The following is a 72,089-nucleotide window of genomic DNA, read 5'->3' on the forward strand; positions in this document are numbered from 1 at the left end:
TTTTAATAAATGAAAATAATGCCTATGAAAATCCCATCCTTGATCTGCACAGTCTGTGAAAAATGAAAGTCTTTTCTACTCCCCACAGATATAATATGAAATTGATAGAGGTCAGTTAGTGGGACATTCTGAAGAACTGTTTGTAGGGGTAATATAGGAAACAACATTAGGGTATCCTAGGAGATGGAATAAAATAATAAGTGTGAGCTTTCTGAGGAAAGTAACAAAAGAAGCATTTTGAAATAATTGCTATTTATACTTGAAATGAACTCAAAGGTGATCCAGAACTTTTTGAATTCATCCTGAATACCTTCTCCTGAGCATTCTTGAAGACTCATGACTAAAAATTGTGTAAATCTAATTATGTTGTTATTTCCCAAGCCAATATAAATCAAACAGACAATTTTAAACCTAAAATTGGTAATAACTATATAATTTCATGAGGATAATTTCAAATCTATTCAAGTCTTAAAGCATTTCTAAATTTAAATTTAAGAATGATGTTTGATCACAGACCAGACCCTCACCTAATGTCCATGTCTTGCTCCTGTTGAACTTTGATATTAAAAATGAAGCAACTCAGCACTTCCATGTACACATGGGAAGCAGAAACTTTTTTTCCCATCATAACCTTCAAACTGTCACTACTATGCACTGTCTTTGTAACAACTTCACTTTGGATAGAAAGTTAATTAAACTGATTTTCAAAAGCTTAAACAGTTTACCCAGGAAAAAGACTCAATTAGAAATGGAATCTTCACACAGGGAGCAGAATCTTTATTGCATAAATGCTTTCTTTACCTTACCATATTTTCTGGCCCAATATCATAAAATAAATTCAGAAGATGGTTTCTGTCACCACTAAAACTTGTTTTTATTTTATTCTTATGTTTTGTTTATTTTTTGTATTTTCTCATTTAATTTAATAATTTTGATACATGCTACATAACGACTACCTGATTGTAATTTATTTTAAAGCATCTTATCACTCACTTTTCACAAGCTTTAATGATTATTTTTTTGGCCAAATGATCTGACTAATGTAATTATAAATATGTCAATCAACATTATAAGTATGAAGATCTAGAACCAACCCTATGCCTTTAACATAGATATCTCATGTTGCATATATGTAATGTGTGTATTATATTCCAATTACTTTCTACATATTTGCATAACAATATTTGGAAATTAGAGAAGAAAGAGCTATTTTCTCACACCTATACTCCCATAAACTTGAGAGACTGAGACAGGAGGATTATAAAATTCAAGACCAACTCAGCAATTTAGAGAGATCTTGTCTCAAATTAAAAAAAAAAAAAAAAAGAGTAAGGAGGGTTGGGGATGTAATTCAATGTTACCCCTGAGTTCAATCCCCAGTACCAAACCAAATCAAACAAAACAAAAATACAGAAGAAATGATTGGGATATTGTGATTTTTCAGGAATAAAATGTATAAAATATAAGAGTTTTATTTTGAACATGAGGCTATTAGTTTTCAGCATCATTACAGTAAGAATAAAATTAGTCATAAGATAAATGTAAGGTTGAGACTAACATAAGTATTGTGCTAACCAGGAAGGTGAAATTCCAAAATCTATACACTTTGAGAAAATCTGTTATAGTAATTATCTATTCATACTTATATTATTTATAATAATGTCCCCAAGCATCGTAGCTGAAAATGATAACTTATTCAGCTTACTTCAAGAATGTTAGAGTTCATGAAATATTGATTGATATTAAGAAGACCACTGACCACTGTGGCTGTATATGGGATATGAGTTACATTTCAAAAACTTTACCTTTGAAAATAGACACTATATAAATCAGAGTATCATCTGTAAAGAACCTCTGTGAAGTCATAGGTTTGCATTTCTTAGACAATGTAATAAAATATTAGCAATGTTTTCAAAGTTTTATCTATATTAAGAAATAGTAAATATAGGAAAATATATTAGAACCACATGTGATACTTTAATTCTTATCACAACTTTATTTTTGTCATGCACGTATTAGTTTATATTTTTGTACAGATGGTGATATCATACAAAGCAGGAAACAAACACATTAACACAGGTTTTGAAGTGACATTTTTGATGATTACTCTCATTATACCGGGATATATATAAAAGGAAAAGCATCTATGAACAAAAACAAAACACAAGACTAAAATGATGGTTATAATTCATAACTTCCTCTTCTTCCCCTCACAGTAAATCATCAGAATTGAGTATGATAGCTTCAATTTAAAATATTTTTTGAAAACTTTCTGAAAGATGTAGTAGCATGTTCTGATTAGATGGCAAAATTTCATTCCTTTCAACCAGACTGGCTCAATTTCTCAAGAAGTTATATTAGAAGCTTTGTGATCACTCAGACTGAGAAAAGATGTGTGATAGCAAGCTACTGTTCTGCCGAGATATAGATAAATAAAGGATAAATAAATAATTGAAGAGTTTTGGACAGCTGGGTGTCTGTAGCAATTGAAGTGAAGGAAGTCGCACTGTGAAGATTTGAAGAACTGAAACATCTTGTTCCTATAAGCTGACAGGGTAATGGAGAGGATAGAATAAGATAATGCATATATAATCGTGAGTGCTTGTCTGTGACACATGATTCACTCTGCTGGAATTTATTATTTATATTATTTATGTGGATTATTGGTAAGTGCCTTCTGATTCTATTACCAACAATTTAGAAAAATTGAAGATAGGACTAGAAGACAAATAACACTGTCGTACATATCAGTTTTTAAAACTCTGACTATTACTGAGTATTAAGCTTTCAAATACTCTCTCTTTGTACATTTTCCTTCCTCCACAGAACCAAAAAATAGAAGCAAGAATTTAAACGGATTGTTCTTCCTTCATATCACAATATTGCAATACTCATTCTGCAATGCCTTTAATATGGTATTATTGAGGGAGAATGCTTTTGATTAGTCATATTTCACCACTTCAGATATTCATTTTCACCTCAAAAATTATATCATGAATGCATTTGTAATACATCTTTAAATCTGTTTTTTTTCCTCCAAAATTTTGTATCATTCTCATAACATGGATCATTAAGTAATACTTTTATTTCACTTCCAATAGTGAATGTCATGTGAAGAACAATCTGAGATTTGGAAATTTTTTATATTTGAGTGAATGAGATAACTTGGAAAATACATTTACATGATTTTATGCTGCAGATATATTTTTGTTCCTATGCATACGAATGTGTATACATGCATTATTCCATATATATTTTGCATGTACACATAATCATATTATTCTCAAAAATAAATGTATACATCAATACACATATATATTCTATATCCTCTAATATGTTTTAATTTATATATAACAATTCTTTCCAGCTTACAATGGGTTTATATTAAGTTGAAATGCATTTAATGCATCTGACTTAATAAATGCATTGCTTGGAAAATCAGAACGGTGCAGAGCATAGCTGTTCATACTCATAATCACATGGCTGACAGGAAGCTGCAGCTGGGGGTTGCTGCCCAGCATTGCAAGGCAGTATGACTATGTTCAATCCAGGCAAAAATCAAAATTCAAAATTGGAAGTATGTTTTCAACTGAACGCACAGGACTTTTTCAGCACTATAAAGTCAAATAAACATGTCAGGGACCATCCTCCTATATATGCATGCACACTACCTATTTTCTAATATTTACGTTCTCTAATGTACAGTTATATGTAAATAAACACATACACAATCACTGTGTGTACATATGTGTGTGAGCATTTAAAGACAGAGAGGGTTGGGGATGCGATGCAGGGATAGAGTGTTGGTCTAGCAGTGGGAGACATTCCTGTAAGAATGAGATGGAGAGGGAGAGGAAGGGATCAAGGGAAAGAGATGAAGAGAATGTGGAAAGCCTTACCGTTTCCTAAAAGCAATACCATCTGGATATAAAGATTCCCAAGAATATAAAATAATAACTAACACTAAATTTTAAAGAAGAATACATTTTATGAGTTAAAAAAAATGTAAAACAGAATGAGCAACCATTTTATTGTGAGAAAGGAAATAAATACCTAGTGGTATGATAGAGATAAAGGGCACATGGATGTTTGTTTCAAAATTATTTTGGCTATTTTGAGTGCTTGAAAAATGTTTATATTAAAATTTCAGGAAAGAAGTACAACAAATTAAGTGTGCAGCTGAATATATTTTCGCCACGTCAACACACTACACTAAAATGCCAGCTACCAAATCCAAGCATTTAACATTGACAGAAAGAAAAAAAAACCTCTGTCTACTTCCTGTAACTGTATCAACATTCTAATTACAAAATTAATTTCCATGTTTCTTTATTTCATGTAGCGTATTCACACATGATCTACTCTTGAAATCGTTGCCTCAATATGACATATGTGGAATCCATCCACATTGTAATAGTTAATTATAGTTTGGGCTTGAATATACTAGGGTTTGTTTATTCATTCCCCAGTTGTTGAGTATTTGGATTGTGTCCAGTGTTTAGCTATTATACATAGCTTTTGTAAATACGATTTTACAAGCATATGTGTGTATGCAAGGGTCTGAATATGTGCATGCATTAATTTTGAATATTGTTCTAAATACTTAGATGCACCCGTCCAGTTTCTGGGAGTCCGTGCTACCAGCTGAAAGGTCTTTGGGCAGCAACTACCTGCTGTCACCTGAATCAGAATCTGCTCATGTACAAAGAGCTGCCTTGCCTGTGCTCACACTCTTCCCAGAAGGCCATTTCTGATGACTGTGTGAGCTCAGGTGAGCACAGGACAGTTGGCTGTAGTAGTTGTCATGAGTAGATTTTGGCAGAAGAGGTGTTTTGTCAGCTTTTTCACTGCTGTGACCAAAAAGAGTTGACAACAATAATTAGATGAGGAAAGTTTATTTGGGGCTCATTGTTTCAGAGGTGTCAGTTCATAAATGGCTGACTCCATTCCTTGGGCCCTGAGGAAAGGCAGAACATCATGGGAGGAAGACTGTGTTGGAGGGAAGTAGCTCAAGACCTCACACCAGGAAGCAGAAAGAGAGAGACTGAACTCACCAGATATAAAATACATACCCCAAAGGAACATCCCCAATGACCCACATCCCCAGCCATACCCTACCGGCATACAGTTACCATTCATTTTATCCCTAACAAGGAATTAATTCACTGATCAGGGTAAGACACGTATAACCTAATCATTTTACCTCTATACCTTCTTGCATTGTCCTACACATGAGCTTTTGCGGGACACCTCACATGCAAAGTATAACAAACTTTTTCTCTAGAGCTCTTCATAGGATTGAAAGAGCCTGGGGCAGATTGGTTTTCCAGTTCACATATTACCAGTTTCCAAATATGCCTATTTCTGCTTTCTTTTATAAATATTGATTTTCATAAACTTCTTGTAGGTCAAACCCAGTTGTACCTTTAAACTCTATCTCATTGTTTGTTTCTTGGGAGGCTCAATATAAAGTATGAATATAGCTACAAATTGAATTTGGAAGGCAGAGGTATTGCATACATTCATTCTTAATAAACACTCCAATTAATTTTTCATAATTGTGTGATTGTTTGCTTGAGATTTCTGGGTATCCCACATCTTTATATACTTTTCAAATAAACATTTTTCGATTTAGCCATTCTTTTATTGTTATAGTGGTATTGTATGGTGACTTCAATAGATTTTTTTTATTTGTTTTAATTAGTTACACATGACAGTACAATGATCTTGACATATCATACATTTGAATCAGATGGGGTATAATTTCTCATTTTTCTGAGTGTACAGTTTGCAGAATCACATTGGTCATGCAGTCACATATATACACACAGCAATAATAATGTCTATTTTATTCTGCTCCCCTTCCTTTCCCCTCTTCCCCTCCCTTCCCCTCCCATCACTTATCACTTTAATAGATTTTATTAAGTGATAATATTGTTCAGCTTTTCTGGTACTTATTATTTACCTAAATACATCCAGTTGTTGTTTCTATATATATTTTGACAAACTCTCATTTGGGGAGGACTTTTTAAAATTTGTTTTACTCTAGCAAATAGAAGAATTTGTTTAATATATTGAGTTTTAATTTGTTGTAAGAGGCTTATATCCACAATTGTATTTTTTCTTTCATTATTAACTTCATTTTATTCTTGTTTTTTTTTAAATCACAAGTAAGCTATCCATTTCAACACAACCATATTATTTTTGTAATAATTTTGGTATTTAAGAAATCTCTTTCTAAGGTTATGATCATTATGTTTGATTAGTGATTTATAGATTTACCTAAAAATCTTTGTCAAGTGAAGATCTGCAATCAATCTGCATTATTTTGTGCATTTTAATTGGTAGAACATTAATATAAAATAATCAATTGACCAGCTTCATTTATAAAAATATCCTTCCCACTACTTTGCACTGCAATGTCACATTTATCTTAAATCAGGTGACAATATCTATATGATCTATTTCTAGACTCTCTCATTAACTGGACCTTGGACAGTGTTAGGAATTAAAATGTCTCTAACTTCACAATCATACTACATAATTCAGTTAGTTTAGGATTACAATAGGTCTTGATAACCTTCAGTTTAAAATGTCTAAATTTTTCCCTTTTCAAGATTGCTTTACTCATTCTTGACTCTATATAATTTTTAGGAATATTTTTTATTTGCATATGCACACATATATGTACTTAATCTATATGTAAATATTGAATCCCATGATCAGTGATCATGGCATGTCCTCCATGTATTTGTATTTACATATTCCATCATTTTTGTAATTTTATTCTTTTTTCATTAACCAATTCTAGTACATTGACTAAATTTTATTCCATTTTCATTCTTTCTTACTGAAATTTCTATTAAATTGATATTCTATTTAAATTATTTAACCATACAATATCTTACAATACCTTCTGCCTTCTGAATTTTTCTTGGATGCTATTATTTCTACCAAATTTATGTCTAATGTGTGAAATATTGCAAATAATTTTCATTCAATAAAACTATAGTTTGTTTTTACTTCTATTTTTTATTAGAGCAATATAGTTATATATGGTAGCTACGTTTATCCCAACAAAATCATTCATGCATGGAATCTGACTCACTTCATTTCAGTCCCTCTCTCTCCCCATATCTCTTCACCCAGGAGGAATCAACTCCACTCATCTTCCCTTTGGTCATCCATTAGCTATCTTTTGTGCTCTCCACACATTCATAAAGGTGAAATTCCTTGTGTTATATTAGTATTCTAATAAAGTGATTTTATTAAATTATTTCCACATGCTTTCTCCTTTCTTGTCCTACCTCCCTTCTTCTCAGTCCACTTCTTCTACACTTCTGATCTTCCCCTATGTCTTTATGATACCCAATTTCCCCTGCTTATTTTCCTTCTTTTCTTCTAGCTTCCATACATGAAAGAAACCATATGACCATTGATTTCCTGAGTCTATCTTATTTCACTCAGCTTGATGCTCTCCATTTTTATTTATGATTTTGTTAATTTGATTCTTATCTTTCATTATAGGTTGACTAAGGATTTATAAATTTTATTTATATTTTCAAAGAACCAAATCTGTTGCATTGATCCTGCATACTTTTTTAAAATTCTCAATTGCATTAATTTCAGCTCTGATATTTATTATTTCATGTCTTCTACTGGTTTTGGTATTAATATATACTTCCTTTTCTAGGTCCTTTGGCTGGAACATAAGCTTAGTTATTTGGGATCTGTTTTTGTTTTAATGGGGCATTCAATGATACAAATGTTCCTTTTCAAACTTGTTTCATTCTGTCTTGTTTTGATAGGTTTTTGTCTGTTTTTATTTGTTTCTAAGAATTTTTCTTCTCTCTTTACTTCTATGATCTATTCTTCATTTAAGAGTATTATTCAATCTCCATGGGATTATGTGGTTTCTATTATTTCTCTTGCTGTTAATTTGTTGATTTTAATTTTCATTCCATTATAATTGAATAGGATGTACAAAATCATATCTTTTCTTTTTTTTTTTAATTGCAAAGACTCACATTGTGAGCTAGAAGCTTATCTAATTGGAAAAGTTCCATGGGTTGATGAGAAGATGGTAAATTCAGCTGTTTCGGTATGAAATATTATGTATAGTTCTATTAGGTCCATTTGACTTATAGTATTATTTGGGTAAGGGATATCTTTATTGATTTTATGTTTGTAAGACTTGTCTATTGTTGAGAAGGGTGTATTGAAATCATCCAGTATTATTGTACTGAGTTCTTTTAAGGTATATGTTTTTATTCATGGAATTAGGTGCATATTTGGGCTATACACATTTATTATCAGTACATCTTATCATTGGATTACTCTCTCTGCCAGTATGTCATGGCTTCCTTTGTCTCTTCTGATTAATTTCTGCTTGAATCTGGTTTGCCACACGGGAATAGTTACTTCTCCTTGTTTTTAGACTCCATTTTCATGGAATTACTTTTCTTCCCTCCTTGTACTTTCAGCCTGTGGGTGTCTTTGCCTATGAAATCAGTCTCTGGCATACAGAATACAGTTGGATCTTGTTTTTTGATCTATTCTGCTAATTCATTTTTTTTAATTGAGAAGATAAGATCATGTACACTCAGTGTTATTATGAATACATTTGTAGTTTCCTGACATTTAATTTTGTCTTATGTATATAATTGTGTCTTGATTTTTATTTAGTGGATTATTCTGTTAGTGACCTTTATCTATTTGTGAACTTTGGGATCTATGTTGTGCTTAGCACTTATAAATGATTCCTGTGCTATTGACCTGGATTTTTGCTGAACTCTCCTCCCATTGTCCAAGTTATTTCAACCACTTCCCTCACCAACTGTGGATCCATTCAGACAAATATCTCCATTTCGCAGGCCAATTAAATTTTTTTCTATTTTTTTAAACCAGTTTTTTTTTCTGTTTCTGTTTGTACTCTATTCTCATCAGCAGCCAAACCAGCACATCTTTATGGTAGAGTTTCTTATATTATATTTAAAGTTTATGGCTTTCTGTGTCTCTTGGATCTTTACTTTATTATCTAGTGTTGTTTCAGAGAGTTCCCTTAGTTACCCACCTCACTGAGGATCAATCTTCTCACTTCTTAAGTCTCACCCTGAGCAACTGCTGGGAAGTACATCCTTCAACTGATCTGCCATCATCTCTACTTTTATGTTAGTATGCTAAGAATTCTTAACTGAGATCTACAATATAACCAAAATTTGAAGTAAATATATACCATTATCATGGTTATAATGCAGCAGAACTCTGATTGGACCAGAGCCTGGCCACAGCTGGTGAAGTGAGATGATGGATCATTGACAAATGACACAGATCATTCACCCTTCCCACCATAGAGCAAGGTAAGAAAAGTCTCAATTCTAAGCATTCCCTACTGTTGGAGAGAGTTGAGTCTTGTATGCAGTGACCTAAGTATTTATTAATTTCTTATCATCGAAATATTATTATTCTTATTTATTTGCAACTGAAACTATACTACAAAGAAGTAAGTACTTTTGCATCTACATTTATAATAGATTTAGAATTGTGTTCTTATTCTCTAATGTTTAATGCCTAACTATGTCTGACAAATTAAACAAAGAAACAGTTCTAGCTTCTGCATGAATGCATGAAGTTAGAAAAATTGTCCTCTTGCATTAGCAAGATTTAAAAAATAATAATAAAAATCTAAGAAATCTTGAAACTGTTAGAGAGTTGAGACCAGAAGGCAACAAATTCAATTATCTCAAAATCTAAGAAAAAATGCACCTCTAAGGAAAAATATAAACACAAGCACACACTTCCTTGAAATAGAGCACAGGAAAAATGCGACCACCTAAAAGCAGATAAGATTCAATGAACAGGGGCTGGGGATGTGGCTCAAGCGGTAGCGCGCTCGCCTGGCATGCGTACGGCCCGGGGTTCGATCTTCAGCACCACATACAAACAAAGATGTTGTATCCGCCAAAAACTAAAAAAAGAAATAAATATTGAAAAATTCTCTCTCTCTCTCTCTCTCTCTCTCTCTCTCTCTCTCTCTCTCTCTCTCTTTAAAAAAAAAGATTCAATGAACAGTAGTAATGAATTGCTAAGAGCCACATATGTGTGAACTGAGTATATAAAATACATTGGAGCCACAGACAGAAGATGGGTTATTCATTTAATATAATGTACTCATGAGAAAGGATGGAGGCCAACATTCGGCTGTGGAAATTTCCATGCTTTAGTATAGTCATGGAAGAAGGCAGTAGCCATCATCAATGGGAGATCCCAATGCCTAACCCTTCTCTGTCTCTGAGTCTGTAATTCCTTAGGAAGGAATGCAAACACTATCACCAAAAGAATACATATCTGTCCTTCAACTTAAAATAATGAATTAGTTCATAGAATGAAATCCTTTCAGAAAATCGTATAATGAGTTCAAATAACGAATGTTAAGGATAATCCCAAAATGTATACCAATACCAAGTTTTGACCTATTCAAATAAACACAATGTGGTTATTTTAGATCTAATAAAAGTGTCACATGATGTGAAATTATTTTTCAGTATTAAAAAAGAGAGCCCCTCATCATTATTGCTGAAGAACATTGGATTTGCCATAGCCACACTGCTGGAAACATTGCTTCCCTGTAAATAAATTAGTGTATATATAGGAGAGTTTTATTTTTTGTTCTTGTCATGAGCAATGAAAAAGAGCTCTGTTTGCAGTCCATTCAATTCACTGTTCTTAACTACACTAAGTATTGGAAATAGTCAGTTACTTTTATTTTTACTGATTTTAATAGTAAAATAATATCAAATGTATCAGTGAAGCTGTCTTTGACTTCACATAACAGATTGGGGCAATAAGCAGGGTGATATACTATTATATAACATAGGAAAAATTGATTTTCTTAGTGCAATAATGATTTCTATTTTGGATATGTCATGATGTGGGTTTTACCATGATATTTTCACAATGACTCCTGGAGCTGGAAGCATCACATCTTTGTATGACGCTATCTAAAGACAGTATAGTGTTTCCCTTCTGTACTCTCTTCTATTTGGACTATCTTCCCAGAGGCCTCAGGCCATTTCCTTTTGGAGTTATTGATGAGAGAAGTGACATGCATTGTTGGCTTATACTAATCATCATCTACTCACTGCCCAACACATGAATAAAATCACAGACCTTTTAATAAATCAGCTGTAGGAGGGCAATGTTTCTTTTGTAAGTAGATTTCTGAGACTATTGATCTAAATAGCAATTGATGTACTTAAGTATCAAATAATATAACATAATATTGGTCTATTAGCAAAGAATTCCTCTGATTTTCTTTGAAATATGAAGTCATTGCTACTGTAGAATTGACACCAAGCACATGTAAGTAGCCAGGAGTCAAAGCCAGTCTCTTATTGGGATGCAGGTTGGCAGGTAGGAAATGTGCATAAATGTTCATATGGCTTAAGGGTGTAAAAGATAACTTATGACCTCATTAGAGAAAGCTTCTCTACATAAATGGTATTGCCAAAAGCACATCATGTGTGGTGTTTAAAGGTGCTTTTAAATATGAAGAGGTTCATTAAATTGATGAGGTCTTTTCTGTTTCTTATAGTTCCTTATTTCAATATTCTAGTAATTGTACTTGACTTTGATTAAGAAGCATTTTAAATTACAATAAGAGTATAACACATTATAGACCAAAATACTCCAATTAATTAATGAATATATTTTAAAAATAATAATTGATTATTAGTTATCATAATTAGGCAGTAAGATTAGAATAATTATAATTGCTGTGGAAATTATACTAATAAATTGATAATAGTATTTCTTCTTTGGGTTTCAATTAAAATATCAATGTTATTTATACTAATATTATACTATTTTGTTCCTAGATTTTGACATATATATACACACATACACATCCATATATCTCTATCTATTCATCTTCCAAATACAGATTTATTTAAGAATAATGTAAAGCAGATTAGAATATTTCAAAACACATGATAAATCACGAGTCTTCAGAAACAGGAAAGATCAATATAAGATGAAATTTTGGGAAAAAAAAACTTCATAGGGTTGAAAATGATTAATTATTAGAGAGTGGTAGACTCCAAAGCACAAGACTTTTCCTGATAAGCAATGAAAATCAGCAGAGAAGGAGTTCCCCTAAGGGAGAAGAGCTTGTGTGTACATAAGCAGTTACAAGTAAAATTCGTTGAGTATAATTTGAGTTTTACAAAATACAAACTTTATGTTTGAAATAAATGACTGTGAAGATAGAAGAAGATTATTAAATAAGAAAGATTTGATGAGTGGAATTTTTGTGTATTTGGGGGTTTAAAGAAAAGAAACAATTTGAAGGCTAATTATATTCCAATATTTGAATTACTATTACACTGAAGAAAGCTTGGTTTATATACATGGAAATCTATAACTCTCTGCAGCCTGAGAGAAGAAGGCCCTCTGTTGTTTAAGGCAACAGATTATTATTATTATTATTATTATTATTATTATTATTATTATTATTATTTTCTTAAAGAGAGAGAGGAGAGAGAGAGAGAGATTTTTTAATATTTATTTTTCAGTTTTGGGTGGACACAACATCTTTTTTCTTATGTGGTGCTGAGGATTGAACCCAGTGCCCCGCGCATGCCAGGTGAGTGCCTTACCACTTGAGCCACATCCCCAGACCCAAGGCAACAGATTATTGATGCTAGATTCCAGGCAAATCTACAACTGAGCCTGGTGCCATTTAAAAGTTCTCAGACTAAACTGACAAGCTTTAGAGGAAGTGAGACTCAGTGGAACTGGGTTTTTGTGAGAAACTTGGTAATGCTTCTCAGTTTCCTCAAATCCATAACCAGAATTTTGATTTCAATATACGTTCTTATCTTATAGGAAAAAAATGAATTATTTAAGAGCAAAAGAAAAAAAAAAGTCTTGGAAAAAAAGAAATATTCTTTAAAGATTGGTCACCCTCAATTTGAACTTTCTATTCTGGCAATAATTTCCTTCTCCAATTTCAAAGCCAAACTTTCTGAGCCTGTAAATTTGTTTCAAAAGCTCTGAGATTTCATTCTTTCAAGAATACAGAATTTAATATTTGACCTTTGAAGACATAGTTCTTTACTTCTTTATTCTTTATGTACTTCTCACTCTTCTCTATCTCCTTAAGAAATTGGAAATCTTTTGTTAATGCATTTTCATGTTTAGTGCTATGAAATACATTCAAATAAATAATATCTCAGAGACTTTATCTTTCTACACATCATTGCTCTAATTTTAATGAATTGCTGAAAGCCATGCATGAGCAAGCATACAATCACAGACAAAAGACGGTTTGCACTGACTTGGTTTGTGTTTTCCCCCAAAATATCATGTGCTCATGAAAAAGACTGGGAGCCAACATGGGGCTGTGGAAATTTCCAGGTGCTAGTGTAGGTATGGGAGAAGGGGACAGCTCTTATTCAGGGTAAAACACAATTCTTGCCTTTCTCCCCTATATCACAGGGAACAAGAGCCTCCAGCCCCGGTGGGAAGACAGCAAACTGTGTTACCCATAGGATACATACCTGTCCTTCAGTTCATAAAATCTCATAATGGGTCCATATAATGGAATTTCTGAGGATAATTTTTTTAAAAAGCTTCCAATACAAGTTTCTACTTATCATTGTATTTTATTTGAGCTTTTCAAATAAATACAATGTGGTTGTTTCAGATCTAATCACTGTGTTACAGAGTGGGAAATATTCAATCATGAGTTGTGGTTCATTGTATAAATATAACATGCTTTATCTATTGTTGATGGACATCTGTGTTTCTATTTTCTTTCCATTAGAGCAAATTTTGTCTGAAATATGTTATACAAAACTCTTGAAGAAATATTGCGAATTTTCATTAAAAAATATTGAGAAGATAGCTTTCGCTGTTTCAGAATAGCTATGTATACAACTATGTTAAAAGAAATACCAGCAATGTATGACTCTTTCCATTTCTTTACTTTCTGATCAATATCTTTTATAGTGAGATGACATTTTTCAAACTAAATCATTTTCATTCATATGTAGGATAAAATTACTTTCTTATGTTTTGCTTTTCTTTGGAGCAATGTGTTGGGTCACTGGTCATGTTCTTGGACTTTTTTATTGTACTGAGAAAAAGACAGAGATTACTCAACTTATAGGGCCATTCTGTTTTATTTCTCTATTTTTTATCACTGTGTAGAGCTTTTTCATGTATTCTGTACACATTATCTTTCCCTTTTACATTTAGCAGATATTCTCTCCTTTGGTCAATGTCTTGCATCCTTATTTCTTTAATGGTAACTTTGATAGAGTAGAAAATTTTAATAATATTTAATTATAGGTCTTTGATTTTATATTTTGATTACTCTAGTTGTGTATATGTTTTAAAATTGGGCAGACTTATTTTTTTATCTTTTGTAACATTATTTTATTAGTTTTTTTGTATATCTGTACATATTTTAGAATATGTCAGTCTTTATAAAAAACAAGTTGAAATTTTAATTAATATTATATTAAGCCTGTAAATTGTATTGTAAAGAATTAACATGTTCCCTCTCCCTATCCCATTATGTGTGTAATAAGAATTGTAATGCATTCTTTTGTCATATATAAATAAAAAAATTAACATGTTAAGCATATTAACTGTTTCAATGCATTCACATTGAATAATTTTCTATTTCTCTAGATCTTTTTTAATCATTAATAAAGAGATCTTAGTTATATTTTTATCAAACTTCCTAGGCATTTTATAGTATTATTTTTTATGATAATTTGAATCTTTTATTTTTATTTTGAATTTTTGTTTTTGCTATCATTTAGAATTTTATTTTACTTTTGTATAATTGCTTTCTATCCAGCAACTGTTAGTTCTAATAGTTCACAGTAGATTTTTTATATTTTTATACACATAATCATGTCATATTTAATATTTTTCTCTTATTCTTTCAAATCAATAAACATTTAATTTTCCTTAGGTTATAATGGCTAAGACATATAATAACTGTTAAACATAACTAATAAAAATAATCATTGACTTCTTCTAATACTACACAAAAATATTGCAAATTTATTATTAACATTAACTCTAGGTAATTCATAGGGATTTTATAAATTTGAGTAAACTTGCATTTATCCCTAATTATAAATTTGAGTAAACTTGCATTTATCCCTAATTATTGTGATATTTTATTAATCAGTTTAGTCTATTTACATAATGAATTGCATTTCTGTTTGACTTCATATGTTAACTGAATCACTACTTCTATGGACACTATTTTGATTTTAATAATTTATTGAGTTCATATTTCTATATGTAAGTGCCAAGATTATATTATTAATTTTTTTTTGTTTTGCTTAATTTTGTTTTGTTTTGCCCATAGATTCATGAAGTATAAAGATCTATATTTTCTTATAATACCCTTTTCTGTTTCTAGTATTAGTGTGGTTCTTGTATTCTACAATTAATAGTAGGCTGTTCTCTCATTTTTATTGCAAAGATTTTGTTATTTAATTTGTATAATTTTGGTGAAATATGTCACTGAAACCATCAAGGCTTGCAACTGTTGGAACACATTATAACTCATTTCCTTAAAAAGCAAAAGAAAAGTTATGAAAGGATTCTAGGTATTTGCTAAATAAAAAAGAGAGATGAAGCTGTCATTCTCTGAAGAACAATTACACTCACAAAATCTGTGATGTGAGATTTTTGAACTCTGAATTCTATCAAGTGAATGTAACTTCCAAGAGAAGGCTTAGATGGTTACTTGAAACTAATCTGTTAGTTTAAATTCTTGACTATCAATCCCCACCCAACAGTCTCATAGCAGTCTACAGGGTATGTGCGACTAGAATAGCTTATAGAAGTAAAGATGGGCTATGAGGACTCTCTAATTGCTGATTGTTGCTTAGGAATACAGAGGAACAGAAAGAGAGGTGAGGAACATTGTTCTAAAACCTTCCTTTGATGCAAATTTCTCCTAATCTGTGTTAGGGTCTGTAAACAAGTCAGGATGGCACCTGGCATTTTGCCAGAGGGAGTGGTTTGTGAAGTAATGCCAGGGAGCCATTAAGTGTGGAGATTCCTTATTGGTTGACTGCTGTATCTATTTTATGCTAATTAGATAAGCTGTGTGGAATGTATATATACCCCTCCTGTCCTACAATAAGTGGCTCCCACTACTGCTGTATCAATCTACACAAGTTCCTCTTCACCCCCTGGTTATTGGCAAATCTGAGTAATGTTGGGAGTTTCCCTGAGAACTCCCTGGGCCTTTCTCCCCAGGCCTTTCAGATAAGGGGCCTCTAATGCAATATGGCTGGGGGCCAATTGCCAGTGGGCGGATAACCAGTTGTTTTGAAAACCTTCTAATTGGCCCTCCCTTCTTTATGGACAGTTCTTGATCTCCATGAATCTTATGCAGGGTGGACATGCGTGCACCATAGGTGATGACCTGACCTTTACTATGATTGGCCCCGGGAACATCCTGGTTTAAGATAACTGACTCTCACTTTTTATATAAGCTAGCACCAGCTTCCAGTAAAGTACTTCATCTTTGTCACTGCTATCTGTGTGTGTGCATTTTGATCTCTGACAAGGAACCTTGGACTTTCAAGTAAGTGATTAATGGAGAATTTAAAATGCTGGTGACTTTTCACTCCCTTTAATTTTTCTCTTTTTGAGGCATGATCATTAAAGATGAAAACATTAAACAAACAACAACAAAAACTTCAGGCTGATACTCAGCACAGGGACAATGAAACACTAAAGCTCTGAGGAAGGTGGAAGAGTATGATTTTCCAGGTGACCACATTATTAGAGCCAAATGTACATATTAACAATGACAATAAAAGCCAAAAGGCATAGAAAGAAGCAGGAAAGTGTATCACATCCAAACAAACAAACAAGGAATTAAACCAATAGATGCTATCCATGAGACCGAAGTGGCAACAGATCTACTAAGTGTACAAAGTCTATGAATTCTCTAAATTCTGGAAAGACCTTGATGTTGTATTAAAGATGAACCAAGAACTAAAAGAAGACATCAAAAATGTCAAGAAAATTATGTACAAATAAAGTGGAAATAACAACAAAAGACAGAAAATTCTAGAAAGGAAAACATCCTCCTCCCCAAATTTTGCACGTGAAAATCATGATAATTGAGGATTTTAGAAAGCACTGCAGGTATTCAAAGATATATTGAACAGAAAAGAATCAACAATCTTGAAAATAAGTCAACTGAGATGATCAAGGAAAAAAAAAGAGGAAAAAAAAGTATAAAATGAAAAAGCGTAAACAGTGCCTACAGGACCAGGTGGAACAAGAATTTCAGAAGGAGAAGAGAGACAAAAACTAGACACAGAAAATAGGTGAAAAAAAAATGACTGAAATTTCCCCCAAATCAGTGAAAAATATGAATGTAAACATCTGAGGAATTCAATAATTTCCCAGTACAACGAACTCAGAGATCCTCACTGAGACACAGTTAATTAAACTGACAAAGAACAAAATCAGAAAATCTTGAAAGAAGCAAAAGTGGAAAATAGTGGCTCATAACATACAAGAATATTAAGATTATCAGCAGATGTCCTGTTGGAAAGCAGAAGGTAATGTGTTTATTCCAAACACTGGGTCAAAAAGTCAACCAGGAATCTTTTTTTTTTTTTTTTTTTTTTTTTTTAAGAGAATGAGAGAGAGAGAGAGAGAGAGAGAGAGAGAGAGAGAGAGAATTTTAATATATATATTTTTTTAGTTTTCGGTGGACAACATCTTTGTATGTGGTGCTGAGGATCGAAACTGGGCCGCACGCATGCCAGGCAAGCGTGCTACCGCTTGAGCCACATCCCCAGCCCCAACCAGGAATCTTATATTCATCTTCAAAAATAAGGAAGAAATAAAAATATTTCCAGGTTGAAATCAAACAAACAAACAAAAAAAGCTGAGGGAGTTTCTTATCTCTGGATAATTTACTTCCCCTGAAAAAAAATGCCCCAGAGGTTCCTGGAGGTTGAAATGCAAAAGACACTAGACTAACTAAAATCTGTATTAAAAAAGTAAAGATGACAGTACAGATAAATAAAGGGACAATTCTAAAAGGTTCTGTTACTTTAATTTGTAAGTCTGCACTTTTACTACACAATGTAAGTGAACAATTGTCATATTTTTGTTTAAGGTAATTGTGCCTACCCCATGTTTAGGCCTGGCATAATTTTCTAAAACACAATAAGGACTTGTCACCTTTGACCTTTTTAAAACTTCACCTTCCTAAGTGGTTTGATTCATCTACCCAAGTTGTGATGATTCACTTGTTTTCATCCTAAGTGACTGAAAACGCATCACACCAAACAGCTATTGACCCAGTAAAGCCTGTGGTCAACACTAGAATTATATAAATAAGTATCTCCATTTGCATGGGTTTTCTTTAAGGTTTTAGTCAACTTTCTATGATGTGACCAAATGGCCTTATTATAACAACTTGGAGGAAGAAAAGTTTGTTTGGAGCTCATGGTTTCAGAGATTGACCCATGGTCTGTGGCCTCTATAGCTCTGTGCCCAAAGTAAGCCAGGACATAATGGCAGAGGGGCACGGCAGAGGAGAGCTTCTCAGTCAGGGCAACCAGGAAGCCCAGGAAGCAGAGATAGAGAAAGCAAAGTGCCATGGTCAAAAAAAAAAAAAAAACAACACCACCAAGAGCAGGTTCCCAAGGACTTACTTCCTCTAGCCACACCCTACATCTCCACAGTTAATACCTGGTCAAATGGGTTAATCCACTGATTAGGTTACACCTCTCATCATGTAAGCATTTTACCTCTGAATATTCTTGCACTGCTCACAGGTGAGTTTTGGGGGGATGCCTCATATTCTAAACATAGCACTCTGCTTCTGACCCTCAAAAGCTCATCCCCATCTCACAATGAAAAATACATTTAGTCCATTCCTAAGAGTCCCCTTGGTTTTAAAAATTTCAGCATAACCAAAAATCCATGTCAAAAATAGAATCTGTGACAGACAAACTTGTAACTGAGACAGTAAAAGATCAAAAGCAGATTATATATACCTAATATGCAAGGGCACAGAGTAAATATTTCCATTCCAAAAGTGACACCTAGCAGCACAAAAAAAAAAGGGAGGGACCAAAACTAGACCGAAATACAGTTGGACAAACAAGTCCTAACACAAATTTGAAAGAAAGTACTGAAAATTAGAGTAGAGAGCCTGGTGCTGTGGTGCATGTCTATAATCCCAGCAGTTTGGGAGGCTGAGGCAGGAGGATTGCATGTTCAAAGCCAGCCTCCGCAAAGCAAGGCATTAAGCAACTCAGTGAGACCCTGTCTCAAAATAAAATACAAAACAGGGCTGGGAAGGTGGCTTGGTGGCCAAGTGCCACTGAATTCAGTACCTCCAGTACCTCCCAAAAAACAAACAAAAAAGTTAGAGTAGATATAAAAGAAACATAGTATATCAAAATAATGAAATATCAATAAAGAAAAAATTTGCTTTTTAAAAGATCCAAATTAAAAAATAAACTAACAAAAAGAGAAGATTCAAATTGTTAAAATAAAAAAATATAATCGGATACTTTACTACTGATTCTGTGAAAATAAAAATAATTATAGGACAGTATTACCAATAATTAACAAATTGTATAATCTGGATGGAATTGAAAATTTCTTAGCAATACAAAACCTACTTAGGCCCAGTTATGAAAAAATCAAAATTTGGAATAAATTTGTGACCTTAAAAGGATTGAACTTGGGATAAAACCTGTTCTCTTCAATAAAAGAGCCCTAGATTTGTGGTTTCACTGACGGATTCTATTAAACTTACAAATAAGAGAAAGAAATTAATCCATTTCAAAATTTTTCAAAAAAAAAGATAAGGAATATATATAAACAATTTGAAAATTCAGAAAACTTTTCTGTTTTATGATAGCGTCAAAATTCAAAGAATACTTAGGATATAACTTAACCAAAGGTGAAAGCTTTGTACAATAAAAATTATAAACATTAATGAAAGAAATTAAAGAACTCTAAATAAGTGTAAAGAAATTCCATGTTCATGGATTGGAAGACTTAACATTGTTAAGATGAAGACGCTATTCAATGTGATCTACAGATTCAATACAATTTCTATATAAACTGTAATAATGTTTTTAATAGAAACAGGAAAATCTTTCTTAGAATCCGCATGAACTACTATGGATCCACTAGTAGCTGTGACTTGCTCTGATGTGTACTCCCACCAGCCACCATGGGGTCTTTGCAACAGCCTGCGATATGCTGTCACTTTTGGCCTTCAAAACATAAGAGGATAAGTAGATGAGGATGGTGGGAACATGAGGTTAAGAGAATAATTCCGTAAAATGAGCCCACTGGGCTGACTCCCACATGTTTCTTTAACAAAAGCAACCTAAGGTTTATCCTCCTCTGAAGGAACACGAAATGTAACATTCTTCAATGAACTGTGGAGGAGGGTGGGCAGAAGGCCTGGCAATTAGCATAGATAATTAATGGTGGCTGTGGAGAAGATGAGGGCTGGTTATGAAACAAGATAATGGTTTGCCAACAGCTAATCTCCAGGATCACACTTTCCAGCACAAGGAGTTGCTAGGAATCTACTCCTTGCTCCTTCCTGCTCTTAGGCACTTAGGCATAGAAGAAGAAAGAGAAGGTGGGCAGGGGATTCTGAAGGTTTATAAAAGAACCAGGCATAGCTACTCCCTCAGGCACCAAGCCAGGTTCTACTTCTCTCCAGATAAGTCTATCTCTGTCCCTTTCTTAAATAAAACTTGCTTTCTATGCTTGCTTCAGCGTTTATCAGTTGTTTAATCTTCAGCACAAGGGGAGGAAGGACCCATTCCTGATCTCCAAGACCAGTATCAGAACCATGAGCTAAATAAACATCTTTGTATAAAGGGAATTGCCTTAGGTATTTTTGTGGTGATCAAAAGCTAAATAATACAAATATATTGACAAATAATTATATTTTCCTCTTTGTTTCAACATTTACATTTGAATAGCTAAAACATGGAAACCAACCTCTCCTCTGATGTTTAAATGGTAGATGAGAAAGAGACAAAAAGAGAAGAAACAGAAACAAAGAGATTTTTATAAAAATCCCCTTGAACTACTATCCCCCTTTTTTGAATAATTGCAATATTAAGAGAAAATGTTTTATTTATGTGTATAGATTCATAAAAGATGGTTAAATCTTGGTCTACATAGACTGAAATAAGCAACTGGAAGTTTGAAACTATCAGAGAAATGGTTCCATTGAACTTTCCTTTTATTAGATTATTTAGCCAGAAAACTGTGCAAACAAAATTTATTTGTCTGAGAATATGAAATATTTGACATTGCTAAATATAATTATGAACTCAATCACATAGATATTTTGAATTACACATAGCTTAACATTTTTAAATTCTATAGTTTTTCATGGGCCCATTTTCTTAATGGATGTGATCACTGCATCAAAATTAGATGCAGAAAAATTTTGACCTTCCTTTTAAAAACATAAATATTTAAGTACTTCCCATAAAAGAATTAAGAATTTAAGCTCCATGAGAGAGTTCTGTATGGCTTGTGAAAGTCAGGGAAGTATAGGGCCAAGTTTATAGTCACTTTGTTAGTTGAGTTTATTTTCAACAAAGTTTCTTTTAATTATCTTTTATAGTTTCAGTCCTGAAAAATTGTAAAATATAATCATGGATGAACCACAAATTTTACACATAAAATTTACATAAATCATTCAAGGAAGGAAAATTTGAAATTGTTGCTTGTGCCCCAAAATGTCTTGAGGCTGAGATCTATTTTAGTGTGTTGCAGAAATTACCCTATTTATTATAGTTATAATATATCATAGTTATATTGTGAACCACTTTTCCTCATTTCACATAGCATTCTGTAAGTATTAAAGTAATAAGGTAGTGAAATATGATAGACATAATGGTTAGTTTATTGTTCTCCTCATGTCAATGTTTTGGGGAGCAGTTCTGCCATTCATGAAGTGTATGGGGATCCCTGAAGATAAATTTTTTATAAGATTTTATATAATTTTTTCATCCTGGAATCCTTTAAATTCCACACAGTAACACATATTTCTCTCTCTCTCTCTCCCTCTCTCTCTTTCTCACACACACACACACGCACGTGTGCACAAAATTTTTGGGGGAAGATATCACTTTAAAAAGAAAGATATGGGGAGAATAATAAAGCTGATAAAAATTCAAAAAAAAAAAGAAAAGAAAGATATAGGAAATTTTTAAACCCTATTATATTCGAATACATATGACAAGATGTTTTATTTATTTATTTATTATTATTATTATTATTATTATTATTATTATTATTATTATTTTGTGCTAGGGGTCAAACCCAGGGCCTTACACAGAAAGACAATTTTTTAAAAAAATATTTATTTTTTAGTTGTAGTTGGACACAATACCTTTATTTTATATATCTACTTTTATGTGGTGCTGAGGATGGAACCCAGGGCCTTCCACGTGCTAGGCAAGTGCTCTACTGCTGAGCCACAAACCCAGTCCCAAGACAATTTTTTTTAAACAAAGCTATGACTATTTTTTTGAGAATATCAAATTCGCAATTCCAAGACATTTTCAATTACAAAATACACTTCCATGTTTCAACATCTTTATCATTCTATACTCTGTGATTAGTGCTGTACTTTCATGATAGGAAATTAAGCATTCATTTAATTGGAGGAAGAACTCCAAGTTAATTTCTTTTTTTTTAATTAATTTTTAAATAGATGAATGTAATAAATATTGACTATAAATATAAACTTTATTGTATGTCTGAGGTACATAAACCACAATCTGTATTTTCCTAAATTTCTGAATATGTGCTCTATAAATTTTCTGATTTCTCACAGAACAAATTATCTTTTGCTGAAAGGTTCTACTCAGGCTGTATTAAACCAGGTGCAGGGGCCTGTTCCTGTAGTCTGAGGAACACAGAGGCTGAGGCAGGAGGATGGTGTAGGCCCAGGAGTTCAGAGCCAGCCTGGGCAACTTTAAGAGAGGTGAGAAAGAGTGAGAGAGAGAGAGAGAGAGAGAGAGAGAGAGAGAGAGAGAGAGAGAGAGAGAGAGAGAGAGAGAGAGAAAGGCAAGGGATATACTATTAGTAGCAAATGAAAATAGAGATAGGGAGAACTCTCCCAAGGAGGTTTCTGTACTATTTTTTTCTTTCTGAGCTGCATTTCTTCTGTACTTTCATTTCATTATAAATATTAATTATTTGTCAATTAATAGAAAAATCTCAGTTATAATTGTATTGAAAAACATCACACAGAAACCTAAAAGGACACATGGGAATATAATGAAAATTTTTTTATTGATTTCAGAAATTTCATGTTTGGTTTTATAAAGTACATTAATTTTTTGGAATGTGACTGTGACATAGCATAGGCATTTCTGAGTTAAAGTGCTTCCACACTACCATTTTATGCTTGTAAAATAAATGCACGTTTGTTCTCTTCTTGCTAATATTGGACAGTTGTTTTAGAACTCTATCTGGAACTTCAGCTCCTTCCAACCAGTACATTCCCTTATTATGTTGCTTCTGAGTAATGGAAAGGAGCATGTCCCAAGTCCACATGCATTGTCCTCTGACTTACATCCAATTTAGGAGAGAAAAGGTTTGTATTTATTAAGTGTCTAAACAAAGGAAAATAAAAAGAATTATGTTGATTTGTTGTTACTCAGTTTCCTAAATTTCTACAACCAAATGTCTCCACAGTAACTGGCAGATCTCCTTTGTGTTGGTCTTATCTCAGTGGTGCTCTCTCAGTGACCAATCTGATGCTGCTCAACTGCCTCTATCTCTGTATTCTAATCCTTCAAAATGCCAGAGGGGCAAGTTAGGACTTATTTTATGAAGTCTAATCCACTATAAGTAGAAACGCCTCTTGTTTTCAGCAAACCTTGTCCTTCCTCCCTACTGCTTTGCGTGAATACAACGTGACTGCCTCAGGAATTTTTAAGTCAGTCCATGGGACAAATGAACAAATGATCAAAAGGCTTTGACAGGTCTTCCAATCACAGACCAAGAAAATGGGGCCTGTCCTGTTGTGAGTCAATTTGTTATTTACCAGGTAAATAGTGTCCCCTAAAATCCATGCCTGTCTAGAACATCAGAACATAACTTTATTTGGAAATTGGATCTTTTCAGATGTGATGAGTTAAGTTAATATGAGGTCATACTAGACTAGTGAGAGCACTAAATCAAATCACTTCTGTCTTTATAGTAGAAAGGACTGGGAGATTCAGACAGGCTCATCAAAAAGAGAGAGAGATTGGACTTGTGTTGTCAGGAGGCCAGAACCTCTATGGCTCCCAGAGGATGGCAGAAAGGAAAGACTCCATCTCAGACCTACAAGAAAAAACGCCCTGCTGACAATTTAAGTTTTTACTCTAGCCTCCAGAACTGTGAGAGAACAAGTTTTGGAGTTTACTTGGGGTGAGAAGACGAACTTTTGTGATTAGGTATACACAATATGTAATTTTTTATTCTAAACATTTTTTTTTTGAGAGAGAGAGAGAGAGAGAGAGAGAGAGAGAGAGAGAGAGAGAATTTTTTAATATTTATTTTTCAGTTTTCGGTGGGCACAACATCTTTATTTTATGTGGTGCTGAGGATCAAACCCAGCGCCTCGCGCATGCCAGGAGAGCGTACTACTGCTTGAGCCACATCCCCAGCCCTAAACATTTTTTTTTAATTGGTTGTTCAAAACATTACAAAACTCTTGACATATCATATTTCATACATTAGATTCAAGTGGGTTATGAACTCCCATTTTTACCCCAAATACAGATTGCAGAATCACATCGGTTACACATCCACATTTTTACATAATGCCATATTAGTCACTGTTGTATTCTGCTACCTTTCCTATCCTCTACTATCCCCCCTCCCCTCCCCTCCCATCTTCTCTCTCTACCCCATCTACTGTAATTCATTTCTCTCCTTGTTTTTTTTTTTCCCATTCCCCTCATAACCTCTTATATGTAATTTTGTATAACAATGAGGGTCTCCTTCCATTTGCATGCAATTTCCCTTTTCTCTACCTTTCCCTCCCACCTCATGTCTCTGTTTAATGTTACATTTTTAAGTGTATAATTCTCAAATTCATGCTGTTTTAAACTATCTAGTTTTGAGGATCTTGTTATAATCCTGTTAAAAAACTAATACCTGTTCCTCAATTCAGGATATAAATTTAAAATTTTAAGAGAATCTTCTAGTTATATCCTTGTGACCTGTCCCGTGTTAATTTGGAATTTCAATACATCTTTTACATATTTGTTAGTGATAAAAGTTTTAATAAGTTTGTGAAGGCAAATATTAATTGTATTTAGCAAAATATTTCCCCCAAATGAATTCTGATTCTGCCATATTGTATCAATTCAGAACGTAGTTTATAGAGAAAGAAACACTAAAATCTATTCACCACAGAGATATAAAATACTTTGAACTGCTGGTTTCTGGAGAGGATATTTAAAAATTGGAAACCTAATAATCATACAGAGAAATGTTTACCTTCATAAATATATTTTCCTTTTCTGTAAATCTTACTCATGAGAAAGGTATTATTTGTCTTCACATGGAAATAGTGCAGTGTACTAAAGACACTAACTTACTGTGTTGCAGTATGTGTTATACACTGTCCTGTCAACAAATGTTTCTAAGAATACAGTATGCATGTATGAATAGATGGTGCTTTGCCTCTACAGACTACAGTCTTTCAATGTTTATCAATATTTATCAATTTGCATAGGTTGAATACTATTTAAATCCTTCTGATAAAAGTCATTGTAATTGGGAAAGGAAGTAAACTGCTTGCCTCTTTTGTAGATGTTGTGATCTTTTATATTGGGGTTGTGGCTCAGTGGTAGAGTACTTGCCTAGCATGTGAGAGGCACTGGGTTCAATTCTCAGCACCATATATAAGCAAATAAATAAATAAATATCCATCAATAACTAATAAATATATTTTTTAAAAAACACAAAAGTCTCTAAAAATGTTATTACAAATAAACAAAATCAATATAAAAATTAGTTGCATTTTTATACACTTAAAATGAACAATTCAAAAAAATAAATCAAGTAGACAATCTCATTTGTAATATCAGAAAGAATACAAAGAAATAAATTTAACCAGGATGTGAAGGATATGTAAAATGAAATCTACTAAGAAATTTATGAAAGAAATTATAGAAGACAAACAAAAGAGCATTCTATGCTCATTGATTGAAGTAGTTAATATTGTGAAAATTCCCATAGTACCTAAAGTAATATGCAAACTTACAGCAATTGTTATTTAATTCCAATGGCATTTTCACAGAAATATATTGAAAATCCATATGAGACTACAAAAGATCATGAAGAGACCAAGCAATCCTGAGGAAGACAAATGAGCTGGGGCATCACAGTCTTATTTCAAACTATACTGGGAGCCAACAATGATAAAAACATGGTGTTGGCATTAAAATGACACATACAAGTGGGACAGAATGAACAGAGGAGAGTAAAACCTGAGTATTAACAATTAGTCTTTGACAAGTGCTCCTAGAACACACAATGAAGAAAGAAAAATATTTTTAGTAAATAATGGAGGGAAAATTGTATACCCACATGAAAAATAAGGATACTGGATCCCTGTCTTATTGCATGTACTAAAAGTAACTCAAAATAAATTTATGTATTTATTTATTTATATAATTTTGGTACCAGGGATTGACTCCAGGTGTGCTTAATCACTGAGCCACATCCCCAAGCTTTTTATACATTTTATTTTGAGACAGAGTATTTCAAAGTTGCTGATGGACTCACTATATTTCTGAGACTGATTTTGAACTCATTTTTTTCCTGCCTAGGCTCCTGAACTACTGGGATTATAGGCATGCATCTCTGCTCCTGGATCAAAAGTACATTTAAAGACTTACACGTAAGATATGAAACCATACAATTCCTAGGAGAACACCAAGGAAACGTTACTTGATGTTAGTCTTAGTAGTAAGGTTTATTTACTTATTTTTTGATATGACATCAAAAGATTAGAAATAAAAAGCAAAAATTAATAAGTGGGATTACTCAGAACAAGTCAGACACACAAAAATGCTGTGTATCTCACTTCCATGTGGAATCTTAAAAAAAATATCAAACTTACAAAAGCAGAGAGAAGAACAATTCTAACTTAGAAGACTATTAATTTGGGGGGAACTGATGTACAATGTGAGCAGTGACGAATATCTTAATTAATTTGAAAGTGGTATTATTATACAGTGTAAACATACAAAATCATCACATTGAACATCGTGAGTTTTTACCATCTTTGCAAATTAAATAATTTAGAATACAAAAACATGTAAAAAGAGAAGATTAGCATATGCTTTCGGACAGTTGAAATAAAGTTAACCACACAGAAGCAGAAAATAGAGTGAGGCTTAATGGAGGGGTAAGTGTGGAAAGCATCAGCTGAACAGGATGAGTGATTTCCAGATATCTGCTGAACAACAGAATATCTACAATAACAAAACAATATTGTGCACTTTAAAATACATTAAGAGGACTGACCCCATGTCAAGGCTTCTGAGCCTATTTGCATGCACATGTGCATGTGCATGCACACACGCACACACACAAAATCCCATGTAAGAACAGAATGAGAAATTATGTATTTATGACTCTAGGCAGTGATCATCAATCAAAGTCAAAGGGAGGAAGATGGGAACTGCTCTGGATCTTGGCATGACTGGCTACTAGTAGCAGAAACTACAAAGTTCAAAATAGTGACAAACTATTCAGGGCCATCCTGACTGAATTCCAGCCATGCTTGACAAATAATTCTAGGAAACTCATTTCTTTTCTTTTTTTACTTTTTTTTGTGATACATTGCTAGTGAAGTTTTTATTGGTGCATATTAATTTTATGGAATCATGGGTTTTATTGTGGTGTATGCTTGCATGCATATAAACTAAGGATCAATTTCACCATCCAGTACCTCCTCTTGTCCTCCCCTCTCTCCTTCCCCTGATCCCCTCAGGCTACCCTAATGGATCACTTTCTCCTTTCATGATTTCTTTCTTTAAATTTTTCCCTCTACCTTCCACATATGAAAGAAAGCATAAGATACTTGTCTTTTGAATATAGCTTATGTTGCTTAATACAATGATCTCCAGACCCAAGTGTTTTTGGAAGTGGCATAATTTCATAAAAGAAGGAAATTGTTGAAGTATTGGACATTTTTTAGTACCTTGATTGTGGCGAGAGTACTAAGGTTTCTTACATATCTCCAAACTCATTAAAATGTTTACATTAGGGGCTGGGATTGTGGCTCAGCAGTAGAGCGCTCACCTAGCACAGGCAGGACCCGGGTTTGATCCTCAGCACCACATAAAAAAAAAAAAAAAAAGGCTTTGTGTTGTGTCCATCTACATCTGAAAATTAAATATTAAAAAAGTTTACATTAAATTTGTTCAATTTGCAGTAAAAATTAAAAATAAAATAGGGCAAATATCAACCCCATAAAATTCTATCAACAATATATTCCTTAATCAGTAACCTGAAACCATGCCTTCATATTACTCTTTATATATATATATATATATATATATATATATATATATATATATATATAAATATAGTCTCCTTGTTGGATCACCTCGAATGAAAATGACTTATTTTCAGTATCATGTTCAGTGGAAATGATAGCATGATAAATCTGTTTTCTCTAGCATAATTTTTTTAACAGTTACAATATTAATAGTTTTGCAGTGTTTCTCTTTTGTTTTCCAACTCATTATTAGTAGGGCCTATAAATATTTTAAGATAATATTGAATTTGAGGAATATAATATTCACACTGGAATACAATACTTGTCTCTGCACTTTTATGTCCAAGCTCTAGTGAGTTAGCACAGGGAGCAGTAGAGACATTTCTGGAAGCCACTCTGACTTGTTTGTCCAAGTGGGAGTAATTTAATTACACACAGCAGAGACTGAAAAACCACACAAATGACCATTTAAACTTAAGTTGAACACATATCTAAGACATCTTCTCTCAGCTGGAGCCCAAAGATAGAACTTCTGTATTTTTTTCCAGTGATACAGCGGAAGTGAATAAGGGATAGAGAAGGAAAAAATATATGGGGTACTCATCAATTTAGGATAAATTTTATAAAAATAAGGAGACACAGTCACATGTTAAAAAGCTCTTGCTGCTGTTTTGAAAGGGTCACATACAAGTGAGGGACCCTGAAGTTTAGGTCTCACTGAGTTCTATTAAATACCTCTGGAGAAACTAGAGGGGTGACAAAATGAATTGTCACAATAAAGACTTGAGAAATACTAACATTTATAGGTCAGGTAGACTGGGAGAAACCAGAAGGAATTGTAAGGTAATGAAGATCATGGAAGAAATTTAAGCAGCAGAGTTTAAATATTTTTTTTTTAATTCCACTGAGTGGTTACATTAGACTTTCAATGATGATTGATAACTGCTGGATTATAAATTAAACCTTCAGTGCATATGTAGGAATGGGAAGGAAAAGGAGAAGCAAGACCTAAGGACAGACAGCTCAGGAGCTAACTGTTGGAAGTGTGTGTCTATGAAAGGAATAAAGTGACAGGGTGCTGTTTGCACAAGTGTCATCAGCAGATCATAACCCATCATCTACATTTATGTAGCAATTTTGTCACATTTTCCATTTGTCCGGATGGTTCCCATCACAAATCAAATTTCACTCTCTGAGACTTAGAAGCTGTACTGTTTCTAAAGAACTACTCTACTCATCCTAGTCCTCTGCTTATTACTATGATGCTGCTGGTCTCCTAACACTCTATATCCTTACACAGATTGCAAGGCATGGCATCATGGAGCTCATGCCTGCATCTCTGACTTCATGCCTTGCTTCTGCTAAACTACATTGCTGTGTTCTAGGAAGGCTGAATTCCATGCAGAAGTGCAAATGTGCCATATTTTCTTATCAGGGAGTCTAAGCTATTTCCTTTGGCTTACACCACTGCCTTCCTCAATCACAGTGCATTGTCCTCTCCTTCAAAGATTTGCTGATTTTTTTTTTTTTTTCTAGGTGTCGACTTTTCTGGCATTCCCTCCAAGAAATATATGCTTACCTTTGTGTCCCTGTCCTACACCCAGCTACGTGATCTCTCTCTCCCCCTGATTAAATGCTTAGGCTTTTTGTATCTGTTTTACAGGTTTGTCTTTTCCACTTGAGTATATGTGGAATCCTGGAGAAATCCTCTATACCCACAGAACATTTGAAGTTTTGCCTGGTACAGTGTTCCATGAAGATGTTGAATCAATAGTATTTTTGTGTCTTAAATATCTATTGCTATGCACTGCTTAAATAAACTAATATATGTAGTATCGAGCATAAAATGTCTCTAAATTTTTGTGATTGGTACACAGAACATACCCAGCAATATAATAAACGCAATTGTGGGTAGTTTCTTCTAACTCCTAATCATTTTTGTTTGTTTGTTTGTTTGGTTTGGTTTGGTTTGGTTCTGTGGGTAGAACCCAGGAGCTAACATATGTTAGGCAAGCACTCTATCGCCTAAATATATCCACAGTTTTCTTAATTTTTAGTGATTCAGATCTGATCCTATGAAAACTTTTGTTCTCAAAATTGTCATTAAGATTTATTTTTATTAAATAATAATATGTTCACAATTAGAATGAAGAGGAGTGAATGGATTTGAGACGTGCTGGACATGAAGATTTAAAGAAATGGAAGTCAAAGAAAGAGCTGCTTTTTCAACACTTGTAGACATAGTACAGTTTTAAATAAAATAATGTTATTAAAAATCATAAGAATACATACAATTATCTTATTGAAAGCACTGAAATATGTACTTAACAGATTTAGTGGAAATATAGGCATTTCTATATTTCCTCCCATTATACGTAAAAAAATTCTGGAGGGATAATAGTGATGTATGAAAAACATGAAATCTTAGAAATACATAGTTAAAATTTTCGACTTATACACATTAGCATAAGTGAAATTAAAGAGAAAGCTGATAAATATTTACAATAAATATGAAAACAACATGGAAATTGTGTACAAATTAATGTAAAATATTCAAATCCAGGCATAGTAAATATTCCTAAGTATAAACGTTCATTTATCAGAAGAAAGCATACAAATTGATAAAAATGTAAGATACGCATGTTCTCAGCTCTTTGATAAAATAAATGTCAAATGTCCTGAAATTATTTTTTTTTATTTACTAATTTTTCTATGGTGCTCAAAAGTAATGGGAATACATTGAAACACAAAATCTCATGCCTCTCTCTGGAATGTGTTGAAACTTCTGTACAAATGATGTAGATATAATTATTACAGTTTTTCTGTAAGTCATTAGCCTTTGGGAAGTGTTTGCCCTTTGCTCAGGTACTTCTACTTCCAGTGTTGTGACTTCATATTCAAATGATTACTGAGTTTCTTGCTATGATGTTCTATCTAGCATTTTCCCCAAACAGAAAAAAAAGTCAAGAAATTTTCCATCATCCATGATGATGATTTGGGAAATAAATGGAAAGCTACATTTATTTAACTATTTTGAGGGTCCACTTAACATATTCTTGAAAAATAGTTATTTTTGGCTAAACAATCTCCCTATATTTAGTAGTATTTCTGTATGCTCCAGGCACTTTGAACAAAGAACACTGACCCGCCATACGAAAAACAGAAACATCTTTCCTCTCTCCTCTGAAAACCTCGGTTTACATTCTAGGATTGTAAAACCTGTCTCTTTTCAGTTGGAAGGAATAGCAGATATGTCCTTTATCTTAAACATACTCCTAGTCTCATAATCTTAGGTTTGTTAAGCAGGAAATATCTAACCTGATAATATGACCCTGTTGAGTTGCCTGTGGCAGGTAAGTACAGTAAAATCTTCAACCCACTTCAGATTATGATTTATTATACAAAACTCACATGCCTATGATCATAGCAATTTAACAGAGAGAAATGGGAGGGCAATATATGAATATTTGAATAATTGAAAACAACAGTGGTAATAATTAAAAGGTGATGGACTTCTAGAACTTGCAATTTTATATTTTTAATTTTGCTTCACATTTCCTTGAATAAATATAAATTATATTAATTTTTTAAAAAAATACTACTTAATAAATCATTAAAATATGAAATATATGTATCAAGGATACAGGATCTGAAAATCATTGCTCTGATTGATATTTTCACATGTAATTATCAGTCATTAAACACTTAGTTTTTGTTTATATACACATAGGTGTTTTTTTGTTTTGTTTTGTTTTGTTTTGTTTTGTTTTGTTTTTGTGTGTGTGTGTGTGTGTGTGAGTGAGAGAGAGAGAGAGACAAAGTCTCACTAAGTTACTAAATTGTTAAGTTTGGCCTGGCACATGTGTCTTTGCCTCAACCTCCAGAGCCTCTGTCTCCATTTCATTCAGCTAAACACTTAGATTAATTTTATTACCAATTACCTCAATACGTTTTAATCATCACTTTGTAATCTGGAAATCACACAAAGATAACATAAAATAGTAAAATAAAATATACATTTCCTGGTAGAAGGTCCAGATATTCTGGACTTTAAAAAGGATTATCATCCCAACCCCTATTCTATTGCATTATAAAATATACCTTTTAAATAAGGACCACATCTTGCTTCTGAGACTGTGTCCAGCAATTAATATGCACCCTTCCTAATGGCTATTCTACCATTATTGGAAGTCTCATGCCAGAGAGTTCAATTATTCTTAATGAATCTTTTTTACACAAAAGGCAATCTTTACCTAAATTCAGGCATGTGCTTTTCTTTTCTGTTGGTGAACTGAGTTTGTTTCAAATATGCTTAAATTATATGTATAAATACTGATTGAGTCAAAGAAAAATATATATTAATATACAATTGAAGCTATAAAATTACTAATTTGGAAAGAAGTTTACAAAAATACAATAAATGATTAAGACACACTAGAATAAATATTTCTATTCGGAATTTAGTGTAAATTACATGGCCACTGCCTATTAAGAAAGAGAAATATGTTACCAGCTGCCAACCTTCATTTTGGTCTGTTTTTCTTCTTAGATCTTTTGATTTTGTTTTCCTTCCTCTGACAAGCTGTCTTCTACATTAACTGTTTTAGCATCTGGCGTCACCTATGTTTTTGATGGCACTGATTCTCAAAGTGTGGTACACAGAGGTTTGTTTCTAAAACTATAATGATGTGTCCACCTACATTATTATATTATAAGTTAATTTGCATTTATTTAAATTTCATCTCTTTTACACATTTAAATTAATATTTTAGTCATATTTTTAATTGTGCATTTGTCTGCTTCTTTCTATTTCTATATCTATTTACATTTATTTTATATAATATAGACAAAATATATTTCTAATCAGGATATTAACTAATGGGAAAAATTTTGTTGAATATTTTAATAGAACAAATAAATACTAAAATATTTCTGAATTATAAGCAAGAAGTATTGGCGGTTAATTACCATATATTTAACACTCTTGCTAAGTAATTATTTTTGGATCTAGTTTTTTTTTTATAAAATTTAAAAAGCATTCACAATAAAGATCGTTGTGTATTTCTATGAAAATATAAAATAGATACTGTTATGAAATTGCATGTTCACATTAGTTATGGAAATATGACAAGTCTATCCATCTTACAAATGTAGATTCTGAGCACAAAAATGATTTTCAATTTACTATGTCCAAGAGTTTCCCACACTTGAACTTAAACTGATACCATATTTGACTTAATAAGAAAAATGTCATGAAAGAAATACTTTAAAAAATAATCTGTATGTTCTAAACAAATTTGGCAATAGTCCTTTTAATCCTCATACAATCACAGCAACAACAAACAGAGTCACATAGTTAGCTTCACCTTTTTGACATATTGAAGTTAGAGCATTATACTTTTGATATATGTTTTGTTTAAATAAAGGAAATATTATTCACAACTTAAATTATGTGAAGGATAACTATGATTTTAAATTGATTGCCATGGAAATTATTGAACAATCATACCATGTTTCTTACCTAGTCTCTGTTTGTAACTACCAGTGTATCAAATAGGCAATGGATTGATAAGTTGATGGTTTATACTGAACCATAGAACTTAACAATATTTTTCTTGTTTTAAATAAAACACATCCCTCAATTTATTTTACTCTCCATAACTTTCTAACTTCTCTTCTATACTATTCAAACTCTCAAGGTCAAAATCAACCTGATTTCACTTCTTGAAGTGGAACTGAAATTTTAGAATTAATAAATGAAAAAGATAATTTAATGTCTTATCTCCATCCCCAAACATGACTGAGCATAAATGTGCATCAGGAACAGTCATTTCAAATCCTCTTCTCCTCTTTTCTACTTTCACTTCATTAAAACAAGTGCAGCTAGCATAAAAAAAAAATACAGGCACTCTCACCTATGCATTTGAGGTTTCTAGGGGATTGATGGCCAGCTAATTATTCTACTGGTAAAATTTCATTAAATCCTAAATAAGAATTAGAGGCCTGATTTAGACACAGTAAGTTAGAATTGAGAATATATTCTGTCTAAAATTTAGCACATTTCTTATATAAGCCAATAATTCATCATTTGAATTCTTACAATTTTCTGAACTAAGTACTCCACTATAGTATTCTAATTAAAACATCTAAATGTGAATGTTCTAGAATCACTTATAAAAATGTGTGCTAAAATTGTGTATGTGGGTATTTGAATTCACCAATCACATTTATGCCAATGTGATGTGAGAGGTGAGGGAATAGTTCAAATTAATCCAAAAAAAGCAAAATTTTTACAATTAATATTGTTTTTCTACCTTCCAACATACTTTAATAAATCATGACCGTTGTGTGCCATTCCTATGTGCCCTTGATTCTACAAACTATAATAGAGTCTTTTGCCTCAATACCCAGAAAAGAACATTTCTCTCACCATTTCTTCTTACTTACGAACTTTACTTACTCTTGCTTTTTGTTTGTTTGTTTTTCTATTCACTAAAATATTCCTAACTGCACATACGATGCTTATATCTCAAGGTCAACAAAATGAACTAATGAATAATAATACTTTTGTTCTTAGTGGGATTCACCTATGAGATTAATGAAATAAGAATTAATAAATTCTCAAGCACATGGGTGCAAGCTTCTAAGTGCAATCTCCAAAACAGTTGAGGTCAAATTTCCTTATGATTTACAAACACTAAGTTTATTATCTAAACATAAAGATCATTTTACCAAGATTATTCTAGTTTCTTTACCCATGAGTACATCCTGTATGATCTGACATTTTATCAGAATAAAACATATTGATAAATTTTTTTGTAATTTTCATTTGATGTGAAATCACAAGCAATATTACTCTTGTAATATTCAGGGAATGATTAGCCCTATCTCATTTATATTTATTACTGCTTTCTATTTTGATAATTTTTCACATATTCTGATTATTCATTATCAGTACTCACACAATTGATTGGCTATAATGAATACTGTGAGCTCTACTCAACTAAAATAGCTTTTCTTCGGGGATTCACATTGAAAATAATAAAAATGTGCAGGTAAATACATTGGATTGAAGAGTGCAAAATGGATTGGAACAGGACAATTGGGATGAATAAAAGAAAAATTATAAAAGACTATTAGAAGGGGTGAATGTACAAAAATAGCACATGGGAGCAAGAAAGGGAGCCTATGAATCAATTGTACCTTTGTACAGAATTTCTTAATGCCTTAAATGCTCTTGAAATGCGTTCTAAAGAAGCTCCAAATCAAAGCGGCTTTAATAAAGTGCACCTTCACTAAAGGGTAGCAACTTGACACATTTCTTTCAGACGAATTTTAATCCTACAATAGAAATATCATGACACTAGCCAAAGGTGCTCACTAACTGATCTGAATTAAGCAGATCCAAACCAAAAGCAAAGGACCTGGGGGAATCTGAACATAGAATAATAATGGCCTAATTCATTCCGAGTGTAAAGAGCAGCTCAAGTTCAGCAAAGCAATTATAATTTCTATCTTGCAGAAATGTTTTATTTTAATCAGTATAGTCAGGTTATTTCCTTTGATAATAAGTTCTTTCCATCCACAATGCAGAATATCTATCCATAATCTATCTCTCATTCATCTCTTCACCCCATTCATATTTCCATCCATAGCTATGACAGGTGCTGCCATTTGAGGTAAACAAAAAGAAATCTAGATTGTTGACAGTTTACTGTAAAATCTCTTATGAAATAAGCTAAACCAATTAACTCATCCTTAAATGAATTATATATAAAAATGGAAAATATCAGTTAATAAATGGAGGGCAAGTGTAAGATTTAGAATTAAATGTAAAATACAAATAAAGAAGAAGTCTAGTTTAAATTGTTGTAACAGTTTTAATAGAACTAAAGTATCCTAAATAATATTTCACTTGTCAAATTTGTAAAAACAGCTGCTTTGTTCCATTTCTATTCTCAATTACTCTTTTCTAAATAATATGAAACAAACCTTTCACATACGTAATGTGATTTCCATGAATGTTGATATTATTCAAAAGAACGTGCTTTTAAAACACTATATAATACCTTACTATGTAAATCATCATCCTAAGTTCTTTATTTATTATTTTCTCTTTTTCTTTTTCCTTTTTGGTACTGAGAACTGAACCTAGGGTTGCTTTGTCACTGAGCCACATCCCCATCCCTTGTTATTTTTTTTATTTTGAGTCAGAGTCTGGCTAAGTTTCCCAAGCTGGCCTTGAACTCATGAACCTCTTCCTTCATCTTCCAAAGTGACTGGAATTACAGACATGTTACTCCGTGCCTGCCATTCATTATTTCCTATTAGTTTCAGTCATGGCTGCCTTCAGTAGGAGATTGTGAATTAGGAATGAATTAATATTCACCAATGTTATAGTTAAATTTTTATAATTGGAAAGAATTATACTGTCCAAGTCAACATTGTTTTTGAAATTTAAATAACATTTATTAAAATGGGTTTTCAATAAAGTGGATTTTGAAGATCATCTTCTTTAATAAAAATCTGATTTTGTTTTGGTCACTCAGGTACTCACTAAGCTAAATGCAATTTAAGGTTTGCAATGGAAATCATTTTGGGGAGGATGTCCATTTAATTCTTAGACTCATTTGCTTACTTTGAAGAATTGTCCATATAATGAAAGCTGGGCTTTAGATAAAGTGGTGGATGCACATGTCACTCAGTAACTGCTTTCGGGAGTGAAAAGTGCAGTGCTCCATTTTGATCTCTGTAGAGGTGATGGGTCATTTTAAATGGAGAGCCAGGGAGTGGCAATGGGACTGGTCCCAGGTCCAGTACAGTAGGGATCTGAAAAATGACAAAGACATAGTCAGGGGTGAATTGTCTGCCAGCTCCTGATGACTGGAGTTAGATACTATCCTTCCTCAGAGAATGGAAGACAGCAGCCCTATCCTGATGATTCCCTTGCAATGAACTGACTTTCAGGTCACTGAGAAAGACTTTACTGGGTTGTAGAAGATGCATAAAAAAGTGCCTCAAGGAGACAGGACAAGTACTTGCAATTCTCAATTTATTTTTTAGTAAATATTTGAGGAAAGTGAGGTGTTTGCTGAATCAGATGGTAAATCATTTGGGCAGTCAGGAGTTTTCTTAAGCAGGGAATAAAATGGGGTTGGCCTCCAAGGATCAAGGCCTTAGGGTGTTAGAAACCATGGAAAAGTTTATTCGTGTCTGTGGGTGGAGGGATTTGGATATTTTGAGAATTTCTTTGAAATTCTCAAGTGGAAGCAGATAAACAGATGGGTAATAAAGTTTGAAGGAATAATAGCACCTGCTGGAACTTAGAAAATCATAGAGAAGAAACAGGGAAAACTGGATTAAACAAAAATGATTTGATCTTTGAACCACAATAAAATTTAGGACAAAGAAAAGTATAGTTAAAAATTTATTACTTAAAATATCAATGATTTGTTTAAGTAAATGTTAAGAGAATTATTTACAAACACACCAAAATTTGCTTTTGATTAATGGCATCAAGTATAAATGGGAAGAAAATGTATTAAATTAATATTAACTAGCATCTTAGGTCACAATTCCCATCAGTGATGGAAGAGGAAACAGCTAAATCATGGTACCCTGCTTTACACAAGAAACATTTGATTGTATCACTTTAACCCCAGATATTTCCTGTTAATGTTTATTTTTCTGACCATAGAGTTTTACTTGAAATTATTAAGGTAGAATTTATAAATTTTATGAGTTGACCAATTCATAGTTCCATGTAACTGGCATTAAGATGCAGGGGTTTTTTTTTTATTATTACAAAAAGCATATCATACTTTGTTGCCAAGTCTTAGACAAGCCAATCACTAATGATCTATGTGTCTCTAAAAATTAGTTTTGCCTTTCCTAGATTTTCATAAGAATGGAATACTATAGTTGTATACTTTTGTACATCCTATTGTTTTTGAGATAAACTTCTGTGTTGGCATACAGAAATAATCTATTTCTTTTTACTATTGAATATATCTCATGATATGTAGGTACCAAGATACATTTATCCATCTCTCTATAAACAGAATTTTGAGTTATTTGTAATTTGATGTGATTATGAGTTTAAGATTAAGACGTCTATGAATAGTCAAATACCAATTTTGATATGCACATCTGTTACTTCTATATTGTTTTATTTTTAACACAAGAAAGAAAGACATCATTCCATTGTCTGGCTTACTAAAGCTTGATGATAATTTGGTGCTAAATTTATTATTGTTCTGTTTAGATGTATGTCTAAACATTTTCTCTTCTGTTCTTAAATCTTTATTTTTTTCACTGTCTTACAGTAAAATGATTAAAATGGAACTTCGTATGTTTATCTTTGTTGTTATTCTGCGATTCTTTATTTCCTTTATGATCTACAGTTATTGGTTACGGTTTCTGTTCCCTTTTTTCTACTTTAGTCAAAAAATGCCTCAAAGTAGAAGATAGGAGAATTTCAAGACTATCTAAAATTTTAACTTCAGGGATTATGATCCATGTTGCTAATGTCTGAAAACCACTGGTTTTCATCCAATTTTCTAGTTGCTTATAATGATATCATAAATTTGAAAACAAATAGTGCATCTCATCTGGAACTTAGTGTGTGTGCGTGTGTGTGCGTGCGTGTGTGTGTGTGTGTGTGTGTGTGTGTGGTTTCTCCTAAAGAAAAAAAAGCTTTGTTTTTGAGGTAAGGAAACTTCATCATTAATACACTAAGTTTTGTAATCAGGACCAGTATCTCCTTTATGAATAGTTCTTCGAATGTATTCTGTACATTTGCATAAATAACACAAAGTGTTCTATTATATGGAACAAGGGAAGTCTCTTGTATGTTTAGAACAACTTTTATTCACACTTGTGATACTTTTTTTCTTTATATATATTTTTATTTTTTTAGTTATATACGTGACAGAAGAATGCATTTAGGAACTTATATGTCATACATAAATAGGTATAATTTCTCACTTTTCTGATCACACATGTTGTAGAATCACACTGGCCATGCAGTCATATACGTATATAAGGTAATAATGTCTGTTTCATTCTACTATCCTTCCTATTCCAGATCCCCTCCCCTCCCTTCACTCCCCTCTATCTAATCTAAAGTAAACTTTATTCTTCCCTGGGGCCCCCCACCTTATTGTGAATCAACATCTGCACATCAGAGGCAACATTCCATTCTACCCTTGGTTTATGAGGATTGGCTTATTGTGATACTTTTTGAAGATGATACAACTAGGAGTTATGATCTGAGTGAACGTGAGATCTAAAATTTATCTTTTAACTGATATATAAAAGCATAAAAATTGTACATATTCATGGGAAATATGTAAAGTTTTCATACATATGTACATTGTATGATACATAACATGTTAAACATATCTATCCCCTCAAAAATTTGATTTCTTTATGTACATATCCTTTTACATTGAGTATATATGTCATACCCATTTGAATAAAGATCTGGAAGTTTAAAGGCCATTATAGTTTGAAACACTTTGAGCAGCAGAATAATGGGGCCTTTCATCAAGAATAAAGCTCTGGCTCATGGAAGGCACATCAGTTTGAGACTTGCCTTGCTATTGGTTCAGTGGTCTTGTTGGCTTTGCTCATCTCCATGGAGCTGTGCTGATGGGGGTTTTTGGACACAGCTTTTATAACTACTCCACTTTAGCACATTATAGAGCTTCTGTTTTTCTATTTGTTTTTACATATTCTCCACCCATCTCCCACAGAGGAAAGTTAGGCAGAAGCAAACGTAAATTAATAACTTGTAGGAGTAATGAACTCTGTAACCCAAAATCTTGCAGGTTTTAACCCCATTTTGTCCTTGTATTTCACTGTAATATTCCTAAAGCATCGCCTATTGCTCTTTTTTTTTCCTGCAGCTGCATAAGTAGGTGCAGGTTTGAAGCAATATAAGATCTGAAAAGGAGTTTATCACGCAAATAATAGTATCATTTACCCCACCCCAACCCTGTAATTGACCTGATTGATCATAATGTTAAGATTCTCTCTGAATTCACTAAAAGCCACTGGGTAAATATATAGCAAAGTATGTTTTATTGACATAGCAGGTCCTAATAGCAGTCTATCTTTAAAAAATACATATTATTTTCCTAACAGAGTCAACAGAGCTTTTCGTTCCGTAAGTGCATCTTTCCCTTTGCTTTGAAATGAGAAGTACCATATCATTTTATTTTCTGCTGCACATTTGCCAGGGTCCGTAAAGGTTTCACGCTGAGAAGAATAAATCGTCCAGACACATAATATTCACTAACATGGCAGTTTAAGCAAAATTAGGAATATGACTTTTAATTTAAATTCCTGATAGATTTTTTTTTAAAGCCAAGTGACCAAAGGCACAGCAGTGTAACATCAATATGACTATTTGAATACATGGGGCTCACTGACTTCAGGAGATTGCTTTTGAAAACTCAAATACTTCTAAAAAGATATGACTTAATGCTTAATGTACAGAAGTCTTTTCCACCTAAGTAGATAAATGTATCAAAGATGAGTTCTCTTTCTCTCTATTTAACTATATTGCCTATAACAAGAAGTAGAAACAAAACAGAGAGAGAGAAAAAAAAGTGTGTCTGGTAGGAAATGAAAGGAAAATGCTTTGTGTCACCTTTATGTGCAAGGTTGTACGGAAGATAGTATTATCTTGAATATCCACAAAATTACCTTTTCTAATTGATAAGACAATCCATAAACTAAGGGGAGAAAGTCATATATTTGAGAAAGATCAAGTTTTAAAAGAAAACTCCTAAAAGAATCAGACAATGTATATAGATGGTATTTTAAGCTTATTTAAGTTATGACAAAACAAATTTAAAAGAACATATTGTTATTTCTATTAATTTAGATAAGAAAGTATTTCCTTTCAAGGTGCATCATGTACAAATACACAGGGACATTTGTTTGACATCTAAATGATCTCACATATCTTATGAGTCCAGAGTGTCAGTTTGCTTATGTCAGAAGCACAGTTATAAAACAAAATTTAAGAAGTTGTGAATATCTCATTGAAGCTATTACTCTGTAGTAAGTAAAAATGAACATTTGTAAAATCTGTTTTTCTGTCTTGCCAATCTCAACTTGCCACATGTCAATCAGAAAAGGCCATTTGCATTTCTTTCAGAGGTAAAGTAAATGAAACACCTGGTTACTCAGCAGGTTTCAGGTGTCTGGCACTTCATAAGCTTTCCTAAGTCCCAAATGAACTGACCTAAACACCAATGTAAAAGGGATATTATTCTGGTCCCAGTCTATTCTTCACTTTGACATAACTGCAGATGTTATTCTCCATGACTGAAATCAGTTATGGGGGCCCAATGCCAGGTTTTCCTGTTACTTACCCTCAAATTGATAAGCAATTTGCAAAACTGAGTACTTTGCTTCTTGTCAGTCTAGAAGTCTTTCTCTGTTCATCTCCTTTTTTTCTTTTCTCTAATTCTCAACTTTTTTTTTTCCAAATTGAGGTTATTTTATGTCTTCTACACTGGTACCAAGAACTCCAAGATACATTTAGCTAAGTAAAATGTCAGCTAAGCTACTTCTCTGGGCCATCCAAGAAAGAGAAATGAGAATTAATTTGATTAATCATTATAATATTTATTTTCTTGTAATTTGAACACTACTTCACCAAATGTAAACTTTATAGTAAAAATAAATTATCATTTTTAGGCTACTTGCCCAAATGTTTATGAAATATTTGTAAATAAATCAAAAGTGAGATAATCAATGAATAACAAAAGGAAGTGAAGTTTTTTAGAAAAGTTCTAGTTGTAAGTTTGTAATATTAAAAACAAGCCCTACAATAAGAAAGTTATTTACTTAATATATTGGGAGGTGGGTCAATATGTTAACTATAGACTCTAGTTTCCACTATAGAGAATTTATTGCAGAAAAAGCAAATGATAAAAAGAAAAAAGACAGGAAAGATAGGGGAGAAGGAAGGCACAAAACAACAAGGAAGGAAGAAAAGGAAGAGCAATTGGAAGGAGAGTAGGAAGAGAAGAAGGAAGGAAGGAGGGAGAGACAATTAGCCACAAGCATATGCATCTCCCTTTGTAACTTCTCCATAAAACTGCTGTTCTCATCTGCTGGAAAAAGAATAAGACTGTAGAGGTAATTGTAAAATTTTAGGAGTCTACCTGGAAGATTTTAAATCCATGTGTTATCTAAAATCAAATTTTATAAATATTAAATGTAAATAAATTATATAATAAACAAAGTAAAAGTGAATCAAGACATAGTATCTTTTATTGTACTAATATCTATACTTTTGAAATTGTATATGTATTTGTACAGAAAAAAAAATTGTATAATATGCTACGGGCATAGTCCTTCCAAATGTGCCTTCAATGATAACATCTTGACAATTTGAAATAAGCCATGCTATGAATACTGTGATAATCAGCAATTATTATCATTTATTATCAGTTATTGTTTTTTTGATGTTTTGATATATTAGGGCTATTTGAATTTTGTAAATTTATTTTAATTGAAATAACAATTGTACATGTTTATGGGTTACTGCATGTTAATTTGATGCATGTATAAAATGTGCAATGATCAAATCCGGGTAATGAACATCTTTGTACTTAAAAAAGAATCACTCTTCAGTTATAATTAAAAAGAAGGAAAGGAAAGAGAGAGATAATATTGTTGCAGTATTTAAAAAAGATAATTCAATTTAGCAAAAAAAAAAAAAAAAAAAACAACTCCTGAATCCTTTATAAATGAGGAAAATTCCAGGTTATGCTCTTCTTTTTAACACTTTTCTATCTAACATAAACCTAACAATGCTATGGAAAGCAGTCTATGAGCATCAATTGACCATATAAAATCCACTGCAAGCATAATAGTACACATATAATTAAAACCTGGTTTGAAACAGATGAAATATTTATAGTCCTCATAGAAAATAATAATAGAAGGCATGTCTAAGTATCCATTCGTGGCCTGGTATATGGCTATGTAAAGTACAACATAAAAGAGAAAATGTCTACAACAGACGCATATAAATTTAGATAAATGTGGTCACAATTCTAACATGGTCCTCCCAATTACTCCCTGGTTTTCCACTGTTGGTCAAATGACCATTTCCTGATTTGGGGCAGGACTTGTAACTCACATCCAACTAATAAAATATGCCAAGTTGAAGAAACTTAACAGAAACAACACAGTTTAACCTAATCCAATCCTGACTATTTGTATTGCATTAAATATTATAAGTAATCTGGAAATGATTTAAAATATATAGGAAGTTATGCATATGTTCTATAAAAATATTATGCCATTTGATTTACTAGGCTTTGGATAGAAAAAAAAAATCCTAGATAATGAACATTTGTAGGAAATATGTAGAAAAGGCAAATTTATAACAGAAAGTAGATTAGTGGTTGTCCAGAGTTAGGAATTTGGGGAATGGGGAATGATTGCTAACTGGAAAGGGGTTTCATTTTGGAGAAATGAGATTTCTACCAATAAGCTAAGTTTATGGTTGTAAAACTCTGTGTATAAAATTAATAACATCAAAAGTATATACTGGAAGTGAACCATATTATATTGAATCATTACTCAATAACAAAAGCATAACAAAACTAAAGAGAAGGAAAGAAATTATAAAACAAAGAAAAAGAGAGGAAATTGTTAGCTCACTTAATCTTTAGGAATGCTCAAAACCATTCTTTTTGTTGAAGGAATATGACAATTGTTGAAGTATGTGATTCACAAACTTGTTTCTACACACAAAGAATGAATAGTATTAGAAATTAAACAATTGATAAGACATTTTCTTATCTTTTAAATTTAAATTGTTACGTCATTTATAAAAGTGAAATTAATGAAAAATAGAGCAAAGGATGGGAGGGAGAATTAGGACATATACAGGTACAAGGAAGTTAAACTATAAAACTGCTACCTTAGTTGCATATTTTTTAAAGAAAGGATTATATAATTTAAAAACATAGTTTGTAAACTCTACATAAGCCACTATATAATAGGCACTGGAGGAAATAAAATAAAATAAAATTCTATTTTATTTCCTCCAGTGCCTATTATATAGCCCAAATTGCTTCGACAAGATGAAATTCATACCTGGAAAAGCAAAGAAAAGAAATATGGGGGAAAAAAAGGTGGAAAAACTATAAGAAAGCAAGGGAGGAGATAGATTTTAGTAAAGACATTTGGATAGTCACTATAAATGGAAATAGTGTAAACACATTTGTTGAAGGAAAGAATTGGTTCTGAGAATGAATTTTTTTTTTAATTAGTAGATTTTTAAAAATATTTTTTAGTTATAGATGGACAAAATATCTTTATTTTGTTTTTATTTATTTTTATATGGCGCTGAGGATGAACCCAATGCCTCACATGTGCGAGGTGGGTGCTCTGCCACAGAGTCATAGCCCCAGCCCTGAGAATGAATTTTTTATAGAAACAAAATCTACTCTAAAGCTGACAGAAAACCTCTTAATTTAAAATTTGACAGAGATTAAAAACACAATGATGCAGATTTGAATATCATGCAAACACAAACCATAAGGAAAACAGATAATAGACAAAATAAATAATGACAGAGAGTCAATTCTACAGAAGCCTATATTCATCTCAGATGTGTATTCACTGACCATCAGAGTTCTAAAATAATGATGAGAAGATTGATAATTAAAAAAGAAACAATATTAAAAAATCTAAACTTGTAGGTGGAGACTCTAACACTCTTCTCTCAGCAACTGGTAGAAGTAAATACAACATCAGTGATGTTACCCATGTTAACAGTAAACCCAAACAGCTCTGTCTGAAGACAACTTTGTCGAATTGATATTTAAAGTTAAAGGTTGAATGCTTTATTTTTTTTAAAGAGAGAGAGAGAGAGAGAGAGAGAGAGAGAGAGAGATTTTTTTTAATATTTATTTTTTAATTTTCGGCAGACACATCTTTGTTTGTATGTGGTGCTGAGGACTGAACCCGGGCCGCACGCATGCCAGGCGAGCGCGCCACCGCTTGAGCCACATCCCCAGCCCCTGTCGAGTTGATATTTACTGAACAGATCATCCAATAGCTGAATACACATTTTTCTCAAATCCGAAAGGAACAGTAGCCTTGGTAGACCATATTTCATGCCACAAAGACACCTTAACAAATCTAAAGGAATATAAACCATATAAGGTATGCTCTTGAACCAAAAGAGTTATACTAGAAATTAATAACCAAAATATTTTTGATAGTCTTCAAATAATTGGAAAAATAACACACTTCCGTAAAATCTACGTTAACAAAGGCTGAGGGTAAATTTAAAATATTTTTAAAGTAAAAATGGGAACACAGTGTGTCAACATGTTGAGATGTAACTAAAATAGAGTTCAGAGGAAAACCCTCTTGTGAAAGCCTGCTTTGTAGGGAAGCTAACCCAACTCAAGTCAAGTACTCTAAAAGTCCACTGTGAGAACTCGGGGAAGACAGCAAATGTAATACAAGGCAAATGGAGTAAGGAAAAATGCAAATTGAAGTAGAAACTCTTCAACGTGGCGATGGCAACAAAACGGAACTGAAATAAAGGGCGGCTCTTTAAAAATATAAATACAATTGACAAACATCTACTCATGCTGCTCAAGCAAAAAAGTAGCAAATTTTTAAATATTGATATAAGGGACCTGTGAAAAGGTGACACCTCCTGAGAAGAAGTTAATCATATCAATCCATTTGAGGGCTTTGAGGAAATGGATCAATGCCTTGGAAGGCTCAAACTCACAACACCACCAGGAAGAAATGGATAATTTAAATAATCCTTTGTTTAATAAAAATGAATTTTTAGTTAAACATCTCCCCAAAGTTTTCCAGAGTCAGGAATTCTACTGGTGAATTCAATAAGTGAAAGGAATAATAATATCAATTCTCCCTTATCTCCTACAGAAAAAAAAGAAGGTAGAAAGTTACTCAACATGTCCTATGATGGTAGCAGCATTACCATAGTAAAAGTAGGCAGGGGTGCTGAAATAAAATTACCGTGCGATATTCCTCATGAACACATGCAGGTGCATGTGTGTGCACATGTGTGCCCCCCACACACAGATGCACAAGTATCCATCTTTCAAAGGATCAGAAACCAAGATATGATGGAAGGGAAAAAGAAAGAAAGATGGGTAGATAGATAATAGAGGGATGGCAGGCCAATAGATGTAGAGATGAACAATGCAACCTCATTGAGGGGAATGGGGTAAGAGATCTGACCTAATTACTTTATGAAACTGTGTTTTTGTTGGAAACTCTAATGTTAAACACTGCATGTAAACATTACCCACTACTTAGTACATTTCTTTCTCATAGGGGACGTTAGCAACTTTGAAATAGCTTTTTACTCATTTGTTCTCCAAAGTTTGTCATAGCCAAATGAAATGATGTTCTTCTGTCTTATTCACATCTATAATACAAGTGTAAGTCAATCACTACATTTTGGATCAAATGAATTTTAATAATTTTGTTGAAATAGATTTTGGGTTATAGAAAGGAGGAAGAGACCACATGGTTTAAATACAGTGTAGTGGCTTCCTGGATCCCTTTACCAAGAGACTGAAGATGGTGACATGCAGAGCTGCCCTTCCTTCCAGGCAGCAATGTTGTAGGCGATGAGCAAGACCTGGGGGAACACGGACATTGTTTCTAGAGCAGGGCTCCTACCAAAGTCACAGCTCTAGCTGTAGACAGCTAACGTTTATGTGTGTATTCGATTTAAAACTGGGCCTCACTTGTGAGAAATGCAGCCTTATAAGAGCAAAATTGACAAATGGAAAAGCAGTATAAAACTCTGAAATTTACAGTTGCTTAAACCTGAAGCACTTTGGATCATTATGCATGATATATACAGCAAAGAGTGTAACAGAGCTAAATTACCCATGTGTAAAATAAGAAAGAGACTAGTTTTTCTTTGTAATTAAATCACTAATTGTATTTATTATCAAACTAGAGCAGCCACTGTTAAAACATATTTTTAGTTTAAGAATATGCAGGGCACACAAAATTTACATTGCTTTCAAAATCTTTTGTTTTATAGCCCTGTTTCTTCATCTGAAGCCCAAAAGGCTTCGACAAGATGAAAGGAAAGATCAATAATTTTTAAAAGGTAACTGGTCTTCAACTATTGAAATTGTGGTCTACCCCAATGATAATATTTTACATATATGAGGTGTAGTTTAACTTGAGTAAAAAGCCAATCAAGGAACTGAGGGGAAATATGTTTCCCTACAAACAAACAGAAACTACCTCAAAGTTATAACTTTAAAAAAAGAAAATGCATACAACAAATGAATTATCTAATATGTTTTAAATATAATCACAGCCAACTATCACCTGTTTCAGAAAAGTAAATGACCTTTTCAGCCTATATTCATATATGCATCTAAACAAAACCTTCATGAACATAGCAGACCATTTCTAGAACTGGCTTTTCTCTCCATTTCTTATTTACCGATCACAATGTATTTATGTATGTGTATATTCTTGGTAATGATAATCATTTGCGAAAGGAAATTGCTAATACTTCAATGATGAATAAACATTACTTTCACTAGGAATTACACAGCTACTAAAGAAAATGTGTCATGGGTTCTCATATTCAGAAATTAAGCAGAAAATAGAAAAGCATGCCATAAATACATAGTGCTGTAGAACACATAGTTTTATTATTATCTAACATAAAATTATATTTTATTATCTTTCATATTGTTAAATGTGCAATAAAGAGAAAGTCAATATTCCTTTTACCACTTGGTCTACTTTTATGTTAGTTTTAATTTTATTGAGATATCCATCTGCAGCAGTTTTAACATTCCAATAATTCACTTCTGCATGTGAGTAAAAGGTTTATGGGGAGATGGAAAGCTAAGGAAAATTTGCATTTAGGGTTGTTTCAAAGTCATCACCCTTAGATCTAAAACAGGAAACAACGAAAAATAGTTGTATGTCTTGATTGTTGAAATAAATCAAGTTTCTCACTGTCAGATGGGGAATGATAAAGCATAATATGTGGGCACAAGGAAATTTGCACACACTTAAAAATATACTTCCTTTTAAACTTTTTCATTTAGGATTATTTAACTATCTTATCTATTCATGAGATATTTTTTGTTTTGCAGAAGTTGAGGTAAGAAAATATTGATTAAAACTGAACAGAAAGTAGACATTGATTTTTTTAAAAAATTCTGTACACTTAATACTCTTGTGGGGGGTAGCTATATGATACATTCAAGATGAAGAAAAGTGTGCTTATCCTATCTGAAATGTATCACCATTAATTTTATATTTGGGGGTTAAATTTTAGAATGATAATGGGTTTTGAAAATATATCTCAACATTAGTTACTACCAGGATTACAGTGGCATAATATTTTTGTTCTCTTAGTTGAACTTTCTCCAGTGAGAACCAGTAATGATCACTCTGGTAGAATAGACTTTGAGTAATGTCCTATTTCACATCTCCATTCTATCACTGAAACTACAGGTCATTTGCAAATAGAGTAGTTATTTCACTAATATTTTATCACAAAACAGCTGTGATATGTTGAATGAAGGCCTTCCCAAGATGTTTATGTTCTATTCTTATAACCTATGAATATGTTCTTACATAGCAGAAGGAACTTTACAAATGTGACTAAACCTAGTATCTTGAAATAGGAACAGTATCCCTGTGGCTCCCAAGTGACCTGATAACAAGAAGACAAAAGTGTTCATGAAGGAGAAGGTGGTATGAAACAGAATAAATGATCAGAACTGTGAAACCAGGAGTCAAGCAATATGGCAGCCTCTAAAATCTGGAAGAGTCATAGACAACAATCTCCCCTGGGCCTCCAGAAAGAACCACCCTGCCAACAGCTTCTATTCAGCCCCTCTAAACTCCAAAACTGTAATGTAATAAGCTTGGGTTGTTTAAAGCCTTCAAGTTTGTGCTGTCATTTGTTATGGCAGAAATTGAAAATCAATATAGAAATGGGTATAATTTTATAACTGTTTGGGGATTTGGTAGTTGTAACACTTTTAAATTGTCCCCAAATAATGCAATCTTTGGCATTATAAATGTGAAATGTTTCTGGGAATGATATATATATGTAAATATATATATAAAATTACATGGAGAATGAGCAATAAAATGCTATATAAATTATAATTGATCTGTTCTCTATTCCAGAGACTTCATGTTTCTTGTTCAGGAAAACAAAATAAATCTGTACAAAAAATTAACAATTTTGGTGATGAGATATACTTGCAAAACCATAGCTTTCTCAAAATCAAAAATTGAAAGCCTTTTGGGCCAATGTGAAGTGATAATATGTATGTTGAAAAATTGTTCTGTCCATGAAGAAGTGTATTTTTCTATACTTAGTTACCCATTTAAGAAAATGGTTGATGGCCAAGTAGCAGAAAGTGGGTTTTCAAAAAGAAGACTGAATAGTGCTTTTGTTTTTTACTTTTCCTCCAAGTAGGACAGAAAAGTTCCAGGAGTCTCAAATATGATGAGAGTTTGGTAAACAAAACTCATCTCAGAAGTAGAAAAAAATGTCTCTGTGATATTTACTGGTCGATTTGCCTTCATCTGAAACTCATCAGCTTTAAGAATTAGGAATAGGTTCAAGGTATGTACCCCATAAGATTGACGATGCAATCATTCAAATATGTTGAAACCTCAGGGTTGGGAGGGATTCAAAGTTCACAGCACTGTTGAAAGAGGCACAAGAGACATCCTGCCCAACAGTGGGCAAAGGAATGAATTCTGAAGGTGCTAGGTACCGAAGGAATTAAATCATGCTCATAAGTAAGAAGCAGATAGAACCAGCCCTAGAGCCTATGCACAGCCAGGTACAGGGAAGTGGACAGGAAATAGGCAGTGAGGTGGAATAGAAGTCTGAGCTGATGAAACCTCACTTCATGATTTCCCTTCAATGTCTTTATCCTGATATCTGGCATTTCCCAGACCCTATCAAGTAGACAATGGATCCCCTGACAGGCCTGAACATACCCTTTAGATTGCTAAACTTATGCCATAGAATAGAGAAAAAATTACAATACAAAATATAATAAATTTGATGCCTTTTTGTTGCCTCATTGATTCTATAAATGAATATATAATAGAAATTGATTTTGGATTTTATATATTTGTCATCTCCTATCTCCGTGGCAAAGGGAACATTCTAAGAATGGAAAAATTGGAAAAAGATAAGTGAATTAATGTAAAAAAACTGACCGGATTTTTGCCCCTTTGAATCTATTAATATTTAACAAGTGGCTTATTGTACCATTGTATAATGGAGATAGAAGGAGTCTCTGAAAGTGATGATGATTTTTGTTGATTGGAAAGTAAGAGAAGACTGTATCCAAAAGGATGAAGTACTTACTGCCATTTAACCTTGGGTAATTTGGACTTAGAGTCTTGAAAAACCTACTAGATAGATTATTTTATGAAATATAGCTTGCTAATGATTTGTGTGTTCATTAAGTTTATGTTGCTATGAACAAAATACCTGACAAGAACAATATAGAAAATGGAAATTTCATTTTGACTCATTATTTCAAAAATTTAGTTTATGGTAGGCTGACTCCACTGCTCTGGGGCCAAGAGGAGGCAGAATGTCATGGCTAAAGATAATGGTGGAGGATAATTATTCTGTTTAAGGATAGCCAGGAAGCAGAGAAATGGAGAAGGGCCACAGAGAAGACAAACTCTTCCAGGAACACCATAAGTGACATACTTCCTCCAGTCATGCCCCACCAGCCCACAGCTGCTACCCAGTTGATTTAAACTAGGATGGACTGACTAGGTCACAGCTCTAACCATGCATTTATCTCACCTCTGAATAATCTTGCATTAACGTAGGAGCTTTTGAGAAGTACTTCATATACAAAACATGACATTCTTTCCCAGACTCCCCAAATTCATGCCCATTTTACAGAGCAAAATGTGTTGAGTCCATAATCTTAACAGTTCCAGGGTTGTTCAAAATTCCAAGTCTAAATCTCCTCTGAGATTCAGGACAAACACTTCATTGCTAGCTCCTCTAAAAATCAAAATCAAGTTATATATAGCCCATATGGAGTGACATGGAGTAGACATTCCCATTCCCAAATGGAGGAATAAGGGCATAGAGAGAATGGATGGGTCAAAACAAGACCTAAACTCAAAGATTCTTTTTAACTACACCTCTGAAACCTAGGGCCCATTCCCAAAATATTTGGCCAGTCCTGCTCCCTTGGCCTCTCTTTTAACCTGGATCTTTCTGCAGCCAGCAGTTTTCTCATCAGAAAATCCACACTTCTGGCATCTTTGACCTTCTTGTATCTCTATTTCAGCTTCGGCTTCACCTGTACAGTTTCATACATTACCCTCTTAGGGTGTTCGGACCCGGCTTCACTTGCATGGCCTCTAAGGTCTCCCTTTGAAATCTCAGTGGCAACCTCCATGACCCCCTCACACTAGCATCCTGAATTTCTGCAGAACCAGTACCACAAGGATGAAGACAAGATCTGCCACAAGCTTTAGCAGTAGCTGAGCCCCAGGGATCATGACTGTGGCATACTCTGAGTACCCAGAGGAATGAGCATGATTAGACAACTTCCGAAGTCTCCCCTTGCCAATAGGACATCACTGTGATCTCTTCTTAGAGAAAAATTTCCTTCTATACCCTGGTCTGGTTCTGGTGATGCAAATTTCTGAAATGCCCTCAAGCCATATTCCCTACTTATATCTGTGAAATTACCTAGCACCTCTTCAGTGGCAATAATCTCCTCAAGAAGCACATCTTCCTTGGTCCTATTTTACATATTCTTTTCTAGCAAAACTGCAAATTTTTAAAATCCTTTATTTCTATTTTGTACTCCTAAGTTGCACAGTAAATCTAGCTAAAACATGCCAGCAAAACCCATGACACTAAATGTCATGATGCCTTGAATTTCCCTCCACCAGATGAATTTGTCACTCACCTTTAAATTCAGTCTCACACACAGTCTCAGGACAGGATAAAATGAAGAATAGTGCTTTGTCAGAAGTAGCATGAGTGCTCTCCAGTCCAATTTCTAACAGAGTCCTACTTTTCCTCTGAAACCTCATGATCATTTTCTTTACTTTCTGCACCCCTATTACTAATCTGGTCTTCTGAGCTCCCACAAGAATAACCCATTAAAGTTTGCTTACAAAATAATAAGTTTTCTTCAGTCTGCATCTCCAAATTTTTTTCCAAAATCCTCCCACAAACCAGATTCAAAAGCTTCTGAATCACATGGTAACGTTAGTCACAGCAATGACCCCTCTCTTGTTACTGATCTCTCTAGTTGTCCACTTTACCTAGCTGTAAATCAAAACTGACAAGAAGAATTTAGAGAGGGTAAAGTCTAATTTGGCTCACAGTTTCACAGATTTAGTTTATGGTAGGCCAATTCCATTTCTCAGGACTAATGTTGAGGCAGAAAATCATGGCAGAACGGCATGATGGAGAAGTGCTATTTCATACATAGTTTGCCAGAAAGTATGCAGGGTTGGGGGCACAGAGAAGGCAAATCTTTCCAGGGTACAACTCTGGTGCCCAGCTTCTTCAGCCACAATCTACCTGTCTACAGTTACCACTTAGTTGATTCAAACTAATAAGGACTAAGTTATATCTCTCATTATCTAATCATTTTACCTCTGAACATTCCTACATTAACACAGAGGCTTTTGGTGGACACATCATATCCAAATCACAAGTTGGATGCTTGAGCCACAAAATCTTGGTGATTTTCTGACCTAGTGCTCACTTTTTCAGAAGGTAAATTAAAAGTGTGCCATTGAGAAGGTGGAAAAGTTTCAAAAATCTGTTTTTGAATTAGGATGTGGTATAGTAAATACTCACCAGCTTATCTCAGGCAGTTTCTTGCCTTTGCATGAGAAGGTAGAAGCTCTGCCTTTTCAGGAAGGTGGTACATCTTGGGGGCGGAGATAGAACTGTTTTGCCGTAGTCTGGCTGGGCAAAATAACCCGGGGGTGACAAGCAACTTGTGAAGATTAATACAGCAGGAGCCGCTTTATTGTAGTACAGCAAGGGTATATATATATATATATATATATATATATATATATATATATATATATACACATACATACATAATTGAATACACAGCTTGTTTCAGTTAACATCTAGATACAGCAATTGGTCATTAAGGAATCCTCATCATCTTAATAATTACACACAGCTTAACTTAATGAACATCAACTAGATACAGCAGTCAGTCATTAAGGAATCTCCATCATCCTAATGGCTCCCTGGTGTTACTTCACAAACCACTCCCTCTGGCAAAGTGCCAGGTGCCATCTTGACTTGTCTGTGGCCCTCAACACTGTTTCCTCTTCTACTGCCTGAAGTAAGGTGGAGCCTAGTGACTCTTTCAGGATCCTTAAGTTATACTAAATGGCAGGAAGTGGTTGATGAATAGTAAGATAAACTAAAGCCCAGGAATGTCCCCTGTAGCTTTTCTAGCCTCTGTACCATGTATCCCAAATTGAAACCAGGGCACTATTATGCTTCGAAATAGGCAGAACTCAGACTGATGCAGATGGACAATCTAGCAATGTGATTGTGGAAGTAGGTCACAGTTTTGGCATGAACTGTCTGTATTTTTGTTTAAATATTTTTTAGTTGTAGTTGGACACAACAGCTTTATTTTATTTATTTATTTTTATGTGGTGCTGAGAATCAAACCCAGGGCTTCACATGTGCTAGGCAAGCACTCTGTCACTGAGCTATAGCCCCAGCCCCTGTCTGTATGTTTATGCACTCAGCAACTGCCTATTATCTGATGAGAACCATGAAATCAAGCTCTGGCCAAAAGATTTGTCTCTGAAGCAGAGAAAGTAACTACAAATTAGTATTATGATTTCTGCTATATTCCTGGCTAAGGTGGTCTCAGTGCATAGAATGTGACCACCAATCATTCTTGGCACTTTGACACCTTCATATTTCCCACCTGCCTGTCTGTCTATAGATTAGCTACCTCTGACCATGCTCATATGGTTCTTGAAGCCAATTTGTCTCATGTGTTTGGCTTTCTGGACCATTCACAGCTTGACGGTAATGCCCATTTTATACAAAATGTCAATCAGTATAAGCTGAAAGATTGCCGTTTCCTCCCTCATCTTCTCCTGATCCATACTCTAGTAGAACAGTACCCTGCTGTTTATTGGTTGATTGATTGGTTGGTTTTGTAAACACAGCTGTACTCAGAAAGAGAGTGTATTCTTGATTATTTTGCCTGAATTAATATCAGGATGAAAGGAGTGGGGGCCTTTCAGGGTTGTATTTAGAAATTTATAATTCTGCTCTGATCTTTCCTAGAAAAATGCCTCTCTCTTTTTAATAGCAACACAGCTCAGCCAGGATGACACTCCCTCTGAATGGCAGACTGAACAAAAGGAGAGCTCAGGATTCATACTTGATTCTGGTTAACTTATGTAAAAACACATTTGCCTTTCTTGTCCCAGATCCTTTTGGATAATGTCTGGGTGATAACTGGAGAAAGAAGTGTAAATAAATATTTACTAAATTAAGAAAGATTGATTTTGTAAAAGTCAAGATTGAGGAAAAAATCCTGACACATGAGGAGGTACCTCCTCAAACCCTAGAGGATATAGTCAGGAGGGTTGTAAATGATGGCTGTTTCTCAGAACTGCCCCTGGAGATGTCTTCTGGAAGAAAAATACTCTAGTGTTATTCTCCCAAATAGTTGCAAGTATCTTAAAGTCTGAGTCAGCCTTCTCCTACCAGAAAGCTCTAACTGTGAAGCCACAATGGATATCTGTAACTCTTACACCTCACCTGCAATCCATTCCCTGGTGTTTCCTCCCCCTCCATTCTGTCATTCTATGGGATCTCTGAATTGGTGTAATGTTCAAGAAGTAGAAGGTGGAATCTCCTGGAAGTACAACTGATTAATCATTCATAAGTAAAATGGGGGAGGCAGTTGTACTCACAAGAGTCATTCAATTTAAAGTACTGGTTCAATATTTGTCAATGCCCCAGACTTTTAATGCAGGCCAAGATTAGATCTATGCAGTTATTGGTCCATCATGCTTTATCTGGATTAATGCCTGGGGTCAGATGGAAGGATGCATATAGAAATTTGAAGAGAAAGCTATCTGGTCTTTTAAGAGGTACCGATGGTATGTAGAATTTGTTCAGCCACCTAGCTTATGGATCTGGGATCAAAACTGAAACGAGTACTATGAATTAGTCTTATTCCGCTGCTCTTTGTCCTGCTCATAGTAGTGTTTATTAAGTGTTGCATAAGACTAATTGAATGGATTTATTCCTGGGCCTGTTATACATATTAATCAGAACAGCCAATTCAACTGCACATAGAAAACCTTCCAGAGGTTGGACTGCACAGAATTGAGGGGCAGAGCTGTAGGGAAACAGTACCCATGGGTTGTTTTCCATTTTGTATGGTTAGAGCTTTCTAACAAATGAATAAACAAACAAAACACAGAGAAGGAAAAAGGAATCATTGCAACCTAAGTTAAATAAGTTAAATCATTGCAACTCAACACTTGGCACACTAAAAATAAGACATGCGAAGAGACTTGGACACTGCTTCTCCTTGGCCATGCGTTTCAATTTCAGGGGTTGTCAAATGAGGAACATTCCCCTTCCCTCACATAAATTTTATTAACTTTCCAGAATAGGGGCTGCTCTGTCTCATCTCAGAGTGGGTGGATTGACTGCTTTGACAACAGTCTTATACACTCTCCAAGATTCAAAATAAAAACCCCATCGTGTGTTCTGGCCCTCTCTAGGTAACCAGATCAAGAACTGGGGCAGGCAAAACCATGAAAAATGCTCTGTAAAAAGATGATGTGGTCCTTGGCCCTAAAGTCTCCTGTCCCTGCCATTGTATGTGCAGATGTATGTGCAATACACCCACAGACACATGCCTGTTTTTCTGTGCAGGTAGGGTGACATCTTCAACACCCAAGCCTTTGGTTAACAAGTCTAATCAAATTCCTGTGGTATAATTTAAGAAATCAGCAATAAATTTTTAAAATTTGATTCATATTATGCTTCTCTAACTACTCATTCTGATACTGCAAATTTAGTTGCTGTCATTCCAGCTGAACTATTGGAAATCTTCATTCAACTACATTTTGAGATTATAAGAGTTAATCAACACAGGTAAACGCAAGAGGGTTTCACATAGGGTTAGTGGATCCTATGTGAAAATTCTCATTACATTTATATATTTTAAATGAGGAAACTTCCTCTTCCCTCACATAAACTTTATTAACTTTCTAAAATAGGGGCTACTCTCTCTCATTTTCAGAATAGGTGGAGGGACTTCTTGGACAACAGATTTCGTTTAATAACATTTTTATATCTTGTATTAAATGTTTGCCCTTTAATATTTTGCTAAATGTTGCTTTATGTAAGTCCTCTTGAACTAAGACCTAAAGAGAAGCATCATAGACTATTTGGTATTATTGTTTGAAAGACCATTTATAGAATTAAAGTATACATAATGAACAATTTCAGTAGATTTGTCTTCCAGCAACCAATTGTTTTCCTTTAAAAATAATTTACCAGGTTGCATTATGACTTCAGTGTAATCATCTTGACAAAACAGTATTTTAATTGTAGTTATCTTACATTTGGTTCATCTTTATGTACTACCTAAAAAGAAATAACTCTTTAGTAACCACTGTGAGCTGGGAAGTAAACTTGTAGTCATTGGCTGACAAACATGGCCATTGTCAATTAATTAACTCTACTAGCTGTTCCACATGGTAACATTAACAAAAATCATTAATGGCTCAAAATTTAATAAGAATGATTACACTGACTCAAATTTGTAATTTGTATACCACTTTGTTAGTGAAAAAAAATGAGAAAAAGCTGATAAAACCTCCCTAACAGCCACCTTATTCTATGTTAATTTATCACTAGAAATGTCATACTAGTATGCATTTGATAGAGCAATATTGGTCAAAAATACTAGGCAATAAAAATAATTGTGATGACTAAAATTCATTCCAAGATTATTTCTCTCTTTTGCTTTTCCTTTTCCCTTCCCCTGTTCAGCAGGTTCTCTTTATCCACATCTGACTTGCCCACCATTACATTTATTACTGTCTTGTCCCATTTGATATTGAGATTGAATATTTCTCCCTGTTCTCATCTGCTGCGGTCCTTCCCTGTCTGCTCATGATATCTTTTTCAATTAAGAGCAATATCTGTTCCCAATATCTGGGCAGGATTTTGTATGGATGGTATTTACATCTCAGTCTGGTTAAATTGTTTAGATTATAGAGGTAAAAATGACACCACAAAATTCATGCAAGTTATTGATAATCTTTGTGGAATTCTTTGGAAAGTATTTTTCAACATTCAGAAAATATTGAGTGTTCTTTCTTAAATGGAAAATGTTTCAAATCATAGTATATAAGAAGTCCTTTAAAATATGAGTTTAGAAAGTTTACTTCTTTGTGAGCTTTCTGTTTAAAACAAAAAGAACAAAACAGCATTTTTTTTAAAAGCACTCACATACTACATGGTCATATCTTTTATTTTCTTGTTGTCTTTATAGCCTGTTTTGTATTTTAAAAATATTAAAACTACACTTGGACACTCCTTGCATTAAGAAAATGGGTGCTCATCTACTTACACCTGTCCTCCACAGGACCATACCATCTTCTACACCCAGACATGACCAATAAGAGGTGGCATTCAATAAACTCACAACAGATAAGATTACTTTCTCAAATTGTCTTTGCTTCTTCATAGAATTTGCTGTAAGAAACAAATTTGTTTTTTTTTTTAATTTTAAACCAAAGTGTTTTATCATAATAAACAGTGTTAACATATTTTGTTGATATTAAAATCTTCAACCAACCATAAAAACATTCTTATTTCAACAGGCTATGGTTCACAGAATAAACAGTTATGGAAGATTTTGATGTGTTATACTGCTAATCTTCAAATGACCTACACTATGCATTTTAGTGTATCTTCAAGTTTTGAAAATAATATTCTTTTCTTTTCTCATAACAGTAACATCAATTTATTTCATTCTAATTTATATAATTTAAAAATGAGTAATATCTTTAAAACTTCCACAACAATTCACTCCAGAACTTACATATACTATCATTCTTTATTCATTTGGACAAGGAAATTTCCAAAACAGTTAGTTTCTGTCACTGTTTGCCTTCGAACTGCCAGTAGATTATTCAATAATAATCAGGTGGGATTTACAAATGTCAGTCAGTCATGCAATACTGAGAACTCACTACTTATGGAAAATGCTTCTTTCTTATTTTAAATGACATATAAGTTTAGTTATGTATTTTTGCATTCATTGAAATGTTATAGACAAAGTAAATCATTATTCTAATACAGTTTTTGACATCTTTACCACATAAAACATAAATTTATGTTTACACATTTTCGAAAGTATAGAAAACTTGATCCCATTGAGTCATAACACTTACAGTGTTTTATTTGATTTTGATATAATTACATTGTATTAAAATTTAGGAAACAGCACAGTAGAGTCATGAATCTAATGTGGTTTTACTCTTATAGAGAAACTTTGCCTTGAAGACTTTCTTTCTTCTTAATACTAAGAAATAAAAATATATAATTGAATGCAAATTTATAGATTTGCTGAAACATCAATTTACTCTGTTGCAATCACAATTTTGCCACCAACCATATATCCCTAAAAGGAGAGAACCAAGGCCATTGAGAAAAATGGGACTATAGATCTGAGAATAAAAATATAGAGAACTTCCTGGCTTTGAACAGTGGGTGACTGTGGAAAAACTACATTTAGAGATAAGATCACCAGAAGGGAGGTGTTTCCATAAGAGCTAATCAGGAAAACCTATCAAATGCTTCTTTCCAGAGCTTCACCATCAGGGAAAAACATTGACTACAGAAACCAAATTATATCACAACAGAAATATAGAGAGCAACAAAGCGTTTTAGATAGCTAACATGGAAGTACAGGAAATACTTAGTCTGCATCTTGAGATTTTCAAATATTCTTAATCAGACTTGACTTTGGTGGGAAGTAGTTATGTTTAAGGTCATACTTTTGAGTCTTTTCTGGGAATGAGTTCAGAGAAGGTATTAGAATTGTGGAGCCAGAAAACATGATAGTTCTACACTATGTAAGAGTTTCATCATCAGATCCACCAGATTCTCCACATTCATTCATGGGAAACAGAAAATACAGTCTAATTCCTTCTAAATTAATGTTTTAACAATATAAAAAATGAGTCAAGTAACAATAACCTCATAGAAAATGAGGTCACAAAACTTGTAAACAAAAGCTTAATGTTTCAAAATAATCTAAATAATTAAACACTTATAGGAAATATGAACAGTGATATTTCTCATCAAAATCCACACTTTCATCTCCAAAGTTAAAAAGTGAAACAATTAGTAAGAATTACAGAGATATTTAAAATGTAATTCACTAATAAATATGAACCACTAAAAACATAATAATAAAAATGTACTACATTTTCAAGTTCTACATGACTTTTTAAAAATGTGGTCCATGGCCATACCGTCCTGAATATGCTCCATCTTAATTAATCTTTGAACTTATATTAGGAATGACCTAAGTGGGATCATGGTTGTTTATTATTTGAATGGAAGAAAATGTAATTATTAAAACCACAAATAAGCCTTCAATATATTTTTAAAATTTATTTATTTACTCTAATTTTTACACATGATAGCAGAATGCATTTCAATATATATATAGCACACATATAGAGCACAATTTTTCATTTCTCTGGTTGTACACAAAGTAGAGTCATACCACTCATGTCTTCATATATGTACTTAGGGTAATGATATCCATCTCATTCTACCATCTTTCTTGCCCCCATGCCCCCTCTCTTTCCCTTCCTCCCTTTTTCCCTATATAAAGTTCCACCATTTCTCCCATGATTCCCCCAATCCCCATTATGGATCAGAATACACATATCAGAGAAAACATTCAGCCATTGATTTTTTGGAATTGGCTTTCTTCACTTAGCATGATATTCTCCAACTTTATCCATTTACCTGAAAATGTCAAGATTTTATTCTCTTTCAATGCTAATGACTAATATTCTATTGTGTATATATACCACAGTTTCTTTATCCATTCATATATTGAAGGGCATCTAAGTTGGTTCCACAATTTAGGTATTGTGAATTGTGCTGCAGTAAATGTTGATATGGCTGTGTTTCTGTAGGATGCTGTTTTTAAGTCCTTTGGGTATAACCAAGGAGTAGGACAGCTGAGTGCAAGGAATCTCCATACTGCTTTCCATATTGGTTGCACCAATTTGCAGTCCCATCAGCAATATATGAATGTGCCTTTTCCCCCCACATTCTCGCCAACGCTTATTGCTGTTTGCATTCTTAATAGCTGCCATTATGACTGGGGTGAGATGAAATCTTTTTGGAGTAGTTTTGATTTGAGTTTCTATAATTACTAGAGATGTTGAACATTTTTTCATCTATTTGTTGATTGATTGTATATCATCTTCTGAGAAGTGTGTGTTCAGTTCGTTAGCCCATTTATTAATTGGGCTATTCGTTTGTTTTTTTGGTAAGTTTTTTTTTTGGTTCTTTATATATCCTAGAGATTTGTGCTCTAATCTGATGTGTGTGTGGTGTAAATTTGCTCCCATTCTGTAGGCTTTCTATCCACCTCACTGATTGTTTCCATTGCTGAGAAGTTTTTCAGTTTGATTTTTTTTTTAAATAGACTTTTCCAAATGGAGTAAAAATAGAATTAATGGCAACAAAACGTTTCTTCAGAAATTTTCAAAGAATTGTTATCAAAAATCCCTTGGCAAAATGGAAATACAAAAATATTCCTCCATTTCTATGAAACCACTTTAAGAAATAAATCTGGTGATATTACTGACATTGTCAGGATATATTCTTCACTTTTTTTTGCAGTATTTTAATGGAATGAACCAAGGGCACTAAACATGTTAGGCAATTGCTCTGCCACTGAGCTACATCCCCAGGCCCGTCCTTCAATTATTTTTAATTACCACTGTCTTTGTGATCACCATATCAACAGGGGGTAAGTAAGCACCAGCCATGTGCAAGTCATCAAGTTATCATTGAAGGTCTCAATTATTTGTCCAACACAGAGTAGAAAGGAGAGACTATGAAAATTTTTACAAAACAATAATAATGATGGACAGACATACTTACCAGACAGCAAAACTCCTACAAGATTATTTTAATCATAATATTATACTTATCATAATTAACACACATATATGGTAAAGGTAATATTTTGATAGATTGTGAAATGATTGAGCAGAAAAATACTGTTTTTCACATTAATCAACATATAAATATTAATTTGAGAAATATCAAGAATTAAAACTGAGTAATTAAATAAAAATACAAAATTAGATGAGTATCTTTTTGTAAATTGTGAGGAGAAATATTTCCTTAAAAAGACATAAATCCAGAAAGTAAAAATGAAAGCAGATTTACGTATTTGTTTTATGAAAAATAAAATTAAAAACCAAATATACATCCAAAGAAAAAAATCAAAGAAAAAACCTAAGAAGAGAGGCAAGGAATTTTGATAAATCCAGTAAAAACTGGAAACTCTCAGTGAGCATTGAGCTTGTACAAATTAATGTAGCAAAAGAAAACTCAAATGGTGGTCAGGTGTTAAGAGTTCACAAAAGGGAATCACATTGAATACCTGTGTGTGTCCAAGGAGGAGTCCAAGGTCACAGGGAATTTGGAGATAAATATACTTACTCATTTGAAGATGGTGGTCACTGCAGTGCTAGTGAATTTTCATCTCCATTGTTGCTAAAGGAGAACACATTTGCCTCTCAATAGAATAAACAGAAAGAAAGCAATTAAAATTAATTCATTTTCCCATCAGTGGCACTCTTTGCAGTCTACATTTAGAAATAGAGTAGAATGAAGGAGAATACACACAAAGGGGTTTGCTGCAACAGTGTTTTCAGTTGAAAAAAAATAAGCAATCTTTTATCCATACAAATGAAAGAATAATTAACTATTCAAAAGAATTAGATATAGAGCTAAAAGCTTGTTCATTGTTTATTAAGTGAGAACCATAACAACAATTTGAAAAAGCAAATAGTAATAATGGTATTTTTATACTTATTATGGCAAAATTTGTTCTGTAGACTTGATATTGTGGGTTATCTCCCTAATGTGTTAATTTATTTAAAGCAGAGTAGAAAGCAGAAAATTATAACATATAATATAAACTGCTAACACTGTCATATTCATGTCAAAATCCATATGTCTTTCTTTCTTATTTTATTACAAAAGATAGATAAATATCTCACAATGAATAAATGTGTCAAGGGGGAGAGAAGGAATAAATGTGTAGGCTATGACCTAAATATAGCTTTCTTCTTTCACCATCTTTTCATTTATAATTTCATAATATGAATACTTGGGGAGAGTGTTTTTTAACAAATTTAGATCGTTTTTTAATGCCATGATTTAATAAAATTAAATATATTTATTTTACCTATTCTATTTTCTTTATCTTCAGAAGTGCACAAACAGTAAATTTTAGAAATGTTAAGTAATAATCTTAATATTAAAGTTGTCTAGTGTGTTCAAAACAATAGTGCTATTGAGAACACTTATAATAATTAGTAGAACTTAGGAGCAATTACAATGAGTAAGTGATATCTCAAGCACTTCCTGTGCCTTTGCCTTAACTTACTAAATGTATACAAAATCTTGTAAGATATACACCATTGTATCTCCATTTTATTAACATGTGATCTGAGGCTTAAGAAACTTGATCAAACTTACACAGTCAAGCCAGGCATAATGGTGCATGCTTGTAATCCGAGTGGCTCAGGAGGCTGAGGCAGGAGGATTGCTAGTTCAAAGCCAGCCTCAGCAACAGGGAGGTGTTAAGCAACTCAGTGAGACCCTGTCTCTAAATAAAACATAAAATAGGACTTGGGATGTGGTTCAGTGGTCAAGTGCCCCTGAGTTCAATACCTGGTATCCCACTCCCCGCCCAAAATTACACAATCAATGATGCTAAAATAAATTAAATTTGGCTTGAGAATGCCTTCATACATTGGGTCTTTAGGAATCTAACTATAAGCTGTATATATAAACAAATCAAAGGCAAACTGAGGAATACATATTTGTAAAAATTTATCTGGGCCTCAGCCAATCAGGGTTACTAACTGATTGAACTGTGTTCAAGGAAGTCCAACACTGAGTCTATAAGCAATCAAGCTATTTCTGCTTCCGGCTTCCTTTTTCTGTCCATAAATGCTACCTGCCCCCTTGGCAGGTGCAGGGTGATGCTCTCTGAACATGTCCTGGTTTTCCGGGCTGCCCAGTTTTCAGATCACTTTCTGCTCCATTCAACTCCATGAGATTTAATTCATCTGAAGTATTCCTTTTAATAGTTTTAAGTTTAGGATTATTACCTGGGCTTACACTATTATAAATTAACAATTCTTAAAAAAAAATAAGAGCACTTTGTTAAACAGAAATTTAAAAACTTTTCAATCCAAATACTGGCATTTTTAATGGATCTGGGAATACTATTCCTTAAGACTATTTCTGAAGTTTCTTTAAAAACTCCTTCTTGATATTTAGTATTTTAAATTACGGATTATTCTAATTTAAAAAATTATTTCGTGCATTCTTTCACTTATTGTCTTTTTAATTATAAAGTAAGATTGAATAGAAAATAAAAGCAAGAAAATAAATTGTTCCAACACCCTGAGTAAACATACATCTGGAACCATCTCCAGTTGAGCTTTAAGATGGGAAATAAACTCTTCCAACATCCTGATTGCAGCCTTGCTTAGGAGCAAACATTGCTGAACCCCTCACTCTAGAAAACCTGTGAGCTCACAAATCAGTGTTATTTGAACAACACATTTCCTATAGTTTGTTATGCAACAATAGAAAACTATAACAAATGGGAAAAATAAAACTTTCTTTACATGTTACTGTAAGTATTAGATGAATTGGTTGAAACACTTTGAAAATGGCAGAGCAATACAAAAGTAGATTATTCCTTTTGTGTACACAGATAATAAAAAATTCTTTCTAATCCAAACTGATGGAATCAAATTATGTAAATTGAATTCTGCAGTTTTTTTTCCACATAAGGAAAAGAAAACATCATCAACAACAAAAAAGAAGGAAAGAAAGAAACCTAAAAATCATGAAACAAAAATAAAATTTTTATATGATCCTTGGGGATATATTTCTACAATATCTCTTTACATGTCATTTATTTAATACAATATATGTCACCTTAAAGTCAGGAATACAAACAAAACCTCCCTCTATGCTTTGTTCTTCACTGTCTGTTTTAGACATCATTTTATTCCTCATTTACTATACCAAATACAAATTCAGGAGACACTTTCTTTACTGGTTCTTCAGCAGGTTTCTGATTCTATCAATCTTCCTTGCAGTCCTTTAGGCTAATCATATGTTTAATGTTAGTCAGAAGAAATGAATGTAGGGGCTTCTACATCCCATCCTCCATCAAATTCATAAAAAAGCTCACAGAATTTTCAAGATCCATTTTTTTTTGTAACTCTGGAAATCAACCAAAAGTGTGTAGCAATTCGAGGATGCTTTATTCAAGAATAGCTGCAGAAATTCAGTAAGAACAGAGAGATTTGTGGCATTTTAACTTCTAGTGCCGTCTCTCTCTCCAGCTCTTCACTATCCTTGAAAACCAATTCATCACAATCAGGATAGAAACCAATGTCTGACAGCTGTGGGAGTGGGCATTAGAAGTTGAGTGTCATCTAGGCTTCATTCTTAGAGAATTGTCATTATTTGACTTATCTGGCTGCTCCCAGGGGGACACCGCTTGCAAAGCTGTGATTATTGGTCTTGATTTGTATCTTCCCTAGCTTTCCACTCAAGGGGAAGATATTGATCTCCACCTCCTGAAGGATGGGGTGCAAAAGGGTATATACTTGTGTTGAAAATAACACCACAATTTGTAAATCTGGGGTGCAATACTTTGAGGTTGTGCAAATGTTTTGTTTCTCCTTAATGTTTTGTACACTAATTTGAGTATTCATTAATGGATCTTGCCTTCAGCAATTATAACCCTGAAACATGAATGGTTTTTATAGTGGAATTTTAAAGTCATTGCTTTGTGATCCTAGAATAACACTTATATAAAGTATCAATTATTTGACATTTATTTAACCAGCTTATTTTGGGTCAAGTACAGTGTACATTTTTTTGAGGGGTTGGGTAATAATTATATCATCTCAGCTTGAATGTAGACTGTTTAGAACCTAGACTGCTGAATGAGCAGTAAGTCTGGACTTACTAAACTATTTTCATCAAATTATCGAGATGTCTGTCATTTCTTTCTCCTCAATGCATCATTTTCCAGATGAGTTTTATTAAAATCTCCTTATCTGCTGAATTAATAATTTCTTCCTTGAACATATTCATATATAAAACTGAAAGATGTTTTACTTTTCATTTAAATTGATTTAAAATTGTTATCGCTATTGGTCTCCTCCATATTTATTTAATGTTTAGTGCCTTACTATTTTTTTTTGCCTAATATTAACACTGCTGTATCTGGCTCTGACTTTAATATATAGTCCATTACATCTTGTACATCATTTTACTTTTAGGCTTTTGGTTCTATTTAAAGTTAAGATGTATGCTAAGGGAAAAAAAATCAATATAAATACTCCTTTGGCCTTTCAATGGCTGAGTTTATTGTCATTTCTGACAGTTCACTTTGGGGTTGAGGCAGAGGTTTGAGTCTTGCAGTTTGGTTGTCTATATTTGTATATATGTATACAGATGCATATAAATTCATACGTTTAATTTTTTTTAGTTGTCAAAGGACACAATACCTTTAGTTTATTCATTCTTATGTGGTGATAATGATCAAACCCAGTGCCCCATGGCCAACATGCTCCACTCAGATAAAGGTTATAGTTCCACCTTCCTTCTTACATCTGATAATCAGGAATGATTTTATAATTTGTGGAATTCAATGAAAATTTAAAATGTAGGGTCCCTTTTTCAAAAACTCTAAAGCATTTTGAGAATGTAGCAGTGGAGCATTCAATCAAGTGCGGCACCCCTCTGAATTGCAGGCCCTCAGTGACTGTGCTGTATACAAACCCAGCCGGGCCCTTTCTGCGAGATCAGCCTTCTTGGAGGACAGGGTATTTGGAGGGAGTCCAGCAACTGAGAGATTTTAGGATCTATGCTAAGACATAAAGAAATCTTGGTTTTGATTTGCTTGGGGGCTCAAATGAGCTTTTACTTAACTTTCAGCAATAATGATTCACATTGACATACCAAGTGCAATTTTATATTAACTAAATATAAATAATTAACGTATACCTATATACCAGGCATTTTGTTTCCATAAAATTGACTTCTACCAAACAGGCCTGTTTCACTGAAAAACAAAGCTATAGAGATTATTAACTAAAATATCCATGTGAATATTGCAAAACATGCTCATGTTGGGAAGGTTTCTGGCACCATATTTAAATTTATTTTTACATTGCTGGCTTTCTAGAACACATTTGGGATGAGTATCAATCTGTACATGTTTATTATTATAAGAGTAAGCACAAACAATAAATATTCCGCCAGTAATATTAGTATGAAATGGGCTATCTTAATTCTTTTTATTTAATTAGAATATAAACATTTGCTGAAAAGACAGTATTTTTTTTGTGTGTGTGCCTACTCTGAAATTTGTTTTCATCTGCACATTTTATTTATAGTAGTGAGAGAATTCATAACATATCTAGGAGATTATTTATTACTTAGCTCCTCTTACATCCACAAAGATGTTTGTTTTATTCAGTAATTTACAGTCTTAAATTTAATATAGGCTTACAATTTTTTACTTTATTTAAAATTTCACACAACTTGGTTTCTGATTATATTACATATTATTTTTTCTTACAATATGATAATTTAACAAACATATATGAAGGGCTATATGTTCTTACATATGACAAAAGAATAAGAATAAGGGGTAGAAATAGGATCACTTGGAAAAGCTAGCTTCTCTTTTTCCTGCTTCTTTTAGATATTATAGAGTTTGAATGCAACTACAACTTCTGTAAGTCTTATTTCTTTTTGTCTACTTTGGCCTAAAATCTCTGACCACTGCATTCCAACAGCATTAGTCATTTTAGAACAAACTGTTTACATTTCTAGCCATGTTCTTTTCAAACATATGTCTTCTAAGTCAGAAATATAAAAAAATCATAATATTCCATGAAACATTAAATATCAGAAGAATAAGAAAAAAATATAGAAAAAATATCTTACATGTGATTCCATAGGGTAAAGAAATATTTTGTTTGGAGAATAGTTTTAAGCAGAGTACAATGTATTGGTGCACAAGGGCAGTCCAGATGTTCATGTTATAGGTTCAAATAAGGTATGCATAGAAATAGTACCTAGAAAGATTCTGAGGCAGAATAGAGATCAAATGAATTGCAGTTCTCTGACAGTTTCCTGTTGTTTCTGGGCCTTCATGATCCAGTTAGTAGAAATTAAAGAAATTGACTGATATTCAATAAAAACATTGAAGTTGAATATGGGAAATTTCTCAGAGTCTCAGCCTTCTAATTAAGAATTGAGCAATTCTGGCCATGCAAAGCATACATCTGAACACTCTTAGATAAGAATTATAATGCCAAATACATTAATAATTATTAATAATCATTGTATCTAAATATAATTATAAAATACTTATATGAGTCTCACAGAGTTTATGGTCATCACTTCTAACTACGCTTACATTGCTATATTGACATTTCACGGTGTATCTAGTTTTTAAAACCTGCTTAATCTTTGCCTTTAATAAGTATACTGGGACTATTTGACATTTTTCTTAGATTTTTATAGATTGTATATAAATTATGGATTTGATAAAGGTTGCAAAGTTCTCCACAGGCAGGTTCTTTGTAATGAGTCTAAATTTATATTGAACCAAAAGTACATAACAAAATTTGTACTTTTAAATAAATTTATTTTTTCCTTAGCTACTCATAGGCTGAGGCAGGAAGATTACCTGAGTCAAGGACTGTAGGACCTGGGAAATAAAGTGAGACTTTGTCTCAAAAAAAAAAAATATTTAAAAAAATGATATTTGATGATAGAGAGATAACTCGGTGGTAACATGCTCAAAGCTCTGGGTTTAATCTTCAATGTGCCAAAAAAATTATCCATAGATTTTTTGAATATATGTCTTTGTATACATGTATACACATGCATATAAATTCATACATTTTTAAATTATTTTTTAGTTGTAGATGGACACAATACCTTTGCTTTATTCATTCTTTTTTTTAAGAGAGAGAGAGAGAGAGAAATTTTAATATTTATTTTTAGTTTTCGGTGGACACAACATCTTTGTCTGTATGTGGTGCTGAGGATCGAACCTGGGCCGCACGCATGCCAGGCGAGCGTGCTACCACTCGAGCCATATCCCCAGCTCCTGCATAAGTTTTTGCTTTTTACCCCATGCTCTTTAAAGTCCACCTGTAGTTCCTATACATTTAAGTGTTCGTGGAAAGATTAAAGGGAATGGAATCCATGAAGATTTGGCTATCAATGATTGTCAAAGAAGGGTATGAACTGGAAGAAAGTGGCAACCACATGGTAGGAATGTACTTCTAAAGCATACAACATTTTTCAGTTTCTCAGATTTATCAATTATTTGCTCCTGTTTTTTTTTTTATAGATTAGCTTTCCTATAATGCAGATTCTTAGACTTCATATCAATAAAAATCCAGTGCATGTTAATGAACAATCAAGTTGAAATATACCTGCCTGCATTTTATTCCAGAAATGCTCACAGAGTTGAGCCATGCCACTTTCAGTATCACCTGTTCATGCAATGTGGCCCTCAATGATCAGAATGCTGCTCTTTCACCTACTGCGTAATTTGAGTGAATTTTAATAAATACATAAATGTCATTTTAAGTTATGTGAAATATGGAATTATCATCAGTTTAACCTAGAAATTAAATTTCTTTATGTTAAGTAAAAATTATCATTTAGTTACTGCATTTGGTGATGCTTCAAAAATAATAGAAATAATTTGCTAATTATGAAGAAAATTGAAACTTTTAAAGAAATCATGGGGAAACATTATTCTTGTGTTTTAAATAAAATTGATTTATGTAAATGCTTAATTTGTTTAAATTAAATTTGAGATATCATTATGTGTTCTGTTCATAAGTTCCCTCACTGTATTTTTCCCTTAAATTTGGTTGTCTAAATATTAAGTAAAGATATCTTTGCCTGCAATCCCAGCAGCTGGGCGGCTGAAGCAGGAGGATGGTTAGTTTAAAGCCAGCCTCAGCAATGGTGAGGTGCTAAGCAACTCAGTTTGACTTTGTCTCTAAATTGAAAAAAAAAAAAAGTAGGGCTGGAGATGTGGCTTAGTGGTTGAGTGCCCCTAAATTCAATCTCCAGTACAAAAAAAAAATGTATTAAAATTACTTTGTTATAAACTCATGTTTACTTTTGATCATGTTGCAGAATTTTCCAGTTTTAAAGCCTTATTCAAAGGGATTCAAGATTTTGACTATTATCATGAAAATGCAGTGATAAATATTTGAGATGTTGAATCATCTAAGATTTTTAAGTTTTTCAAATCATAATGCATAAATGAACATCACTCTATATTCCATAAAGATGTAGTGAGAAATTTGCACTGGGATCAAATTGCTTGATAACTAGTAAATTCAATTAACAAAATCAAAATAACTACATTTATTATTCCCATATTTTAATTTTTAAAAATTAAGCTTATATAAAGGGGGAAAAAAACACACTCTGGAAGGCAGTATGGAGATTTCTCAAAAAATTAGGAATGGAACCACTATTTGACCTAGTTATCCCAATCCTCACTATATATCCAAAGAATTTAAAATCAGCATGATACAGTAACTCAACAAAATCAATGTTTATGAGGGCACAATTCATAATAGCTAAGCTATGGAGCCAGCTTTGGTTCCCTTAGAGAGATCAGTGGATAAAGAAAAAGTAATATATATACAAAAAATAGTATTACTCAGCCATGAAGGAGAATAATTTATTGCATTTGCCTGTAATTGAGTAGAAATGGAGAGTATCATTCTAAGTGTAAAAAGGGCATCCCAAAATATAAAAGGTCAAATGTTTCCCCTGATAATTGAAGCTAATTCAAAGTAAGTTGGGGGTGGGGGTTGAAAAAAAAGAATAGAAGAAAGATCAGTGGAGAAGACAAAGGGGAATGAAAAGAAGGGAAGTGGGATGGGTTAGGGAAAAACTGGAATGAATCTGACCTAACTCTCTTGTATGTGAATATACCACAGTGAATCTCACCCCCATATATATCCTCAAGACACTAATTAAGAGGGAGAAAAAAAAGACTGTAAGTAAATAGAAAAAAGATAAGTAGAGTAGAAGAAAAAGAATGGGGTGGAAGGATGGGAGGAGAAGGGGAAGTACTGGGAACTGAACTAGAACAAATTATATTCCATGACTTTATAATTATTTCAAAACGAATTCTATTGTCATGTATAACTATAAAGAACCAACAAAAATTTCTTCACTGTGCCAGATCCTTTTGCACTGCAGTTTAAATTTTGAATTTTCTCATATAGTTCTATTTTTTAAAAAATGACCAGAATTTTTACATGAATAACTCTAAGTATACAATAAATTTGGGGATAACAAATATCTAACATGGGATTTTCTATTCTTTGAACATGATTCGTCTTTCCACTTATTTAGATCTTGTCTAATTTCACTCCATAATTTTTTTGTATGTGTGTAGAGATTTTGCAAATTTTTATTAAATTTATTCCTAAGTATATTATGATTTTAAAAATGCTATGGAAACATAATTGTTTTAAAAATTCATGTCATTCAAATATTTGTGAGTAGAGAAAAACAATGATTTTTTTATTGTTCGTATACACTATGACCTTGCTAAATTTGGTTATGAGTTACAGTAGATGTTTTTTAGATTTTCTAGAACTTTACATTGAAAATCATTATCAGTAAACAGGGAAATTTTTTTCGTTTTTAGTCTCTCTCTCTCTTCCTTGACTTATTACATTGACTAAGACCTCTAGTATAAAATATTGAAATGAAGAAGAGTATATCTGATTTCTTTGTTTTAACCTAATTTTATGCATTCAATAGTTCACCAGTGTTATGTTAACTATAAGTGTTATATAAAAACCTTTTATCATATTAAGAAAATTCATGTCTGTTCTTAATTTGCAGAGAGTTTACAGCAAAAAAGGACTTATAATTGTGTTAAATGCATTCTGTGCCTATATTAGAGATCATATGGTTTTTCTTTCTTTTTGGTATAATGAGATAAAATGATTGTATATTGAAATAAACATATCAAAGGTGAAGGAAAGTATA

The sequence above is a fragment of the Marmota monax genome, unplaced genomic scaffold (genome assembly GCF_021218885.2).
Source record: "Marmota monax isolate L192 unplaced genomic scaffold, Marmota_monax_Labrador192_F-V1.1 WCK01_AAM20220418_F8-fsc00039, whole genome shotgun sequence".
Lineage (NCBI taxonomy): Eukaryota > Metazoa > Chordata > Mammalia > Rodentia > Sciuridae > Marmota > Marmota monax.